General features: G+C 39.3%; 1 protein-coding gene and 1 non-coding gene across 2 annotated transcripts; both read right to left on the reverse strand.

Moving 5' to 3' along the window:
- Positions 1-49: 49 nt before the first annotated feature.
- LOC125617803 lies at positions 50-153 on the reverse strand. Its single transcript, XR_007348917.1, has one exon. It is a non-coding gene; the product is annotated as a U6 spliceosomal RNA (small nuclear RNA).
- Positions 154-35,477: 35,324 nt separating this feature from the next.
- Positions 35,478-52,609, reverse strand: Hrh4 (histamine receptor H4). The gene is made up of 3 exons (XM_015482255.2): positions 52,358-52,609; positions 43,713-43,879; positions 35,478-37,308 (listed from the first exon to the last, which is right to left on the reverse strand). The coding sequence occupies exons 1-3, from the start codon at positions 52,548-52,550 to the stop codon at positions 36,481-36,483; spliced, it is 1,188 nt and encodes a 395-aa protein (XP_015337741.1). The 5' UTR covers positions 52,551-52,609; the 3' UTR covers positions 35,478-36,480.
- Between the last annotated feature and the right edge of the window lie 19,480 nt (positions 52,610-72,089).

The following is a 72,089-nucleotide window of genomic DNA, read 5'->3' on the forward strand; positions in this document are numbered from 1 at the left end:
AAAACATTTGGCCCATGAAGTTTTGGGATTGACTTCCTTTGCTTAGCATTAAAATATGGAACACTTCACGAATTTGTATGTCATCCTTGTGCAGGAACCATGCTAATCTCTGTATCGTTCTAATTTTAGTATATGTGCTGCAGAAGTAAGCACCCCTCTATTTATCTTAACTCCCCTATTTATCTTAATATTTTAGTATTGTTTGTGGTTGTGTGTCTCTCTGGTTCATGCAGTCCTCCTATTTAAATAAAAAACTTCATGAGAGTAAGAGCTCTATTTTTTGCTTCCTTTGGGCTACCTGACAGTATTTAGAGACATTTTATTTTGTTCAGTTAATCCAAGATCATAGTCATGACCAAGAAGTCTTTCTTTTCTTCCCTCCATAAATGTAAAATAAAATAAAATAAAATAAAAACCATGAGTCCCTTTATACTCCTTTTACAAAATGGGAAAACTGGTGTGAAATCTCTCTGTTCCTCCATTAACACAGGTTAAAGGTGTTAAGAAAACTTTTCTTGCAGGTAACTATGTTCTAGAAAGACCAATGAGAGAAAATAAGAGATCTGGCTTTGAGACAGGTGAAAGAAACCAGAGAGGCAAATTCTGAAGAAAAATGCATGAGAACATGATGGATTCAGTTTAGGATAATATTAGCTCTTGAAAGTATTCCCCACCCTTCTCCTACTCTCCAGCCAAATATGTGCCTGGAGTTCTGAATCACTAAAGAAATAAAGCAAAATAGTGAAGCAAATACGAGATCAAAATGCCCCCATTATTTCAAACAAGGTTGATATTACAGAACATAGTGTCCACCTTCAGGCAAGTAGACTTGCTCACACTGAGCCCCTGAATGAGACTGTGGCTGGTCCTCCCCACTCTGAGAGGACTGGTTTCCCTTAGGCTCCCGTGGTAGTTGCAAGATCTTACCATGTGCAGGTCAAGAGCACATGCTCTCCGAGAGCAGCTCACCAATGAGGGAGTTTCTCCTCTCCAAAGTGGAGAGGAAGCAGAGAGGTGAGAAGTGTTAAGCCAGTGGACAGGAACCCCATGGATGAACACGTCTGAAGTGAAGAGTCACTCTTCTCCCCCTGGTGGATACACCAAGCACAAGATCACCAAGAAAACTGGAGCCCTCTGACAGGCAGATACAGAGAAAGATAGGGGGTGTAAAGTAAGGAGGTCAGGGCTGGGACACCATTTGGATATCATCAGTGTACACATAGTGGTAGAAACCATGATAGGAGATACAGTTCCTCAGAAAGAGGATGTGGAGTTTGAGGAAAGAGGAACTAGAAGTAGAGCCCTTAGCAAGATGAGTATTCAAGGGTATAAGCCAGGAAAGAAGGGGCGGAAGAGGCCAGAAGATAGCAGAAAAAGGAGGGTGTCGTGAAAGCCAAGAAAATGAATCTGAAGAATGAAAACCAAGAAAAGAGTGAGACATACTACAAATGCTGCTGGGCAGTCAAGTAAAATGAGATCATGTTCAGGACTTGACCTCTGGGTAACCTTTGGGGCACTTTGGTCCTTCTGAAGAGTAGCCCAAGAATATGAGAAGCCGTATTGTAGTGGATTGGAAGTTGAGAAAAATCTGTTCCCTGCCCTCAAGGAGAAAAGATTCCCCCTGGTGGCTATTCATAATTAAACAGGCAATTACAAGTGGCACATGCCTGAAATCCCAGCTGCTCAGGAGGCTGAGGCAGGAGGATCATGAGTTCAAAGCCAGCCTCAGCAATGGTGAGGCACTACTAAGCAAGTCAGTGAGACCCTGTCTCTAAATAAAATATAAAATAGGGCTGGGGATGTGGTTCAGTGGTCCGGTGCCCCTGAGTTCAATCCCTGGTACCAAAATTTTAAAAAAGCACAGTCTTTATCTTAGATTCATGAAGATGCCCCCAGAAGGTCCAAAAACATCATGTGCCTAACTGTTCGCCTGGTATATGTGCATATGTTTCTAGAAAGAGATGTACGGCTTTCACAAAATTCATTTGCTCTGTACAAAAAGACAAGACTGATTACTGAATGAGGTAGGGTAGATTCTATACCCTCACAAAAAAAAACAAAAACAAGGTTAAGTCCTGGGCCATGGGGTCTAAGTGGGATAGGAAGAGAACTAAAACCAGGAAGGCGACGCTCCTGGAAGTGTTTGACCAGCGGATATCTGAGAGACACTTGAAGGGCTAGGAGAGGAAAGCTTGACAGAAGAACAGGAGGAATGAAAGCAAGCAAGAGACAGCCAGAAAAGTCAACCTGAAGGTAGAATAGTAATTACTAGAGGTTGAAAAGGGGGTAAGGGGAGGGTGGGTAAAGGGAGGTTGGATTTGGTCAATGAACATTTTTTTTTAAATATTTATTTCTTAGTTGTACACAATACCTTTATTTTGTTTATTTATTTTTATGTGGTGCTGAGGATCGAATCCAGGGCCTCATACGTGCTAGCGAGCGCTCTATCACTGAGCCACAACCCCAGCCCCCAAAGAACATTTTTTATATGCTTATTGAATTATCACACTGAGGTGCTGGAGTCATGGCTGGTTGGTAGAGCACTTGCCTAGCACGTGTGAAGTACTGGGTTCAATCCTCAGCACCACATAAAAATAAATAAATATAGGTAGGTATTTTGTCCACCTACACCTAAAATATATATATATATATATATATATATATATATATATATGGAGAAATATCACACTGAACCTCATTAATAAGTATAATTAAAATAAAACATAATAATTTAAAATCTTTTTTAAGGCATGAGAGAGCCAGTAGGTCAGAACTACCATCCATTCACAGGGCACATAATTGACCAGTGCCTGCTTCATTCAGGCCGCAAGGTTAATTCTTGGGACAGCCTCCTTCTCAAAGAGTTTGTGTTCAGAAAGTGAGATGCTGAAACTTGAGGATTCATAGATGCAAAGTCTCATGTTCACAACTGCAGGTGGGGGGGCAAGGAAGGAAGGGAGGGAGGGATGAAGGGAGGGAGGGAGGAAAACCATGCATTGTGATTGAACCCACCAAGCTGCCAAGGTTGATCTTCTGTCCACTCATTTGAGTCATCAGGGGAAGCAGAAAACATCAGGATGACAATAAAGAGAGAGAGAGAGAGAGAGAGAGAGAGAGAGAATTAACATGTTAAAAACTTTGCATTTCAACTTTGAGCTGACATTGCAGCGAGACTCTTTCCAGCTGCTTTGTCTGGCCATGTCAAGAAGTGACCATGATTTATTGTGCCACCTCTGTAATTTCAATGCTCTTGATCTCCCACTGGAAGCAGTGACAAGCAAGGTTAACTGCTGTGTGAGGAGACAGTATGAGTAATGCCTCGCACACGGAGCTGGCACTGATCTACAGCATGAGACGGGGACGCAGGGATGTAACCATTGGTTAAATTCCTTTCAAATGGCCACCTCCCAGATGCCCTAACACCTTTTGGGACAGCCGGGGTTTGTGTGGAAAAATACCCTGAGTTGTGTTAGAAACTAGTTCCTTGTCCTTGTTCCCTCACAAACAAGGCGGCTCACATTTGCATTTTGGATTGTTAGCAATAGCTAATGTTAAGTGGCCACACCACGCCAGGTCCTGTCGACATGTTTTATGTTTTTTCGTTCAGTTAATCTTCCACTGGCCCTCCCCAGTGGTCATTCCCATTTATAGAGGAGAAGAATGAGACACAGACGATTGAATAACTCAACCAGGAGGGCAAAACAAAACCAGGATTTGAGCCAGGTGGTCTGACCACGGGAGGACCCAGCTATGTTATCTCTCTATTACATTCTTATTCATTTAATACAATCCATTCATTCTAACTTATTTTTTTTCTTTAACCAGCTTGGCTTATGTATATATTTCAAAGGCCTTTAGTGAGTAAATTGGAATGTGTAAAACAATTTCTTTTATCTTCCAAAACCACAGTTTGTCTTAATAAAAGAGGTTTCAATTAGAGGGTTTTTATATCAGCAAGTGTCCTATGAAGGCCCTATTTCTTATGCTTATGTCTTTTCCTCCAAATTCAGGAAAAAGAGAAAGGAAAAACTAACATAGAGTAAATATCTGCTTCCTTCTGAATATTGTGTGGATACAGAAAACTTGACAATGGCCCCATCGGGTAAGTGTCCCTTCCTATCATTTAGATGGAGAAATGGAGGCTCAGGAAAGTTAAGGACATTTTTTCCAAGTTTAACTCTGTGAAAGACAGATACGGGCTGAAAGGCCTTGGCAATTCCACTTAACCAGGAGTGGACACCTATGTGTCTTTCTTAGTAAATTCTGGTGCCTCTTTATACGGTCAACCCTCCATGGGTTCTGCATCCACAGATTCAACAAACCACTGATTGAAAATACTTCAAAATAAAAAACAAAACTCGGGTCTGTACTGAACATGTACAGACCTTTTTCCTTATCATTATTCCCTGAAAAAGAGAGAATAATACCTATTTCCACAGCAATTACATTGTATCCGTTATTATTAGTAACCTAGAGATGATCTAAAGGACACAAGAGGGTGTATTTAGGTTGTACACAAATATTCTAGCGTTTTCTATAAGAGACTTAAGCATCTGTGGATTTCAGTATGCAAGGGAGATCCTGGAATCAATGCCCAGTGGATACAGAGGGCATTTGTATTTTACCTACAAATGAGGGAAAATCGGAAGAAAACAAGAAAAACAGGTGATAGTTGGCTTCAGAGCTTTCATATCCCTGAAACAACACAGAAATGGCTTCTTCCTTGTCCAGATTTCCGCAAGGTCTGTCCTAAGTCTTATCAGAGAATTTAGATGACAGTTGTCTGGGCGACAACCTTGAGATGCTACACTCAAAGTTTTCTTCTCTGGCAAAAAGCCAAACTCCCTCCCACGTCTGGCACACGCACAGCACCTGTGTGAGGTCTTCTGCTTTCCAAAGCACCTGAGAACAGGTCAAGGATGTGTCGTTATTGGGATTTTGTCCCCCACGGTGACTCGGCTGACAGAGATTGGGTTCCTGGAGAAGGAGGTAAGGGGCCTACTCTGCTCTCTTCACACAAATATCACCTTCATGGTAGCTTCCCAGCTCTTTCACTAAAGAGTTCTTGAAAGTCAATTCAAATCTCACTTCGAACTCTTTTTCGCTTAGAGAAAAAAAAACAAAAATGCTGTTGTTTTTGTCTAATGGAAGTACTGTGCTGTGACTGGATTTGTAACAACAGTGTGTCAAAATGCCAAAAAAGTGTGTCAAAAATAACATTTAAAAAAACTCAAGGGAAACATGTTAGAGTCCTAAATGAGCATTTTTATTTCTCTGTGTTGAAATTTGTTAGTCTCCTCTCAAGGGTCTTAATAAACCTCAAAGAAACACACAACACTTAATGAACACAATTTAAGGGCCAATTCAGTCCTTGATACTCCCATTACTGTCAAAACATCTCTCACTTTGTATTTGTGAGTTCTCCTCTTCCAAATCTCTCTATTCAATTTATTCTTCAACGGATGCTTATTTTCCCAACATCCTTAACCTCCAAAGTATATGCACATTGCCATGAAGTTAATCAACTAAAAATGATTAATTTCAATTTATTTTCTTTGTCCCTGTTGAGGAAAACATCACAAAGCATTTCCTGACAAATTACAGATAACAGTCAAATTCATGGCAATCCTATGTCGCCAAGAGTTTGTATATTTAATTTAGTGGACTTCAAATAATTGTTCAAGAGAGTGTGTAGGCAGTCTGCTTGCCTCCCAAGATCTGGTTGAGAAAAGATAAACATATCTAAAGTTTCAAGTCAGTGCAGTTACTTTCAAAGTATGATAGGGTCTTTATGCATGATTCAAAAAGGAAACATCTATCTCCACCAAGCCCCATAGTGAGGGTTTGATCCAATACCAGGAAGCTCCTTGAATTTCCTGGCTCCGCTACCTCAGTGGTCATCCTCAGCAAGGTCTACCTTGCTTCCCCACTACAGAGCCAGACACATCACCAAACAGAGAAATAAAAGCCAGAACATCCCCACTTCCTGCACAAAGCAATTGGCAAACAGGAGAACCTGTGGCATAATAGGGCCATAGTTATTTTTGCAAGAATTATTTTAATACTATACGAGAAAGGACATGTCTTCTTGGTTCAGGAACAGTAAAGGATGACATAAGCTAGAATAGCTGGTGGTCATTTTGACCACGATGTGGGGAAAAGAAAACTGTGAAGTCAATGAAGGTAGCCAAGAGCCAAAACAAAGGAAGAATCATTTTGATAAGCCTTCTAACCCTTGGATCCAGCTGTATCTAAAGTCAGATCCACTCTCTTAAGATTTCCTAGCGCATGAGCCAGTACATTTACTCTTGCACTCATGATAGTTGGCTCTTGCTTCTCTGCATCCTTTAATAATATTTCTATTTTTTCCCATTGGCAACCAAAGAGAGAATTTCATAAGCTGGGCAGCATTATGTTTCCATGTGGGTGGGTTTCATGCTGTTCTGTTGCTATAGCTATATGCTGCAAAGATGCAAGGTGTTTATGGTCAGATTCCCCCCAGAAACAGGCTAAAGTTGAACATCTGCCCATCCCTCAATGATCACCTTTCCCACACCATGCTTGCTAGGCACTCTCATATATCTATGGTGGGATCAAAACAAGTACAGTCTTTCTACATAGTAATGTACCCTGGGGATCAAAAGTTTTGGAAATACCCATATTTGGGAGATTATTACAAAATTATGAAAAAAATCATTAATATTAATGGTTCAAAAATGAAAATCCGTACAATTAGCTCCACAAATGTTGGAAGGGCACTTGAAAATTTCAATATCTTCTTTTTTAATATTTTATCAATACTGATGGACCTTTATTTTATTCATTTATTTAAATGTGGTGCTAAGAATCAAATCCAGAGCCTCACACATGCTAGGCAAGTGCTCTACCACTGAAACACAAATCCAGCCCCCTCAATATTTTCTTTTAACTTCTTTTTATCTAAACAAAATATGAAAAGATGCATACTTCTAAGGTATAATAAAATATACTTATCTTAAGTCAAAATTCCCCATCATACTGGGAAAAAACTACCTATTCTCAGTAAGATTCGAAACAAAAAACAATGTCCATTATATCGACTACTATCTAACATTATTTTGTAGATATTAGCCAATATAATAAAACAAGAAAAAGAAATGAGGCATAAAAATGAGAAAAGTGAAGTTATTTTTGAAGGGATTTAATAGTTTATCAAGAAAATCTAACAATCAACTTTTTCAATACGCAAAACTATTATTAAAACTAAGAACAATCATAGTATAACTAGAAATAAAATAACTACATAAAATTAATATATTGAACATATATTAACTGTACAAGCAACTATGAGTTATATTATAAATTTAAATAAGAGATATTTTTATAATAGGGTCATAAAAATATCTAGAAATGAACTCAGCAAGAAATGTGCATAATCTACATGAAGTAAACTTTAAAATGTTAATAAGGGGGGCTGGGGCTGGGGCTCAGCAGAAGTGCATTTGCCTGGCATGTGTGAAGCATTGGGTTCGATTCTCAGTACCGCATATAAATAAATACAACAAAGGTCTATCAATAATTTTTTAAAAAGTTATTAAAAAATGTTAATAAGGGGCAAAAAGACAATAAATAAATGGAGACAACCGTGTTCTGAAACAGGAGAAACAAATTATAAAGGTGTCATTTCTCCCCAAATTTATCAATTAATTTAAAACAACCCTAATGAAAACATTTATATGATTAAGAATAAAAAAGCAGGTAAAGCCATTTTAATGTTTATGTGAAAAAATAAATGGGCAAGACTATCCCAAAAAATCTGGAAAGAATAAAGAATAAAATAAAACTGGAAATGCTAGGTATGAAAATACATTATAGGGCTGGGGTTGTAGCTCAGTGGTAGGGCACTTGCCTAGCCCATATGAGGCCCTGGGTTCAATTCTCAGCACTGCATATAAATAAATAAATAAAAGTTTACTGACAACTAAAAAAATATTAAAAGAATAAAAAATACATTATAAAGCTAGAATAATTTTTGAAGTATAAGACAGCTCGTGGGAAAAAATAGACCTATGTAACAGAAGAGGAAAATCAAGAAATAGTCCTAAATATGTATGGCAATTTAATATATGTTAATATTGATATCCCGGAGCCCTGCAGTCAGTTTCATGAGTCAGGAGTCAGTCTTCTGGGATACACATCCCAGTTTCATCATTTTCTACTTCATTTCTCTCTGCCTTCAAGGAGATGCAGGAGATCCTCATATTTCACAAGGTATTCATGGCCCACAGTGCCTGACACTTAGTCAATCCTTTAAAAGTAATTGATGTTTTTCATGGAATACATTTGCATTTTGATTTCAGCCTATGATTTCAAATCATGGAGATAAACTTTCTTAATAACAGCCAATTCTCTATTCTTCTCCATTCATGCCACTTTCCAGCCATTTGGGGTCTTGTCATATGGCTTGAGGTTTTCTTTCTCACCCTCTTGCATTAATTCCACCTTTATTTGTCACGGGGACTCTTGCTGTCTCGGAATCCCACACCAGCAAGAAGCCTTGGGGGCTTTACAAAGACTTGGTGCTGTTGTCTTGGGAGGGCTGTCTGTCCTAAGAAAGAGGGTAGGAGTTAGAAGATGGGGAAGGTCGGGGGAACCCAATACCAACAGGTTTCCAGAACATTTGTATATGCACTTGAAAGCCAGGGCGACAGTCAGAATCTTCTAAGTGGCAAAAGAATTCACTCATTGGGCTGCTGGAAGTTGACTGATTTCCTGGCTAAACTCTAAAACAAGTGTGGAGCCCAGATCTCACTCTGAATACCATTCTTCACGAAAAAGAACCAATGCTCCTTAAAGATAAGTCTGATTTCGGGACTAGGTCAAGAAAGTAAAAGATGTATTTTGAATACTTTGTTGTACCAGAAAATAAAGAAGTACTCAGACAGTGATGAACACATGTCAAAAGAACACAGAGACTGACTGAAGGGGCTCCCACTGACCAAATTTGGGACAATTTGAGCATTATATTAAATCATGATAATATTGGAAGAAGAACCTGTAAATAAAATAAAATTCTAAAAATGTCACAAGAGAGAAGGAGAATTAGAAGGAGGATATAAAGAAGGGGGAACTGAGGAGGAGGGGAGGAGGAGAAGGGAAGAGGAGGAGGAAGCTCTTCCTTATAGTAGAAGATCAATTAATAAATATAAATGAAGATAAATGATGAAGTTATAAAAGTATTCATGGTGCAAAAACAGTAGGTCATATTTTGAAGAAGAAGAGCACATTTATATGGTCTCAAAACATCTACCAAAAATATATAATTTATTATATAGAGAGAACCATAAATTTACAGTGGAGAAACTTTACCCAAATTATCAAAGTCATCTTTACTGTAACCAAGTAAAGCACTAGAAAGCACTTAAACCAAGTCATCACTACTAATAAGGCTGGCTCTAACAAATTTTCAATCATTATTAGTAAAGAGACATCCTGATATAATGCACAGAGAAAGATGTCACTTCCAAGGTATTTCTGCCAAATATGCTTAACCTGAATATAATCGTGAGGAAATATCAGATAAACGCAAATTCAACAATCTTCTACAAAATAACTGGCCTATCTCCTCCAAAAATATCAAGGAAAAGAAAAACAAGCACAAGATGAGAAAATTTTCCTAGTTTAAAGACAACCTTAGCAACACAGAAATTAAATGTGACACACGATGCTGGCCTAACTTCTGACAGATGGTGAGGGGACAGGGCTGAGCATGGGGGTGTTAACCAATGCCTAGGGTGAAACTCTTGCACTGAGGATTTCAGGAAGGGACATCAGGTCATGGTGTGATGTCAGTATGAAGCAGAAACCTGTTTCCCTACAGCTGCAGCACAGCTCACATCTGCAGGGCAAACAGCATTGGAAATAGGAGACCAGACAGTCACCAGAATGAGTTGATTGGTTTGTAATCCACCTTAGACATGAGACCCTTTCCTTCACTAGAAGATGCTTCTGGGACCAGGTGCCATGGCGCATGCCTATAATCCCAGCAGCTCCGAAGGCTAAGGAAGGAGGATCATAAATTCAAAGCCAAGCTCAGCAACTTAGAAAAGCCCTAAGAAACTTAGCGAGACCCTGTCTCTAAATAAAATATTTTTTTTAAAGGGCTGGGGATGTGGCTCAGTGGTTAAGTGCCCCTGGCTTAAATCATGGTACCAAGAAAAAAAAAAAAAAAAAGAAGAAGAGATTTCTGAGAGGGCAGGGTTAGTTTCTGGTGCTGAGGACACCAAAACCCTCCTCTACACTCTTAACTTGTGTCACTATCCATTATAGGGACACCAGTTTGACTTAGCTGAGGATGTTCTTGCCCTACCACTTATTATTTAATTCCAGGAGGTAATGAAAAATTCCTCAACACCCACAGCCATGGCAAGCTCTCCACTACAGGGTGGGAAAGGAGCAATGGGATATATTTCTTCTCACAACTTATCAACTTATCAGTTTTTTTAATGCAAATTTGTCTGGGAAAGGCAGGACTAACTTTTTTTATACATGATTCATATCCTTATGAGATCATGAGGTTATTCCTGTAATTAACCAATGATCAGTAGAAATTAAGCCTACACTAGAAATGTTCATACTTAATCTACTTTTTTTTTCCAGAAAAAGGAAACCCTAAAGTAGTCTGATGACACAGAAAAATATATACCTTTTTTTGTTTTGTTTTGTTTTGGTGGTGGTGTTAATGGGAATTGAACACTGGGCCTCCTACATGTTGGGCAAGTACTCTAAGCTACATCCCTATCCTATTTTATTTTATTTTATTTTAGATAGAGTCTTGCTAAGTTGCCCAAGCTAGCCTTGAACTTGTGTTCCTTCAGTATGCTAAGTGAAATAATTCAGTAACAAAAAAACATACTGTATAAATCCACTGACATGCAGTATCTAGAATAGACAAATTCATAAAAACAGAAAGTATTGTGGGGTTACCAGAATCTAGCAGGAATAGAGAATGGGAAGTAATTTAATGGGCACAGAATTTCAGTTTTACAAGATGAAGAAAGTTCTGGCTTGGTTGCATAGGTGAATGCACTTAACACTACTGAACAAAACATTTAAAAATAATTAAAATTGTGTATTTTATGTTGTGTGTATTTTTCCACACCTAGGAATATTTTTTAATTCAGTCATTTTATTGATCAAAAATGGAAAGCAAAGCAGAGTAATAAATTTGTCATTTTGAAGGATTGGCAAATACCCTTAGGCACCACGATGACATCAAGTTTCAGAAAAACTGAAGACATCTCTACCAGCAGCACCTACATATAAAATGATGGCCCTCAATTTCCCTACCAAGTGTGTGTTTTCTAGCATCTTCTTCCTGTGTCCACCAACAAAAGGTAAAGCATCATTTATTATATTCTTCATATCATCCATTGTAAATATTTAATAATAAAAGCAAATGTTCTGTACACATATGTTCCAGACCCTGTTTTAAAGCACATATGGAAACATTTATTCTCACAAGTCTAGGAAGTAGATAGTATTATTATCATTCTGTTTTATAGAGGAGAAAGGTAAGGCCCAGAGAAGTCGTGGTAACCCACCCCAGGTCACAAGCTAAGAGGGCAGAGCTAGAAGTTGAACTTGAGCAGTCTGGCCCCAGGTCTGTGATCTTAATCATGCTGATGTACTGTCTCCAGATTTATGATTACATACATATTTATCCTTATGTATAAAATATCTTTATCTCTAATCACCCAAGAGACTCTTATTTCAAGAGCATTTCAGCAGGTGGGAATGGTCAATGAATTGTTGTTTGCTACGATTTAGTCAATACATGCCAAGTCTTCGAGCACCCCTGAGCACAATTTATGGCTGAATGTACAGCGTCCCTTTCAAATTGGCTGAGATCTAAGTCTTTGCCTCAAGGAATAAGTTTCTATTGTGGAATTTCAATCTCGAGTATATAGAAGAGAAGAAAATTCAGAGACAAGAAGGCCTTGTTAGTATTCCAAGTTACTCAGGGTGGGCAACTTGATCTCTGGCCTTGCATGAGGTCTCCTACCATCCCAAAGCTCCCTTCTAGTTAGTGTAGTGGACTTTTCCTCAACTCCACATTTGCCCCTTTGTGCTCCAACTTCTTTGTCTGAAAAACAAGGCTAATTTAAATATCTATAATATCTACAAGCTAGACAAGGCGGAGCATGCCTGTAATCCCCTCCACTCAAAAGGCTGAGGCAGGAGGCTCTCAAGTTCGAGGTCAATCTCAGCAACTTAGTGAGACCATCTCACTAAAATCTCACTAAAGTGAAAAGAAAAGGCTGGGGACATGACTCAGTCATGGAATGTCCCCAGATTCAATCTCCGGAACCCAAAAAAAAGCGTACATCACAGAATCATTATAAGAATTACATCAGATGACATATATAAAGTTCCTAAAATGGCTGGCATGCAGTGATAAATGTTCATTGATATTGTCATTATCATTCCTACCACACAATTTTGCCCCACTTTGCATTTCATATAATTGTGCCACACAGCTACTCCCTCCCTGTGGACTGTTCTGCCCACTTCACGACACCCCAATAGAAGACTTCGGTTAGTGATTGTTTTAAGTTGAATTGTGTTCTTCAAAAAAGACATTGGAAGTCTTAATCTCTGGCACCTTATTTATGAATAGTCCTTATAGATGCAATCACACTGGGTCAGGGTGTCTGACTCGCATCCTTAATAAGGAGAACACTCACATACAGAGAGAACACCTCTAGGCAACCACAGCAGAAACCACAGTGATGCATCTAGAAGCCAAGCAACATCACGTATTGCCAGACACCCCCAGAAGCTAGGAACAAGGAAGGAAGGCTATTTCCATCAAGCCTTCAGAGACATCATGGCCCTTCCAACATCATTATTTCAGACTTCTACCTTCCCAAAAGTAGAAGAGAATAAGAGAATACATTTCTGTAAGAGAATACATTTCTGCTGTATCAAGCCACTTAGTTTGTGGTATCTTGTTATAGCAGCCTTAGGAAACTAATACGCTGACCTTTGCTTTTCACATTTTCTTCTCTAAATTTCCCTCCGTGTCTCTCATAGGACCCCCATTCATGTGTCTGTGTATGAACCTCCTTCCTCCTCTTAAGGAATATCTAAGTAAAAGTCTAGTCACAGGTGTCCATGTCAGAAACTGCCTGGCTCTAGAGTGGACTTTTTGTGGGTTTTTATTTTTAATTTGGGGCACATTAATTCTTCCCCCCAAAAAATATGATGGTACAGCAAAAGAAAATGACACAAAAAAACTGAAATTCTTTATTTACCTCTGTCAGGGTTAGGGAACAATATGTTCAGAGAACAATCTTGTCTTGCTGGGTTATGGTGAATCCTCGTTGGGCTCTGGCCATTCATAATCTTGATGTCCTAATATTCTTGCAACTGGGAGATTGACAAAGAAACCACTGTCATTTCACCAGCTGATTATTCAATTCCATATTCCTAAATCTCATTTTTTCCAGCTTCTCTGAGTTAAACATTACATTTTATTTCAGCTAAATCGCCCTTGTAATAGGCTGAATCTTATTCTGTTAGAGATTTTGATGACTTCTCCATTGATGGAACATAAAACAGTGTCTAGCATATATACATTTTTACAGTTTAATTCTGAGCTCCCAGAAGATAAATTGTGAACCAAATGGGGAAAGAGACATGAATAAATAATACCAGCTGAACAGACTAAAATATGTAGGGAAAGTTAAGCCCTTCTCAGTAAATGTCAAGTATGAAATTGTTTTATATAATTTTATTCATTGGACCTATCCAACTCCCACAAGATTTCATTTGATTTTCAGAGATTGATGCCATTATGTTCTGCATTCCGAGTATGAGATCAAAACATTTCCCATGCCAGACTAGACTTTGCTGCACTGTGATGCAGAATTTGTTCAACAACAGTGCCTTCCCTAGAACATGGGGGAGCCTACGGTTCAGCTAGACCCTACCCAGTACCACTCCCTGCAGATGGGCATGTGTGGGCAAACACTGTGAGCAGAGGACTGAGCAATGAGTTCCCCACTCCTATAGCTGATCAGAGCAAGGAAGCTTAATGAGGGAGCAAGGGAAATAGTCCTCATTTTCAACAGCTATTGTCCTAACCAAGGCCAACTGGAGAGAGCACAATAGCCAGACCATATGTATAGGCAGATGTGGTAGAGATCTTTCACCAAATCATTGGCCTTTTCCTCCCAGACACACAGCTACATATTCCAACCTCTCTTGTGATGACTTGTGGTGGGGTCAGTGAGTTCTGGCCTTGGGAATGTAAATTGAGGTGGCAAGCTTGTTTTGGAAAAAAAATTACTCTTGATACTTATTAAAGATGGTAAGGAGGACTTTATTCCAAGAGGGACCATCACAACAGGGACTTGAGTCTTACTGTCGGGGAGGGACATTAGACTCCACTCTGAATACAGCATGGGCAAGCAGGCATCTATAGACAAGCAGAGTAGAGGTCATTGGATGGAAAATTAATAAGAGGAAACATCAGAAGTGAGGGGAATTCTTGTAACCCACCTCAACCAAGTTTTCTTTGAAGGCAAGTCAGGGTGATAAGATACCAAGTGTGATCAGAACCAAGGATAAGAAATGTTTTAATGGATTTAGCAGGATTCTTGCTCACACTGGATTCTACAAGGACAGAGAGGGGAGCCTGAGGTCTGACTTAGTCCAACAGAGGACTTAGAGGAGACTGACTCAATTTTGGCCACAGGAAGGTCTTTTTTTTTTTTTTTTTTTTTTTAATTTTTTTTATTGTGGGTTGTTCAAAACATTACAAATTTCTTGACATATCATATTCCACACTTTGATTCAAGTGGGTTATGAACTCCCCCCCTCACCCCATCAGGAAGCAAAGGAACAACTATACAGGGAAATAGAGGTTATAAAAAACAAACAATCAGAAATCCTAGAAATGCAGGAAGGAAGGTCTTTATTGTACTCTACTTTCAGGACTGAGCTCCCATGCAATCCTCCCCACCCCCTCTCTTGGTCCTGCCAGCCAGATTCAGATAATCCAAGAAAAACCTCCAAGACTCTAGGGGAGGGGGGGAACCAGCTAACTTGCTTTATAAAGGGCTTGATAATAAACATCTTAAGTTTTAGGTGCTCTACAATCTGTCACAACTACTCAATTCTGCTGTTGTAGCAGGAAAGCAGCAATTGACAAGATATAAATTGTGTTAGTCAGCTTTTCGTTGCTGTGTCCAAAATACCTAACAAGGACAACTTAGAGGAGGAAAGATTTATTTGGTCAGATGGTTGCAGAGGTTCAATCCATGGTCGGCTCCAAGGTTCTGATTTTGCTTCTAAACCATCCTGTTTTCCTTTGTTTTATTTTTGCTTTTTAATTTTTCTTCTTCTTTTTTTTTTAGTTAGATGGACACAATATCTTTATTTTTTATTTTTGTAATGTGGTGCTGAGGATCGAACCCAGTGCCTCACACATGCTAGGCAAGCACACTACCACTGAGCCACAACCCCAGTCCCCTGTTTTCCTTCTTTACAGGGGTGGCAGAATTAAACTGATCCATTGCAAATGATTCTCCATTGGATTTAGCCACATTCAATTGATAAGACCTGACCACACTTTACCTATAAAAAAACTCATACACATATACACACATATATGTGGTAAAAGCTAATATTCTGTGCTTCAAATATCAATACCCTTCACTTTAAGAATCAAAGGGCATAATAACAGTTACACTGCTTTCACGGAGTTAAGCGGGTTCTATCCAAAACTACACAGAGATAATAAAATATTATCCAGACTGTGTGACCAGATGTAGTTCTTTGACACACTCCTAGGAGGAACAAGACTGACTATGGTCTTGTCTTGACCCTGCCTCTTCTGAAGCTGCAATTCACCTCACTTCTAAATCTACAGAAAAGAAAACTGTTATACATTGAGTTCCAAGCATGTGAGGGACATGAGCCAGAGTCACAGTTGAGCTGAAATGGGGATTAAGTGCCTGGCTGACCCCCAAGCAGCCCTTTAGACAAAAGAATCTTTTTGTCTGAAAGAATGGAGCCTGCAGCAGAGCAGAGATGGAGAGAGGGTGAAATGAACAGGGCCATATGGTGTTGGCTCTGAGCCCAGCCTGCAGGACCAGGTCTGAGCCCTACAGTAAGAGGCTATAGGCAAAACGTTAAAGGTGTTATTTTCTTGAGGGACTTCATGAGATATAAGATGTAAGTGGGAAATCTTCAAAGCCCTTATGAGTAATAGAAACAGGACAGGAGCACTTACAGCAAGGTCTTGGTTTGCTGGACAATAGATGGAAATGAATTGGGGGCCGAGAGGAGACTGTTCATAGCATGGATAAAAGCACCCTCTTAGGAAGCTCAGTAACAGTGGAAGGAGATGGAGGACTGAGGTTCTAGACTTAAACGAATGTAGTAAATTGGTTATAGAATTGTGGGCATTTCTTACAAAGCATACTAGTTGGGATTGTCCCGAGAAACAGAACCACTAGGGGATACATCTATATAGAGATTTATTTTAAGGATGAGGCTAATGAAATTAAGGAGGCCAACAAGTCCCAAGATCTATCAGGTTAGTCTGCCAGTGGGAGACTCAGGAGAGTTAATAGTTCCAATTTAAAGGTAGGGAAAAGCCCATGTCCATCACAAAGGAAGAATTCTCTTTTACTCAAAGAAGGGTCAGCTTTTCAATTGATTGGATGAGGCCCACCCATATTGAAGAGATTATTCTGCTTTACTCAGTCTACTGAATTTAATCCAATCTCACCCAAAATCACCCTCACAAACACACACTCAGAATAATGCTTGACCAAATATCTGGGGAATCCAGTGACCCAGCCAAGTCTGCACTTCAAATTAACCATTACACAAAGTAACCTCATTTATTCATGTGGACTGACAATTTGGGTTGGTTCCCATACCATTTCATGGAACTTCCCCAAAAACTTTGAGATCACTGAGGTAGGAAAAAGGTTAAGTGAATTGCCTGAGGTCACAGGTAGCAGAGGGCCAGGATTTTATTAAACTCAGGACTTCATGTATCAATCAATAGTTGCCAACATAAGAATTCCTTTTTATTAGCAAGCAAAGCACCATACCTTTGTTTAGATCTTGTTTAGTTCTTTTGGGCTGCTATAATAAAATAGTTCAGGACGTAGTCCATAAACAACAGAAATTTATTGCTCACTATTCTGGGGGCTGGGAAGTCCAACATGAAGACATCAGCAGATTTGGTAAGAGCTCATTCCTCATAGACAGTACCTCCTCACAGCATGCTCACATGACAGAAGAGGCAAATAAGCTCTCTTGGGCCTCTTTTATAAGGGGACCAATCTCCTTTATGAGAACTCTGTCCTCATGCTACAATCAACTCCCAAAAGATTGCCCCTGCTAATACCATTACATTGGTAATTAAATTTCGACTTATAAGGTTGGGGGAACACAAGCATTCAGACCATAGCAGATTTTTTAAAAGAATTTTTTAAAATATGTTTTATTTATTCACATGTGGTGCCAAGAATCAAACCCGGTACCTCACACATGATAAGCAAGCGCTCTACCACTGAGCTACAACCCCAGCCCCATAGCATATCTTGATGCAAGTAAACAAACTAATAAAAAGTTATTGGAACAACTAGGGAAAATCAAATGTGATTTTGATTTAAGATGATATTCAAAAATTATTATAAATATTTTTAGGAATAATATGGCAAGAAAATGTAGAAAACAAAAATCATAGACCGTTACATGACAGTAGTTTTGAGATGATACATTTAAATAAAACCTTTAAAAAAATATAGTTCTAACCCTCACTTTCTCTCAGCTTTATAACCAGCAAGAAGAAAATGTTTAAATTCCTTGACAGTCCTCCCAAAGTCCTGGGCCTTGTTCTTACTGAACAGCAACCTACCTACCTAGGTCACTTGCCTTTCAAGCAACTATAGCTGGGAAGTTTAACCTTCAGAGCTAAAAAATGGAGCCACCCTGTGACCTATTACACAGGCTGTTATTGGGCAAGAGGTGCCCAAATAAATGTGGGTGCTACTAAGAAGACAGAATGTATGGGGTTTAACCCAGTGGCAGAGCACTTGTGTAGCATGGTCCTAAGTCAAGAAGAAGGAGAAGAAGATGAAAACAAAGAAGAGGAAGAGGAAGAAGAAGACAGAATGAGTGATGAAGGGTGAGCTAGTCTTAAGGTTTTAGGTAAGAAGGAAAGTCAGCCCTTTGGGGGTGAATGTTTCCCAATGAGATGGAAGTCTTATAAGAAATGAGCTGTTCCATCCACAATTATTCCAGACACATTAATTTATTATTTCTTTTATAGGCTTTGTTGTCTTTATCTATGGTAACTCCCTCTGCCAGAAATGTGCTCCCTCCCACCTCTCTCAGCTTATAAAGTTCCTGCTTATCTTTGATGGGCAGCCCAGATGCCACATTCTTCAAGAAGATTTCTCTGAACTCCTCCCATCTGAGGCTGCTCTGGTATTCCTCCAAAATCCAGATGTTTAAACCTATTCTCTAATGCTATAGTATTGAGAGATGGGGGCTTTAGGATGTAATCAGGTCACAAGAGCAGAGCCCTCATGGGATTATTGCATTTAGAAAATGGCTTGAGGGAGCCCATTTGTCCCTTTTGCCTTTCTTCGATGTGAGGACACAGTATTTGCCCCTTTCTCCATGTGAGGATGCAGTCAGAAGGCGCCATCTTGGAAGCAGAGTGCAGGTCCTCACCAGGCACTGAATCTACTGGCACCTTAATCTTGGATGTCCCAGCCTCCAGAACCATAAGCATTAAATGTATATTATTTATAAATTACCCAGTCTAAGGTATTTTGTTATAGCAGCAGGAAGAAACTAAGGCACAGCCCTCCACACCCAACCTGATCCAACTCTTTCAAACCTCTAAGGCACTGCACAACTCTCATGGCAACTCTTCTCTCGGATTCAAGGAAAGCACAGCTCTTTGTGTTGTCATCTTATTCCCCCTCCACACTGTGAACTCTCTGAGGCAAGCCTCTGTTTGTCCAGCAATATGCCCCAGTCGTCATTTATGGAATTCCATTCAATTCAGCATGCAGAGGTCTGTGTATTCTCACAGCTATGTCAACCACCATTAAAACAAAACAAGATGTTCTATTGCTTATTCTGGGTGATGGGTCCAGAAGCATCTTTTTATTATTACTACTATTATCATTCACTCTTTAACATGTGTGATACAAACTGTTTAAGAAAAGCAAACCAGAAAAACAGAATGAGTTCTCACGGATTCCCCATCATCAACACATTGCTTTCACACATGAAGGACTGCTTAAAGTATAGAGGGTAGGCTATTCTCTGAGATTAATTCTGCTCAGGATCCCTCCCATGCTCCTTGGAGCTGGGTCACTGCTACCTTAAGAAAGCACTAGTTGAAACTTGATGCCTATAATTCTTAATTACAATTGCATTGCTGGCTTTATGTGCATCTCTGCTCATTTAAACTCAATGCTGACTGACAAATTGTGCTCGTCTGCCTATTCGACAGTAATTTAGTCAGGCAACCTGCAGCTTGCACCAGATTGATGAGCAGCTGTTTGATCTGTTTGGGGGGATGTATTGTTGTTTTCTTGGAGGAGGCTGGTTTGTGCAGCTGCCTAACAGATGAATAGTTTTGTCTTCTTCAATGACATTGTGGACACTCTGGATGGCCACTCCTGTAACTGAAAATGCATGTTTCAAAGAAAAAAGAAAATCAATCACCCACCATCCCAGACACAGTATCATGCAGAAGAACAAGACAGAATAGCTCATCAGACCCAGACTGAATTCACACTGCTGTTTTTCAGGCCAGCGGAAGTTCTGATTGAGACTCAAAATATGGCTATCCTTAATCCTCAAATCCAAACCTATGCATTTGGTTACATATGATGGCTTATCTCTAAAGCACTTTGGGCTAGTAAATGTTGCCTCTGGGTAGAATAACCACACCCATAGCTCCAGGGCGCATACAGTTCAGAACTACTCAATCTTCCTCTGACATATCTTAAGCATGGCGAGTTTCTGAGTTAATTATCTGAATCTTTGAGCAGAGTTTATCTCTCCCCCTCCCCTGCCAACAACTTGCATTGTATTATTTTTCCAATTTGGGTCTTTCATGGTCCCTGAGGTCAGGATACAGAGTTAAAGAAACGTGTCTCCAAGGTACAAGCAAGTATTTTATTGAGATATAATTCACATACCATGCAGTTCACCCATTCAAAGTGTACAACATTTGGGGTATATTATATCATTAATTTTAAGCTGTGGTAAAATACATATAACAAAGTTTGTTATTTTAGCAGGGCATCATGGTGCCTGCCTATAATCCCAGCGACTCGGGAAGCTGAAGTAGGAGGATCATGAGTTCAAAGCCAGCCTCAGCAACTTAACGAGTCCCTGAGTAACTTAGCAAAACCCTGTCTCAAAAAATAAAAAGGGCTGGGATGTGATTCAGTGATGAAATGCCCCTGGGTTCAATCCCTGGTTTAAAATAATGCCACTTTAGCCATTTTTACATGCATAATTCAGTGGCATTAAATACATTCATAATGATATGCAACCATCACCATTATTTCCAAAACATTTCATCATCCAAATTCTGTAACCATTAAGCAATAACACCTCATTCCCTTCCCCTCCATCCCAGTAATATGTAATCAACTTTCTGTCTCTATGAATTTGCATATTCTAAGTGCCTCATTTAAGTGAAATCATGTAATATTTGTTCTTTCATAACTGCCATTTCTGCTTAGCATGTTTTCAAGGCTCACCCACGTTGTAGCACTCATCAGAAGTTCATTCTTTTTTAAAACTGAGTAATATTCCATTGTATGCATTTACCACATTTTGTGTATCCATTCATCTATTGATAGAGACTTAGGTGGTTGCCACCTTTTGTCTATTGTGAATAATTCTGCAATGAACATTTGCACATCATCATGTTTGAGTCCTTCTTTGTGAATTCCTTTGGAGGACACCTAGGAGTGGAATTTCTGGTCATATGAAAATCCTATGTTTAATTTTTGGAGGAACTGTGAAGCTGTTTTCCACAGTGTCTGCACCATTGGAAATTCCCACCAGTGCACAAGGGTCCCAACTTCTTTACATTCTTATCTAAACTTGTTCTTTTCCACTTTAATTGTTGTTTTGTTTTATAATCATCCTAGTAGATATGCCCAGCACAATTTGATCCTTAGAATCTGAGCAGCAATTTTCACAAGCAGCAAAGTGAAAGAAGGAGACTGGCCATTTTGGATTTGAAGATACACTGACAGACCAGGCACAGTGACACTGGCCTGTAATCCCAGCAATTTGGGAGACTGAAGCAAGAGGCAAGCAGGTTCAAGTCCAGCTTCAGCAACTTAGCAAGACCCTGTCTCAACATTTTTAAAAAAATAAAAAACAGCTGGTGATGTAGCTCAGTAGTAGAGCATCTCTAGTACCAAAAAGAAAATACACGGATGCCACCATTTTTAGGAATTTAATCTAGGTCAGCTTTAACTATAGATGTTTACTGGTGGTCTCATTTTATGTCCTGGGGACATAAAAGTTATAGAGATCCTCCTCACTTATAAAAATGTTATTTGGTTCCTGTTAAGGGACAACATCAAGTAAATTGATGAGTTACCCATAGGTGGCAATAAAGTATGGACATGTAACAATCAATATATTCTATACCTCATCTGTAAGGAAGTTTACCAGAGTTGAAGACAAATATCAGGGGACAAAATTCAATTTCTAAAATGAGTCAGTAAGAATCAAATGACATTCACTTTTCGAACTCCCAGCCCTCATATCAACCCAGTATCACATCACAGCCAGTCATGTTGATTCCCTCTTCAATGAGAAAATAAAAGCAATTACAATAGGACCCTCAGATCTCTTCTTCGCTGACTCCCTCATCTCCTCTCCTGCTGTCTGAAGAGACCCTCATTTTCAAGACCACCTGTCCCTTGTGGCTTGCCCTCCCAGTGGTGCCAGGCCCCCTCAGCTCTCCTGTCCTTTCTCTCTGACATTTTCCTTTTGAAGCCACAAACACCTTTCCTTCACTAAACTCCTTCAATCCAATGTTTCTCCTGGAGAAGCCCCTGACATGGTGAGCATGGAGCTGGTCATATTTCACCTCCTTAAAGGATTTGTCCTGTCTCTTCCTAAATCCTCCCTCTCACAGGACTTGTAGCATATTTTTCCTTCTGTTTCTGTCCATGGCTTCTCTTCTTCAACTCATCCTTGAATGTAGGGATTCTACAAGGTCAGGTCCCGCCTTGCTCTGTGTTGTCCCCCAGTGCATGTGTTCCTGCATCTTCGTCACCAAATTTACATTTAATGAGTCTCCAGCTCTTACTGCTCAGAATTTCAGAGCCAAATCACTTCCATCTTTCTGTAGATAGTTTCACTTCAAATTTCCATCCTTTCTCTCAGACTCAACACACCTAAAACTGAACTCCCTGTTCTACCTCCAAATTTTACTCCCGATTTCCCCCATCTAAGTTCATGGTACCAACATCATCCTGATCATCCATTCAGGAAATGTCACATCCTAAGTTCCACGTTTTCTAATTCATTGTTAACATCCAGTTACCAAATCCCTTCCATTCTACCTTCAAGAATGCGTCACTCCTGTCACCGGGGCCTCATCCTTTGTCATTTCTTCTTTGAACAATAGTGACTGGTTGCCCACACTCTCCATATTTTTCTTCAAACCACTGCCACACAATATTCAGATATGCTTTCTAGTTGTGTGATTCCATTCCCCAAAGGTCTGCACAGTTTCCACTAAGAATTAGCTTTTTATTCTAAGAATAAACTTATTTCAATCACTGAAGGATCCTTCTTTATTGTTCTGAATCAACATCATAAACAGTATGAGAATCAGCCATCTACCTTCACCTCCAGCTCCATAACACAGTTACATGTTAAACGTACATTTTATTTTTTCTGCTATTTGCAGAAAATTGGAAAATACAGAAGAGCTTAAGAATAAAATTCAATCATGTTTTCTAAATGAATGACATTTTAACCTCTTAGTGTGTGTTTCATGATCAGTGTATTAATCAGTTTTCCATAGCTGTGACCAAAATACCTGACAAGAACAACTTAGAGGATAAAAGGTTTATTTTGGCTCATGGTTTCAGAGATCTTAGCCCATGGTTGGCTGGCTCCTTTGCTCTGGGCCCAAAGGAGCCATTATGGAGGAAGGGTGTGGCAGAGGTGTTCTGCTGCCTTCCTGGTGGCCAGGAAGCAGAGAGTGAGGGTGGAAGAGACCACAGGAACCTTTCTAGGCCACACCCATAGTGACCCACCTCCCCAACCACATCCACCTCCCCGCAGTTACCACCCAGTCAGTCCATTCAAACTAGGATGGACTGATTAGATTACAGCTCTCATAAGCCAATCATTTCACCTCCTGAATTAACATAGAGCTTTGGGGTTACACCTCATATCTACATCATACCAATCAAACGATTAGTTGTCGTGAACAGTGTCTCCAGGCCCCTCCAAATGTCTGTAACCAAGCCTCCTCATTTCCTGTATAGGCCACACCCTTTCCTGACCATAGGCTTTTCCCAACCTGAAATTCCCTTGTGCCTTTCCTTCACCAACCCAGCTTTGAAAAGTGAGGCCACCCTTTATTCCTGCCCCTTCTCCCACCTCTAGTCAGAATTAATTTCTTTGAATTTTGACAAAATGCTGTCCCTTATTTAGCACTTATTTATCTTCTCACCAAGTTGTTGATCAAACATGGACTGATTGGGTCAGTTACTGGGACAGATAACTGGAGAGGCAAGGGCCAGACAATGAGCAATATGGGCTCGGGCAGTGAGAAAGGAAGTCAGAACCCCTGGGTTCATATGGAAAGATCGGAATGGCACCCCATCTCAGTCTCCTAGCCAGGGGCTCTCACCTGTGGCCTACTCTGAAGTCCTGCTCTGGCCTTAGCTTCTTGGCCTTAGAATCTAGAAGGGGACATAGTCTCCTGGGAGTGACCCACATCCCTCCCCCTTCACTAATGACTAACTCACTCTGAGGTACAAAAGCCTGACTCTCTTGCTTCAGGGGCACAACTTTTCAATCAGATTTAAGTTCCAGAGAACTTCCCTCTCCCCAACCCTCCAGCCTCAGCAGGCCAAGGCTGGCCACTGACCTAGGACCACAATTTGCTCAGCTCCCTCCCTCCCTTTCCCTGGCTTCCCTCACTCCCTTCCCTCTGTAAATCCCAGGCACCTCAGGTGCTGGCTCATGTTTGGGCCTTGTGCCAAGTTTGTGCTCTCTCTGGGATCCATTCTCCTGGTCTCCAAACTGGGGGTAAAGTTAATCCCCAGAGTTGTGAATGAGGACCTGTGGAAGCACTTAGCTGGGTGCTGGGAATTAACAAACACCCATGAAATGTTCCTGAAATCTGAGCCTCTGCCCTTCACAAAGGCCAAGAGTGGACGGGATGACTAGAAGGAATGTTGTGTGAGGCTGAGGGTGAGGTGTTCTGCCTAGAGGGGGAAGAGGGAGCGCCACTCAATTTCAGACACCTCTGACCCACTCTGCCTCATCTTAGCAAGTTCTAACAAGTATTCCACCCTCTCTTTCTTGATTCACTTATTAATTATGTCTAGCTCTTCCTAAGCAGTCCTCCCCAAAACTAGGACTGCTAGGCATTCCATGGTTGGTCAATACGTGCTGACTTAGACACCTGGAAATCTTCAGTGAAGAAAACGCTGGCTTAGATTCAACTCATATGCTCTTGGCAAAAGGACGATGGCGCAGATTCTGATGAGATGGATGTACTACAGAGGAACTGGGGTGCTGTCCTGAGAACTTAGGGATGGACCCAGGAGGAGAGAGACAGGGATGACTCACACACGGCTAGGGAATAAATTTCCCCCATTTGTTTCATGCTGTACACTAACTACCATGCAGCTGTGATTTATGGGTCTACCCAGTCTTGTCTACTTTTTATTTTGATCACCAAGCACTTGAGGATTCTGCTTGATTGGAATTAAAAGAATGCCTTAATTTTCAAGCAGATAAAAGATCTTCTTGCAGATCAACCAAGAGCATTTCATCTTTTTCTCCTATGATTTCCATCCCAAAGCATACAGCACAATGCAAGAAACAGACATCCTGGTTGTGAATTAGAACGTAACCAGATGGTTTTCCAGTTCTGGCGATCTAAATACCCTGTCATCTGCATTACATAATTCTTATAGAAAGCACACTGCTTTAATTGTGCAGCACGGATCATGACAGATTGCTCAGTTTTTTGACATCATTTTCTTCAGTGTTTTCTCTGCTCTGAGCTTAGGGAAACTAATTATGTCCAGGTGGGGTCCAGGTGCAGGTATGTATGCAAACTCCAGAGGGCCTGCTTAGATATAAAATGGTTTTGCTGGAGTGTTCCTAGCTTTGAAAACTTGCTCTCTTGGCCCTTTTTAATCATTGCTCATTTCTCTCTAAATATTCCCCCGTCTTCATGCTGACTAATGAGTAATTGAAGTTCTGAGCAAACAGGACCAGCTCTGATAAGGAAGAGAGCATTCCCTGGGCCCCTTGGCCAACTGTGGACTGTCATTCTCCAGTCTCTTAGGAAACCTCGCTTTACAACACATGGACTCGTTCTTTCAATTATCATCATCGTGGACAATGCTGAAATGATTTAGCTTCATTTCGAGTTTAAAATAGAAAATTGTACTTGTTAAGAAGATATATTTCCTGTTATCAAAAGTAACTGGAGTGCTAGAGATGGATGGTGATGATGGTTGCATAACAATGTAAATGTGCTTAATGCTGCTGAATTGTACATTTAGAAATGGTTAAAATGGTAACTTTTATGTTACGTGTATTTTACCATATGTGTATTTTACCAATTATACCAACAATTGGTACTGTTTCTAAGTTCAGGAAGTGTGGTCAGTAGAAATTGGAGCAATAAGCCATGTAAAAATTGATCTAGCTTCATATCCGTATCACTGATAATGTGACTATCTGACATTGAATGCCCCCAGCTTGATGCAGGGGAAAGGACACAGTGCCACCTGTAAAATATTCTTGTCAATTGACTGTGATCAAGCTTAAGATAGAACTCTCAGTAAGAATTTCTCAGCTGGGGTTCCTCAACTAAATCCTGGATCCACAGAAAATGAGTTGAACGATGATTTATTCAATTCTCCCAATCATGGAACATAGCTGGTGCCATTCTATATGCCTAATATAAAAGTTAATTCATCACATAAAACCAGTACCTTAGCGCAAATATACCCCGAACTTCTTATAGATCACCAGTTGGGAAGGATCAAAATAAATGAAATAATCAGACAAATCCAGAATGTGAGACATTCAACAAAACAGTTCATGTGGCTACTCCAGAAAGAAAATATCATGATGAAAATGTGGAAAATGGTCAATCAAAAGAGAGTAAAAACTTCTCTCACAGTTTTTCTTGTTGCTTTCTATTTGTTTGTTTGATTTGGTTTGGTTATCATTTGCTTATTTTTCCCACCTTCATTGACAAGGGCTCACATAGTATGTGCCAAACTTGTCTCCTTCAACATAATATCTGAGATTCATCCATGGTCTGGCATGCTCCATTATCTCTTGTCTTTTTATTGCTGTGTAGCATTTTTGTATAAATATGCCACAATTTATTTGCTAGGGCATTTGGTTAAAAGTCAAGTATCAAGATGCCCATAACTTATTTTCAAATGGTCAGCAAGTGTGTGTGTGTGTGTGTGTGTGTGTGTACACAGAGATACAGACAACATGAAAAAAAACATGGAAAAATGTTAAGTATGGTAGGATACAAGTAGTAGACATAAAAGTATTATTTATATTATTTTTTACAACTTTTCTGAATATTTGAATTTTTCTAAAACTTAAAAAAATATATATGTTTGGGGGAAGATATAAAGACCTCAAGAGACTGGCTTTAAAGGACAAAATAACTAACCAGAAGACCCTAGAATAAAAATCTATGAACCTTGACTCCTAACTGTCATCCTGGACTCTGCCCCTATTTTGTGATGTTAAAAACTGGTTATTAAATTTGAATATAATTTGTTAATGTATTTCCTTCTGCAACATACCCCAAAAGTCTACAGTCTATCAGTTTATACAGGCATGCCAAAGACACCTGGAGATTCATCTTATAAATAAATTGAACTTGCATTCTACCTGAAAACTCAAACTTCCCTCCACAAATATCTCTCTCTCTCTCTCTCTCTCTCTCTCTCTCTCTCTCTCTCCCCTCCCCTCCACCCATCTACCCCCTCTCCACAGCTATATTCAAAATCACTCCACAACCACCTTACCCAAATCCTATTCCCTTCTTATAATGCAAAAGCTAAATTGAAAGCTAAGTGGCCCTGGCAGCCCACAAAGCCCTGGTGATTTGTGCCCCTGCACGGGAGGGGACAGGACAGACTGCAGTGCTTCTGTTTGAGGTTCCCTTGCCCAGCTGCAGCGCTCAGCAGAGCTTCTCAGGTGGCTGGGCCGCTTTGAAGGTTTACTTTCAATTAAAAGAAAGAAAGAAAGAAAGAAAAAGACAGAAGCCAAATCAGCAGCTGTCAGGGATGAGGGAAGATTTATTCAGGGTGGTCAAAGGGGAGCATGGGCAGCAGTAAAGGCCTGAAGGTAGACAGGAAGGAAATTCAAGCTGGGAGAGAAATTCCTCCTGGCAAGGTCAGCTGGCGCCAGGCTAGTCCTGGGTAAGGCTGCACTGATCCCCGTTGCTGGCTGCCTAGAAAGGGAAAGGAGGACTTGGCTGGGGGACACTTGGGTGGGGACGGAGCCTGCCCAGGGGGAGCAGGCAGGCGGGCAGGGCCTTGAAAGCACAGCTTATTAATCAGACGAAACCAGGCCTGAGGGATGGAAACATGACTGATTTTTAAATTGCTTCCTGATTCAAAAGCCGGTGTTGCCCACCTCAACATGTGATGAGGGGTGACGAGGCCAGGTCCCTGGGCGGTTCTATGAGCTCAGAGCTTCCCTTGAAGTCGGCCTGCACGGAGAAGCCCCCAGATGTGCACAGAATAGCGGGAGTCCGGCCTGCGGTTTTATCGCCTTTCATTTCCTGCCTCAGCTCTTATGTGGCTTCAGACGTGTGACACGCTAGTGTGAAAAGTAACGTGTGCTTTTCAGAGGGAATGAGCCAATTTCTCCCCCTTAACCCTGAGCCATGCCCAAGGAACTCGTGGAAGTGAACTGTTGAGCTAGACGAGTGGGTTTTAAAAAATTCCCCTCAGCCCCTCACCCTGTGTCTCCATCTCTACTTCTTCCACCCAATCTCAGGTGCAATTGGAATATGGAGGCAAGCATGGGTACCATTCTATGTATTTCCTGTAGATCTGAGAGTTACCCATATTACACCTGCTCTCTTTGCACCTTTACATTACCAATGAAGCTGCCAGTTGTACCAGGAGATGTTGACTGAAGATTCACTCCAGGCCTCCTTAGCCTGTGACTACTCTAAACATCATATATGTGTATATATAACATCACAATCATGACCCAGATGATGGCATTTTGGCAACATCACACTGCACATATGACAATGGTCCCATCAGATTACACCACCTAAAGACATCATAGCCATCTTAGTTTAAGTACACTTTATAATGTTTGTACAATGATAAAATCACATAATTCCTAATTTCTAATCTCTCAGAACATATCATTAAGCAACTCTTGACTACTTATATATATACACACACACATATGTATATACATATACACACACACAGAGATATTTAGAGAGTGTGTTAGTAATCATTCTATCACTGTGACAAACATCCAAGATAATCAACTTATAAGAATGATGGGTTTATTTTAGCTCACAGCTTCAGTCCATGATTGCTTGACCCTGTTGCTTTGGGCCTATAATGGCATAGGACATTATGGTGAGAGTGTGTGGTGGACAAAGATTGTTGACCTCATGACCCCTGAGACACAAAAATGTGAGAAAGGAAGGGCTTGGGATTCCTATATCTCTTTCAAGGGCACACCCCCAATGACCTAACTTGCTCCCATTAGGCTCCACCTCCTAAAGGTTCCACCCCCTCCCAAAAGGTCCGCAGGCTGGGGAAACATGGACCTTTGGGGGACACTTGAAATCTAAAATATAACAGAGAGAGATTTGATTTTTTTTTAACTAACAAAATTATGATAGATAAAGCTGATATTTGTCTGATTTCCAGACACTATCCTTTTGGGAACTTTCCTGTCATTTCTGACAGTTCCCTAAGAGATGGCCTCTCATACCCACACACCAGTCTGTCTGCTAGAGTCAGCCTGAAGCAATCCCCCTCTTTCTAGCCTCCAGCACTGGCTCTCCTTTGTCCTTGAAGCTGTCTGGGTGAGAGAGTTCCAGTACTGCCAGTGCCCATCAGGAGAATTCAGTGATCACACAGGACTCCGGTGATGGGCTGCTTCCATGGGAGCCCCACATACCAACCAGCTGTCAAAACAACGTTGGGTTTCTTGCAGGATGGAAGAGAATGACTTCCTCCCTAGCTCTGTGTCACATTGTGACATCTGGTCACCAAGGCAGCTGTGTTATGCCAAGAGAATTCCCAAGTCTCTCTTGAAATGTTTTATCAACTTGAGGGGTCACCTCTTACCTGGATGGGAATCCTTTCATGTAAAATGATTCCATAACTTATCTTTATTCCTCTCTCCAGAAAAACTCAAATATAAGCCAAGAAGAAAAACAAATATTATCGACTCTTTCCTTGGGTTTTGTTTTGCTTTGTTTTTTTTTCCTCTTTCTTCCCAGATTTTCTTCCCCCAAATAAGTCTCAAGTTGCAAAACAAAACCTCTCAGAATTTTAACAAATGAAATAGATATTGAAAGAGATGGAATGAAGGTATAAACTGCATTAACTGTTTCTAGGACTGTCTTTAGTCAAAATTGCATATTAATCTAAAAAGACCATTAAAACTGCCAACACTTAGCTTTCTTTTTTTTTCTTTTTTTTTTAATTTATTGTTTTTTTAGTTGTAGTTGGACACAATACCTTTATTTTAATGTGGTGCTGAGGATCGAACCCAGGGCCTCGAACATGCTAGGTGAGTGCTCTACCACTGAGCCACAACCACAGCCCCAACACTTAGCTTTCTTAACAACAGCTGAGATTTTAGAAATAAGTGTATGTGACTCATAAATAATGCCCATAGCTGGGTGCCGTGGTGCACACCTGTATTCCCAGCTAATCAGGATATTGAAACAAGAGGATCCAAAGTTCAAGGCCAGCCTGGGCAACATAGTGAGACTCTGTCTCAAAATAAAAAGAGCTGGGGATGTAACTCAGTAGTAATGTGCCCATGGATTCAATCCTTAATACAAAAAGTAATAATAAAATAATAAATAATATCCATGTTTGTGATAGATTTATTTCCAAAAAAATGACTAGAGTAATTTTCACCAAGATGTACATGATTTCCCCCATTTGCAGTCTTTATAATATTGAAGACAGAGTCTCAAAAGAGCAAAGTCTGAAGAGTAAGGGATACTTTGATTTAAATTATACAGAAAAAAATATTGATAAGATGAAGATTTGATGAGGATTACCCGCTTTCTTTATTTGAGGGACTGACACAGAAATAACTCAAGTGATTGTTTTGTTAAAACTTACAGCAACAGTAAAGTCAACCCCAACATGCATGTGCTGAGTGGATAACCAGGGAAGCCATGCCCATGACTAAAAATTTAAAATGTGGCTGTACTAATGGCACATGGTGTAATATATAATATTGGAAATTATTTTGTAATAAAAACAATTTTGTTTTAAAAAATTATTTTATAATAAATTATTCTTATTACAAAATAATTTCACTTTTTACTCAGAAGGAGTTCTATTGATTCATTAGGGGCAGGGCATCAATTAGAACTGATCTGCAAAACCAAGTTTAGCCAGAAGAGGGTGCTTTCCAAAATAGAGAAAACACTGTTGAAAATCCCGATTTTATGAAGAATTTCAAGTCGAAAAATCATGAATTTGCTCTGACTGTTAAAGCTTTGGATACTCTGGTATATGGCCTTTACAATGAGAAGTGGACACCTATTTTAAGGTGGAAAGATGGTTTAAGTGTAGATGTAAGAGAAATGCCAAAAAAAATAATAATAATAATTAAGATGGAATAGGTTTGTATATGTGTAAGACAGAAGAGAATTATTCCTTTTCAGTGAAATTTGAGGAGGAAAAATCTTTAAAGATTTTTAGGTGCTGGAATGCAATAAATCTTTTAAAAATAAACCATAATATTGTTTTAAAGGAAAGTCTAGCAAATGACCCTAGTGAAACAGAGAAAAACTTTTGTACTTACATTAGAGTCTCAGGAGACTATAAGGAATGTGGGGTGGGACCAGTTGGTTTGGCTCTGCATATTTGTGGACGTGGATGGGTGTGTGGAAGTGTGTAGTATGGAGATGTGTGTAGATATGTGTGGATGTGAGTCATGATGAACGTGTGTGGCTAGTGGATGTGTATAGTATTTGGATGTGTGTGGGTGTGTGGAATTATGCAATGTGTGGATGTGTGTGAATATGTAGTGTGTGTAGTGAATGAACGTGGGGGGCTGTAGTGTGTAGTTGTGGGTAGGTGGATATATGTGGTGTGTGTAGTGAGTATGTGTGTGGGTAGATGTGTGGTGTGTGTAGTTTGTGGGTTGTGTGATGTGTGGTGTGTGTGTGGAAGGTGGAAGGTCGTGTCAGAGGGAGGCAGGGGTTGGGCCAGTTGTGTGTTCAGTGGAATGCCCACACACACACAAATGCCTTTATGCAAACACCCCGGGGCAAATTTGCCTTCTAATGGGTGAAAGACATTATTGTTTTGTTTTTTTAGAGTTTATGTTGCCTTAACTGATTTTCTGAGTTTAATTCAATATAAAATATTAGGACGTGAGGGGCCGTTATCAGATTTCTTTACATTGTAATACAAAACAATCCCTCCTGTTTGTTTATTCAGTGGCTGTGCTGATGGAAATAAAAGCGAGGAAAAGCGTGTGGAACTACTGCCATCTGGTGGAGAACATGGAAATTGCCATGTGGTGCGGGGAGAAGGCCCTTAAAATGGGATATTGTTGATATTGAATGGTTTTTGTTTTGATTTGACTTGATTTGTTTTGCTGTCGTTTTTGTTGCCGTTTGGTCCACTAGCCCTTCACCTCCTCCCAAAAGCCTAACTTATTAACTTCATATCCCCCTAACTGTTGAGACCCCGGTGGAATGAAGCTTAAGCATCTGGACTCTGGTTTTAGATTCCCCGGGTTCCAGTGATGACTTCATTACCTGCAGATCATATTGCCTGCAGCAAGTCATTGACTCTCCTCTTTCTTCAGGGTCCAAGGAATGGGGTATTTAATTCTGTGCTGGCAGAGTAAGCACCAGACTTCATCCTTATCACCCATGTGATTTTATTCCAGCTTGCTCCAGCCAGAGGCTTATCTATACAACATCCAGGAGAACAGCTACACGACCTTGCTACAGGAAGATTGGACTTCCCCCAAAGATGCAGGCCAAGCAGGGCAGCTCTGCAGCACTACACTATCGGGCACTGCCCTCTCCTATCGGTACAAACATCATCCTGCATGAAACAATCAGTCAAGTTATGTCACTTCACTGCCACCCGTGTTCCTGTTTGTGTTCCTGTTGATTCCATGCCAGATGATACATAACTCCTTAAAGGCACAGACTCTGCCTACCCTGCCCCCCAGCAGCCAATTCATGATATAAACCTTGCTGGACTATTATTTCAAAGTAGCAGACATTTTTCTCAATCTAGAGAATAATTTGAAAGTGTATGGCTTTCAGAACTCCAAACCATCCAGAGGATGAAGCCAGAGGAATCAAACTCAAAAGTAATGACTGAACTCAAACCAATTGGATTCAGAAATGAAGAGTCCAAGAAAAGCAGAACATCCAACCTGTCACCTACCTGTCCTCTGGGCCATGACCCAGATGCTGTAGACTTGGGGACAAAGAAACAGGAAGGACTGAGTAATCACTTAAAAGCCATTTGTCTTTCAGTTTCTAAGAAGAAGCTGATAAGTACCTTTCCATGACGGAAAAAGTGTATTTTTTCCATCTTTGTTTTACTATTGGAAATTTTAAATAAGGATGTATATCAGAAAAAGATGTTTCAAAAGTTTCCCTGAATTTTTTATGCAGGATGTTTTCTTTCTCTCTCTCTCTCTCTCTCTCTCTCTCTCTCTCTCTCTCTGTGTGTGTGTGTGTGTGTGTGTTACTAGGGATTGAACCCAGGGATACTCCACCACTGAGCTATACCCCAGCCCCCCCCCCTTATTTTTTATTTTGAGACAGGGTCTCACTAAGTTGCCCAGTCAGGCCTTGAACTTGAGATCCTCCTGCCTCAGCCTCCTGAGTAGCTGAGATTGCAGGTGTGTGCCACCTCTCCAGACAGCACGTATTCTTTAATGTTCAACTCTTTATGACCAACCTCTCTAAGAGAGAAGAGAATAGGCAGGATAGACATCTAAAATGAGACGTAAACTATTTCTACAAGTCCTTTCACAGAAACTACTAACCATGAACCAAACTGGCTGGTCCTACTAAGTCCTCTTCCTTCTCTTATTCCTTCATAAAATTCTAAGTATATAAAGAAATGACTACTAGCATTAGCAAGGAAAGACACATTTTTTAAAATGAGAGAGACCATTTGATACAAAGTGCATAACCAATGGTTAGGTCATAGTCTCTGACCTAGATGGCAACTTGAAGAGACTGACAGGAAGGATTAAGGGAGAGATGCACAGAGCGAAGAACAGCTTCTTTGCCCCCAGGGGGCCCTTCCTCACCATCCTCACAGTGCAACTTTACCCTCACGAGTGCACCTGGACAACTGGTATATTATGCAATTTGTATTATTTCAAAATCAGTTATCCCTGCTACTAAATCATTTTGCAGTGAATATGTTCCTGTAGAGAAGTAGCCATGACCTTTTTAAAAAAAGACTGTTCTCTTGCATAATAATGTTTATGTCTTGTGTCCAAGCTCTCACACTAGAATAAACAATATCAATGTCTACTTCTTTCTTCTACTCAGCTTTTGGAGGGTATGTTTAATACACAGTAGGGTAGGTGCTTGACATGTCAGTGAGCTATTGTCAAACAATGAACACTCCCAGGATGTAGACTTACTATTGTTCAGTCATCACTGGGTCAGCTGTGTGGTTCCTCTGGTCTGGGCCATGCTAGGAGCTTTCAGCAGAACTCATTTTGCCTCTTCCTCGCCAGGCAGCTGCTGAGTCAGCTGGAGGCTGCCAGTCTAAGGCCACTTCAGCCATGGCAGCTTGATTCTGCTCCACGTGGTCCCTCATCCTGCAGCAGACTGGCAGCTGGGCAACTCCCAAGAGACAGAACAGATGTGCACAGGCCTCTTCAACCCTAGGCTCAAGCAGGATGTTATTTTCCTGCCTATTGGCAGAAGTCTATTGGCCAAAGCAAGTCACTCTGGATGGGAGGGGCTGGAAAGTCACAGTTCAAAAGGTGGGGATGCAGGAAGAGGTAAAAATTGTGTTCATCTGAAGGTAAATATCTAGCAAATGCCTTTTCACTAAGTATCAGCTGAGGTTCTGTGGCACACCCAGCTGTGTTAGTAAGAGAACCCCTGAGTAAAATTCCTGTTCCTACAGAATCTAAATCTTATTGGCAAGGTTCACTGGCATCTTTACCATAACTAGCTAATACCTGTTAAGGCCTCAATAACATTTGTTTGATGAATACATTCATGGGCCATCTAAAGTATTCATTTTTCAAACTCTCATAGAGTAGTAGCCTATTCAGTTCATTTGTCATGTATATATCGTATTTCAGTGTGTCTAAGATACATATTGTTCATTTCTAAACTCTGGAATCAGAATGAGACTATGAATGTGATTTTTTAAAAATACTACATCATAAACAATTTGTAGCATTTCCATTTTATGGTGGTAAATAAAATAACTTATTTTACATTGACAGCATCTTACACTGAATGAAATATATTATATATGAAATATATTATATTTCATATATAATTTAGAAAACATGTATGAATATTTAGGCATGCTTCTCTTGAGGTTTAATTGGGAAAAATTTTCCTAGGACCACTCGATTCTGTGCACAGTCAAGCCTCCAGCAATCACATGAGCTCTATAACTACTGATTTATAAATGTTAAAACCAACAGCTGAGGCATAACAACTTTACATATTTATAAAAACTTACTTCTCAATTTTTCAAACTGCTATTAAATGTAAAACATGTATCTCTTATGTAATTAAAGCATAAGTGTATATAAAAAACATGTACATTTCTAAGCCATGCACTTAACAGATTTTTTTTTGTAATTTAGTGTTCAAAATTAACCAGCCTTAAGAAGGCCAAGAAATATAAAAATTATTAAACTGTATGAAAAGTCTGAGAAATTGTAGAAGGAATACTTAAAAAAAAACTTTAGGAGAGATGAAATTAACTCGAAGAAAAATAAAATTTTATGACATTGAGAATAGAAAACATTTAAAAGTGAACAAAGGACAAAAACATCACCAAACTAATACATGGTGATTTATCGGTAAGTATAACCTGTATCAACTACATTATAAAGGAATAACACTGAGCGCTGAAATATAAAATATTGGGCAAATTGAGTAAAAGACATTAAATAGATACAACAATATTTGAGAACTAACCATTGACATCAGCTAGGTCAGTGGCCCTATGGTCCTCTCACCACCTCTTACCTGTCCTCTTTTTCTGGTATTTCCACCTAGAGTTGTAGCTTGTATGGAAGTTGGAAGAAGAGGGCAGGAAGGAATAGGACAAGCTCTTCTCTATCCTTCCTCCTCTTCTGTGATTGCCAGGACTTTCTTCTACCACACCACACCTCCTTCCTTACTGGGATCAGGGACATAAACTCTGGAAATATACATGAGCTCACCTGGGTTCACTGCAACTCCCCTGTTCTTGCCAACTCAAACCCAAACACACCTGCCCACTGATGATCACAGAGCTCCCTACCCCCAATCGAGGCTCCTGGCTCTATTGCATACTTCAGGGAATGATTTTCAAAACTGGACACATTTGTATTGCTATCAAATAAAAAGGTGAAATTAACTTATGACTGTAGCAAACATTGTACATAAAAAGAGAAGAGAGACTCTGGACTTTCACAATCAAGGTTGTATCAAGATCTACAAAACAAGGAAGAGGTGATGACTAAGAAAAATAGTATTTTGTGGCTATGAGTTTACAAAAATATGTTATCAATTCATCATTAGACTGTTATTTACTGGGATAATGTTCCATTGGCGTCCAAGTGCAGATTTTTTTTTTTAAGTTTTCAATTGTTGTGGTTTTATGGACTTTTTGGGGGGGGCGGGTAGAGTGGAATGGGCAAGATGAAAACCAGATGAAATTCACCTTGGTGAGATGAAGACTAAAATTTACAGAAGTGAGAACATTATCATCAAGAGGATGTTGACCGATTGTGTGATGGTACTTGTTGCTTTTTCATACAAAACATTTTTAAGAAAGCCTTCTGAAAACGCCTGTGACACAATGGATACAAAAAGGGATTGACAAAGGAGTTGAACCACTGCAGCCAAAATGCAATTCTGTACCAATCCGATTTCGAACGCTGCTCTGGTTTGTAAATTGAAAGAACAACTGTGGACAGAGAATATGGAGCCCAGCAAATGGCAAAAACACCCAAGAGAATAGCCAGCGACTTGGCTAATTTTTTAGCTCTGAGCAGTTCCATATGTTCTCTTTGGTGAAGAGCTATAGAATCCGATTTGGAGAGGGAACTAGCTTTAGAAGTGATTGTATTGCTATTCACGTAGGTTCTGAAGGAAAACAAGAGACTGTTGTTTCTTCCTTGTCTCTCTGAACCACAGGATGATGTTGCGTCCTTCCCTGCAGGAAGAGATGTCCTTGAAAACAGTCCATGTCTGGATGAGTGCCCGCAGTCTCTGGAGGAGACAGAGGTGAGTCCAGGATGGCTGAGGCACCTACCAAGATTACCCCGCTTCCAAAGGCTCCAGTAAATATGCACATTGAAATAAGCAACTAAGATGACTGGGACCAGGAATTCCAAGAACGACGTAATAAGGGGGATGTACCATTTCAAAAAAAATCCAGGTTCACATTCCTTATTATTATTATTCCAAGTATTATTCTTCCAAGACTCTGAAACCAGAATCGTTGGCCCATTTACCAAGAAGGCCAGCACCCAAACGGCCACCATCTGAGTGACAATCTTCAAGATCCCAGTATGTTGAGCTCTATAAGACACCTACAAGAGACCAAATAAGTTTGTTTCAATGTCATGAACATTTGTTGATGCACAAATCATCCCACAGGCTCTCAGAAGTTTCAGGGATGTGCAAGAGGTTGAGACATGATATATAACATGGGTATTGTGACATGTGCCAGGACACAGAGTTCTATTTGAGTGGAACCTGAGCCACAATGTGGATTTTCTTAATGATTGTCAAGAGGAAAATTATAACCTTCAAGGTTAAACCTCCGACACCAAAGAAAATGTCAAGGTTAATATCTAAAATTAGAAAACAGATATTCCCACCAATAGACATTCATCTGAATGTTAAGCTGAAATAAGGTACACCTGATCACATTATTTCTCAACCTGCAGGCTGGATCAGGGCAGGCATTCTTTTTAATGCAATAGAAGAGTCAATGTCACAATGCATCACGCAGAGTTATTGTTTGATGATGTTTTTTCAACCAAAGTAATATACCTTTGGGAATACAGATACACATAGGGAGAGAAATGCATGTACTACATCACCAATCTAAAACACATTTCTCATCATGGTCCCAAAGTTCAAAAATCATGCCTTATCCGATTCCACTTTTCAGAAAGAATCTACTCTGCAGTTCATTCTGGGGCCTGAAGGTGGCGTCAAGAACAGAAAGAAGGACTCTTACATCACTCCCAAGAAGATAAGCACACACCCAAAGATGTTTACATCTGCTGTTGGGAAATACTGCAGTGTTACTGAGAATTACCAAATCACTCCGTCCACAGCGTTTCCATCAGATAGATCACAATGCCAACGATGGGATGGCCAGCCACTGACAGAAATGACTATGGCAAGTGCCACTGCTGGTTTTAAGGGTAGACAATGTTCTAGCTCCACTGGGTGACAAAGACAGGCTTCTACAGGGGAAAAAGCTTCTGTAAGTGATGGCTGACCTGGGATCACAGGATCCTTGTGTCAGGCCTGAAATCATTAAGAATATCTTCTATGTCAAAGGACATCTAAGGCCCACCATTCTATACGAGGGGTAAACATCTGGATCAAGAATTTTGTAAGGGCATTTAGAACAGGCAAACTTTCTGAACCTCTTTTAGGTCTATAAGTTTCCTTCCAGTTCAAACATTCCATATGTCTCTACTTTCCTCCCTTTCAAGAAAGGAAATGATTTACCCAGGAAATAGGAACGTGCCTTTCACTGTCTCTATTTTTTTTTCATTTTTTTTTAGTTGTTGATTGACCTTTGTTTATTTAATTATATGTGGTGCTGAGAATCGAACCCTTGTGCCTCACACATGCTAGGCAAGCGCTCTACCAACTGAGCCACAACCCCAGCCCTCACTATCTCTTGTGTACTATTTTCTCATGAGTTTTAAAAGCTAGCCTACAGTGTTTGTCCTATTTTTAAGGGGTATAACACTTCTAGCACTGTGTTTCTTTGTTGGATGTACCTGCTAAGAAGAGATGACCAATGGCTGGAGGTAAGAGAAAACTGGTTAGTAATTTTAAAAAATAATAAATATTTTTCAACTGTGGGGAAGTGGTTTTTCTCATCCCACCATACTACTGGCATTTCTGAGGATATGCTAAGATGCTAACCAGAACCATGATGACCACAAATGCCTTCTGCTTCTTTATGCCACTAATTAATACATCTCTTGCACTAAATCTAATGACTATGAAGATGGTAACAATACCCAGATGGTCATAAAACTGCATTTCATTTTTTAATTACTCTGTGCTGCCTTTGTGATGATATAATACAATATGCTGGAAAGTGATCTTTCATTATGCATAAGGTCAATGGAGATAATGGACATCCAAGAGATTTGAGAAGAGAATGCCAATCCCTTCATCTTGAGGGAGCATTTTGGACAGATAAGCAGCTCAAGGATTGCTTGAATCCAGACAACCAGCTGGGGTGGCCTCCTTGAATCCATTGATGCCCAAGTTCTCACTCATTGCTCCAATAAAATACCCAAATTTCTGTCTGTTGGATTTATTTTGTGAGGCAGAGAAGCACACTAGGACATACCGGTGTTAAAAATGAGATAAGATTACAGACACAGTCTAAGTGCCTGTTATGAGTTGAATTGTGTCCCCTAAAAAAGATATATTTAAGTCCTAAGCACCAGTACTTGTGAATGTGGCCTTATTTGGAAATTAATATTTATAGATGTAATAAAAAAATGAGGTTGTATTGGATTAGGGTTCACTTTAATCCAAAATTACTGGATTAGGGTCCACCTTAATCCTATATGACTGGTGCCCTCACAAAGGGAAATAGACCAGAGATCCTGCATCTAATGGAAGAAAAAGTAGGTCCAAATCTCCATCATGTTGGATCGGGTCCTGACTTCCTTAACCAGACTCCAAAAGTGCAAGAAATAAAATCAATAATCAATAAATAAGATGGATTTAAACTAAAAAGTTTTTTCTCAGCCAAGGAAACAATCAATAATATGAAGAGAGAGTCTACAGATTGGGAGAACATCTTTACTACATGCAGATCAGATACAGCAGTAATCTCCAGGATATATAAAGAACTCAAAAAAAACTTAGCACCAAAACCAGAAATAACCCAATCAATAAATGGGCTAAGGAACTGAACAGACACTTCTCAGAAGATATACAATTGATCAACAACTCTAGTAATTAGAAAAATGCAAATCAAAACTACTCTAAGATTTTTATCTCATTCCAGTCAGAAAGGCAGTTATCAAGAATACAAACAGCTGGGGTTGTGGCTAAGTGGTAGAGCGCTCGCCTAGCATGTGTGAGGCGCCAGGTTTGAGCCTCAGCACCACATCAAAATAAATAAATAAAAATAAAGGTATTGTGTGTCCAACTTACAAGTAAAAACAATTAAAAAAAATAATACAAGCAACATTAAGTGTTGGCAAGGATATAGGAGAAAAGTTACACTCATACATCACTGGGAGCAATGCAAATTGGTGCAACCACTCTGGAAAGCAGTATGGAGATTCCTTAGAAAACTTGGAATGGAACCACCATTTGACCCAGCTATCCCACTTCTCTGTTTATACACAAAGGACTTAAAACCGGCATACTATAGTGACACAACACATCAGTGTTTGTAGCAGCACAATTCACAATAGCTAAACTGTGAAACCAACCTACATGCACTTCAATAGATGAATAGATAAAGAAACTGTGGTATATACACAATGGAATATTACTCAGCATTAAAAGAGAATAAAATTATGGCATTTGCAGGTATTATGGATGGAGTTGGAGAATATTATGCTAAGTAAGCCAACCCCCCCCCCAAAAAAAAGGCCAAATTTTCTCTCTGATAAGTAAATGCTGATCCATAATGGAAGGCATGAAAAGAAGAGAGGAACTTTGGATTGGACAAAGAGGAGGGAGGGAAGGGGAAGAGGTCATGAGGGTAGGAAATATGGTGGAATGAGATGGACATCATTACCCTGGGCACATGTATGATTGCACTAATGGTGTGACTCTACATTGTGTACAACCAGAGAAACAAAAAGTTGTGCTCCATTTGTGTATAATAAATCAAAATGCATTCTGCTATCATGTATAAAAATAATTAGAACAAATAAAAATAATAATTTTTTTTTTAAAAAGAAGAGGAAACAGAGACACAGACACTCAGGGAGAAAACCAGGTGACAACAGAGGCATAGATTGGGGTGGAGAATCTATAAGCCAAGGATTTCTGGCAACATCAGAAGCTAGGAAAAAGAATTGAACAGGTTCTCTAGAGCCTTCTGAGAGAGGACAGTTCTGTTGTCCCCCTCCTTTCAAGGTGAGAGAATAAATTCCTGTTGTTTCCAGCTACATGGAATCTATCCTTCTAGAAGATTCTGAGTACTGTAATATTGTGCTGCCAAATTATTGTAATATTTCCATTTCTCAGGCCAAGCCCACCCATTGCCTATCACATCACCTGATCTAGAGTCAGAGCTCAGCTTCCCACCTCCACTTCCGTGAACTTACAGGAGTCCTAGAAGTCTTCCTTCTGGTTTCACTAGGCTTCCCCGGAATCATTAGCATAGTGCCTCCATGCATTCACCCCTGGAGACTGTTATGCATTCACCTCTGTGCTGCATACTAGGGACAGGGATGGAGGCACTGCCAGGTATGTCCTCAGGGTAAGACTCAGAGAAAACACACACACACACACACACACACACATCCACTTTCTCTCTGGTATCATTTCTCTTCTCTCTGAAATCTCTAAGCACTTTTTCTACATGGGCAAGCTGTCCCTCTTCTGCCCACAAGCATGAGGGTAGACACAAAAGCTTGGACAACCCGTGAAAGAAGTCTTAGGAACATCCAATGAAAATTAAAAAGAAACATTAATCCATAAAGAAAGGAAAATTTAAAAGTACAAATGGGAAAGATTCTGATTAAGAGTACATAGAGTATTTAAAGTAAATATATTTCTAAAGCAAGAATTCTATTTTGCATCATAACCAAGAATACAGACAAGAATATTCACAGAACAGTAGTCGCCTTTATGATGCACAAGGTAGTCTGATATTTTCTACCCTAATTTTATATTTTGTTCTATTCTACTCTATTCCCCGTTTTTTCATTTAAAAAAAAAATAAGCAACCAATTGAACTGATTTCATGACTCAATAATGGGTAAAGTCCTACAGCTTGGAAAATACAACATTATTGGTATCTGAATTATCAATCCAAACTGATCTATACTTTCTCCATAGTTTGACCAATATAAACTACAATGAACCCTGCCACTAATTAAGTACCCAATACCAATTTGTGGAAATAGCTGGCTGTCCTCTCAAATTCATTTTACTCTTTCCCTTAGCCATATGGTAGCACAGTTATAGACCATAGTCCCCAAATTCTTGTGCACAGGGGTGGAACCATGTAACTAAGTTTCATCAATAAAATGTGAGGGGAAATGAGAAAGCGATTCTGCAGTACTTACTTTAAAGAAAATCCCTCTGTCTTGGACTTCTGTCCTTTCCCTTTCCTATATAGAACCTGGAGTAACAACAGCCTAATTTTAACTCTGCAGAGAATAATAACCTAGAGCAGATGTAAGCAAACTGCTGTCTGTGGAACAAATGTGGTCCACCGTTGTTTTTCTAAATAAAGTTTTATTGGAAACAATTGTGCACATTTTTTTTAACCTATTGTCTAGGGCTGTTCTGTGCTACAACAGTGAAGATGAGTAGTTCCAATCAAGACCATAGTCCTTCAAAGCCGAAAGTATTTACTATCAGGTCCTGTATAGTAAGTTTTCTGGTCCCAGACTTAGAGGAGAGGGTACAGAGCCACCCTGTTACTGGGGTCCTGGAGCACAGCCTTCCACTTTTCGTGGACTGGTCTGTGATCAAAAAAGAAATTACTGTCTTGCTTGAGCCTCATCATTTTGAAATCTCTTTGATCCAGCAGTTTATCCTTTGCTTTATCTAATACCTTCTCCCAGGTGTATATGCCTTCAAGTCACAGAGTCTTCCTGGAGGGGAGCCATCACTGTTTTCTCAAGGTCATAGCATAGTACTTAGACCACGTATTAAACCCATGTACTTCTGGGTCTGCCTCCACTTAGATTATTATGATCTTCCAAACAGGGTCTCTGCTCATTCATTTCTATATCCCAACACTTAGCAAAATCCCTGTCACCCTATAGTTGCCCAAGGATTTAGATCCCTGAGAGTGAGAAGTGAAAGTGTCCCATTGAGGCCTCAAAGATTTCAAATTACTGCCCCATATTTCTGAGGCTTTCTTCAAACTGATGTTCTCCTTTGTTCTGTTTCTGAGAAATTTAGCTTGCTTAAGAATAGTTACTAACTTATTGAGGCTATTCCAGATTTTGGCTAAGTTCAGACTTTCTTGGCATAGGTCTAACACTGGCACTGGGACTTGGTCTTTTGGGCTAATTCCACTGTATAACCTGGCTTCTCCTTTTGGCCATTCAGAACTGATTTTCTCATCTCATTCAAAAATCTGGGGTTCTTTCTAATTGCCTAGCAAATTCCTGAAGAAAATATTCAGGTCTCAACTTGTCTATGGAGTGGAACCTACTGTGAACCTCTCATATATCCATGAAGATAGTACAACACTGAGACAGCTAGCCTGGTGCTTCCTTTGATGCCTTCCCATTTCAGTAGTTCATAGGGGAGTGACTTACCTCGACCACATAGACTAAGGGCCATTGAGAATTTTGTAACAAAAGGATCAGATTCTTCAACAACAACAACAAAAAAGAAGACTTAAATATTAGACTTTAATTATTAGACTTAAAAAATGTTTTTGTTGGGATTTGGGTATAGTTCAGTGGTAAAGCACATATTTAGGGGTAATTTCCTGGATTCCAGCTCCAGATAATTTGAGAGAACCAAAATTTTCATCTATATTTCTAAGAAAAATAAATTAAACGTTTTGACTTACAGCATTAGAGACTGACTGGTACCGATCATAGCTGATGAGAACAATGTTATACACAGATGCTGTACACAAAAGATGGTCAATGATGAGCCAAAATACACAGAGTTCATTTCCAAAATTCCACACCACAACCAGTGTGTGAGGGATGTACAGAGGAATGGAGATCACACCTGTTCAGGGGGAAAACAAGAAGTAGCAAATAGCACACATGGATGAATACAAAAAGGTAGATTCAAATGGGTACACAACACAATGACATATCTGAATTCACTAAATATTGTTTGGTTATTGCTATAACTTGGATGAGAATCCCCCAAAGGGCATATATAGAAGATTAGTCATAAAAGCAGCAGTATTTGGAGGTTTGTGAACTTCTAAGAGTTGGGGCCTTTTGGGAGGTCCTTAGGTCATTGAAAACATGTTCTTGAAGGAGACTTGGGGACCCCAGACTCTAAATCTCTGTTTCCTGCCTCTAGATGTGAGCAATAACTCTGACATGTGTTCCTACAATTATGATTTGCCATCTTCATCAGAAGTCGAATCAATGGGCCAAAACCAATCTCAGATTTGAACTCCAAACTGTGAGCTAAATAAACATTTTCTTTTTATAAGCTAATTGTCTCAGATACTTTGTTGTAGCAATGCAAAGCTGACCAACACAGTTATATATAGAAATTCACAGTATTTCACTAAACAGCTCAGGACTTACTTTCTATGCACTCTAAATGTGATTTTTTAATAATAGATGTCATGAACAATGTACCTCCAAAGGCTCCTTATTACTTTCCAATTTAAATACAGATCCTGACCTCTATTTCTAGTCATATACAGTAGAAACCATCTTTATGTTCTTCACGATCCAACCCAAAGAGAGTCGGCTTCACCAAACATAACCCACATTTTCATATCTCTTTCTCTTTGTTCACATCATTCTTTCTTCTTAGAATGTCGTCCTCTTTTGTTTATTTATTTATTTAAGTGCTGGGGATTCAAACCTAGACTCTTGCACACACTCTTGTCCTCCTTTTTTTCTACTGAAAAAAAAATGTGCTTACTTCTTTATCATTTTTCCCTAAAGTCAAAAAATGACTTCCTCCTTGTCACCTTTCTTGGAACTTCTTTGGCAGAAGTGATCCCTCTGTCACCTGCACTCTCCTGGCACTTTGCCACTTTGTCTCTTCTTCTCTAATTTCATTCCGTTTTACATCACAGTCATCTCTTAATTTGTCTCTCTTGAGGCTGAAGAGCATGTCATAAATCAATGCTTACATTTTCTATGATGCCTAGATTGATTTACACGGTCGTTTGCACATTTAACTTAAACTAATAAGCTAATATGTATTGTACAAACGACCATATGTCAGACACTGTGCTCTGTGCATCATAAATATCATCTCACTTAATCTTCATAGAAACTTGGTGAGGTAGGAACCGTGCTGAATTAATAGTTAAGAACCAACTACACAGAAAGAAGAGAGGAACAATTAAACTTGTCTAGTAAGTGGAGAAGAAGCTGAATCTGAAACCAGAAACTGTGATTTCAAAACCCCTGATTCCAACCACAACCCTTCACTGAATGAACAAATAAGTAAACTCTACCATGGCAATTCACCCCAGCACAGAAACTGCTTACCTGTGAAAGTAACTAAGCTGGGTTCCCCTTCTTTTAGTTTTTAGGGTTTTTTTAAAAACTGTGTTGACATTTCAGACAGGTGTCTTTACTTGCTAAGAATATGACACATTAAGTGGGAACTCAGTTGAAATCTGATTTTGGTGATTATCTTCATATTTTATCAGACACAGAAATTCTCATTTTAGGTGCATGAGAACCAACCTAGCCTATCATTGTTGGTGGGAGTGCAAATTAGTACATCTACTCTGGAGAGCAGTGTGGAGACTCCTCCAAAAAACTAGGAATGGAATCACCATATGACCCACCTGTTCCACTCCTTGGTGTTTATCCAAAAGACCTAAAATCAGCATACAATAGCAATAACATCCACTTCAATGTTTATAGCAGCACAATTCACAATAGCCAAGTTCTGGAACCAATCCAGATGATTGTCAGTAGGTAAGTGGATTAAGAAAATGTGGTGTATATACACAATGGAGTTCTATTCAGCCATAAAGAAGAATGAAATGATGGGATTTGCCAGTAAATGGATGGTGACATGGAGAAAATGTTAAGCGAAATAAGCCAGACTAAGAAAATCAAAGAATGAATGTTTTCTCTCATTTATGGAAGCTAGAGCAAAATAAGGGAAAGAAGATGGTTGGAGAGGGGATCAGATGTCATAAAGATAGGAGGTCGATCAGTGGAGCAGAAGGAGAGGGAGGAAGGGAAAGGGGAGGATTAAACGGAATGAACTTGACAAAATCAGGCTATATTCATATATAAGGCTTCTGAAGGGAATTTCACTTTTACACATATGTAGAAGAAAGGAAGTTTAAAAGAGTAAAGGAAGGAGAAGGGAAGAGGGGGCTCGAAATCAAATTCCTTGCAAGTTTGATTTTGTCAAAATGAATTACTATGCATAATTATGATACACTAATAAAAATACATTTTAAAAACAGAATAAATCATAAGTAAGTAGAGAGAAAAGAAAAGAAACAGGGAGGAAGAAGGAAATAGCCCCTGAATTCTTCCAAAACAAGACAACATGAGACTACAATGGCAAGATTTCAGAACCAGTGGAAGGGAACCCAGAATGTAGGATTCTTATCTGGATTTACATACAGAGTCATCAGATGGACACCATAGAGAAGAAGAGCTGCATGGTCAGTTTTTATATGTATGTAGTCCAAGTAAACTTGCTTTATGTTTCAATTTTATTTTTCGTATTTATCTATCTATCTATCTATCTATCTATTTATTTTTGGTAATAGGGATTGAACCCAGGGTGGTTTAACCACTGAGCCACATCCCCTGTCCTTTTTGTATTTTATTGAGAGACAGGGTCTCATTGAGTTGCTCGCTACATTGCTGAGGCTGGCTTTGAACTCAAGATCCTCCTGCCTCAACCTCTGGAGCTTACTGGGATTACAGTTGTGCCACTACCGCACCCAGCTTCAATTTTATTTTGAAGACAAAAATTCTCAACTCAACCCTTATGGGGTGTGTGTCTGCGCATATGCCCATGCACACAATTGTAAAACAAAGAAGTGCACTACGTTTACCTGAGATAAATCAAAGTATCTCAAAAACAGACACTTTATGATATTTTGGCCCACCCCAGTGGATTCCAGTGTTTGCAACATGAATATTTTCACAGCTGCATTCATTTCTCCCACAGAGTGAGATGCCAGTAACCATTTGCATTATAGACATCACTAACTTAAAGGTTAAAGGGAGCCAGACATGGTAGTACACATCTGTAATCCCAGCGGCTCGGGAACTGAGGCAGGAGGATCTAGAGTTCAAAGCTGACCTCAAAGCAGAAATGACAAGGCACTAAGCAACTCAGTGAGACCCTGTCTCTAAATAAAATACAAAATAGGGCTGGGGATGTGTCTCAGTGGTCAAGTGCCCCTGAGTTCAATCCCTAGTACAACATCTCCCCCCCCCAAAAAAAAAAGGTTAAAGGGAGGGATCTGACTTAAATCCTCTTTTTCACATGCATTTTGGATTATATGAAAGAGGAAGGGTGTGTTCAAAACCATAGAAGCAGCTTGAATTGCAGTTAGCTTAAAACAGACTCTAATCTATTTAGTTTTAGTAAAACCCTGCTGTCCACCTTATGTTCTTGTGCTGCGTTTTAATACAAATGTCATGTTCTCAGTTCCTCTGTCTAGAAGTCATAGAGATATTCTGAAGGAGTTTCTGAAAAGTGAATATGAAATATCCCTCAGATTTAAGTGTTTCTACAACTTTTGCTCTGGAACTGTGCTTGTGGGTCAAACGAACTCACTGAGGAAAGCCAAGAGCCAATTCCTTGAACACAACAATGAGCCTTTGACATATGTGATTTAGAAAAAAACTGAAGTGAGAAATAGCAAATAAACTATACTAAAAGAATGTGGGAAAGGGGTGGGGCTGGGGCTCAGTGGTAGAGCCCTTGCCTTGCACTGGGTTGGATCCTCAGCACCACGTAAAAATAAATAAATAAAGATATTGAAAAATATGTATTATTTTTAAAAAATGAATGTGGTAAAGGAGGAAGAAAGGTGAATAAACAGGGACAAGATAAGGAAGGAAGGACAATGAGAAGAAAAGCTTGTGAGACTCTGAGGACTCAAGTCATTCCGGGTGACTTGCTTCAGCCCAGCCGCCCACCTCCCCTTACTCCTGCACCCCTCCTTCATTCTGCCCCAGCTCCTCTGGCCTCCCATACACGGCACACCCTCCCACCTCCCTCCTCCTCACTTGCTGTTCCTTGGCAAGAAATGCTCTTCCTCCAGAGAGCTGCTGATTTCTCCTGTGCCTTTCTCAGCGAGCCCACCCCCAATGCTTAAAATGGTAACCCCCACCCAGAACCCTGCCTCCCCCTCAGCCTGCTATATTTTTCTCAACAGCAATTATCACCCTCTAAAATGCTACTTCGTTTTATCTACTTATTTATGTAGCTTATTATTCAGCTCCACTTCCCTGCACCTAGCAGAAACAGAACACCAGGGAGCAGGACTTTTGTCTGGATCTTCAGGGCCATGTCCCTGGCAACTCTAGAGAGCACCCGCTTCAGAATAAGTCATTGTCCAGTGAATGAGTAGATGAGGGTGGGATGCCCAGTTTGCTTCAAAATTGCCTCAGTCTGGGATTGCGCCTTCTCTCCAAGTCAGCCAAGCTGCTATACCTTTTATGGGAAAATGTCAAACAAAAACTGAAGGGAGCCAATAGCCTCAGTCAGTCCTTTGGGCCAACACAGGGACAAGTGGATGACAGTAAATGCACAGAGGTGTTAAGGACTAAGTGTTCATCTACCCTCCCCAATTCATATACTGAAGCCCTGACCCTCAGTGTGACTGTATTGGAAGATGGGACCTAAGGAAGAAATTAGGGGTAAATGAGGTCACAAGGGGGTAGCCCTGATTCAATAGGAATGATGTCCTTTAGGGAAGAGACAACAGAGAGCACTCAGAGAATGCCCATGTAGCCAGGCACAGTGGCATATGCTTGTTATCCCAGCATCTCAGGAGCCTGAGGCAGGAGGATCGTGGGTTCAAAGCCAGCCTCAGCAACTTAATGAGGCCCTAAGTCATTCAGCAAGACCCTGTCTCAGAATATAAAAAATGGCTGGGGGTGATGCTCAGTGGTTAAGGCCCCTGGTTTCAATCCCTGATACAAAGAAAGAAAGGCTACATGAAGACACAGTGAGAGGGGACCTGTCAGCCAGGAAAAACGTTCTCACCAGGAGCTTGATTTTCCAGATCCTGGATTCCCAACTTTCATAACCATGAAAACACATCCCTGTTGTCAAAGCCACGCAGACTCTACAGTCTGTTATACCAGCCCAAGTAGACAGAGGGATGGAGAGGTAGAGAAGGTGCTGAATGGGCACATGAAGGTATTAAAGAAAAACTTTAATTTATCCTGGAATTTTGTCTTGGATTGGCAACACTTTTCATCCCTGAAAATCCCATCCAGGCCACATATGACATAGCTGCATAGGCTATAAATGCCCACAGTACATGTAGACACCCACAGATGGAAACATTAGCCACATGATAGCAATTTTATAGATATACAGATATATTTTTCCATCTACATTTATCGATAGTGTATAGATGAGATGCTGTGCAGTCAAACTATATTGATATATATCTCATTTTTATATCATCCGGTATAGCTGGTAAAGGAATTTTTCCCTCAATAACTCTTTGCTTTCCAACAGTAAATTCAGCCTGGGAAGCTAGCTATGCAGCTGCCACAAATTTAGATTTCAACAGGAGGCAAGTTCTAAAGCCTGTGAGGAAGGGTGTTTGGCCATGTGTGTATGAGGATCTAATCTGCCATCATCACAGGGTTCCGGTGATCTGGGTTTCCTGACCCCAAATACAAAGAATGGCTGCCTTACAGCTACAGAAAACCTCTCGAGTCCTGACATGCCCTACCACCACCTCCCAGAGTTCCTCCAAGCTCAGAACCAAAAGGCACACTTCAGAGCATGGCAAAGAAGAATATTCAAATCTTGTTACGAAAAGCTCAGGGACTGTCCCAATTCTTATGTCATAGCAAGTGCCATGTTAAATGAGTAACTCTGGATAAAGCTGGCAGGGACAGGGGAACCGTGAAGGATGAGACTGGAAGATGACCAGAGATTCTGTTTGGCCTACATGCAGCTCCTCTTAGCAGGAGTCAACCCTACACCCATCCTCCTGCTGATGGAGGGAGACCACCAGGAACACTAAATAACTACATGTACCATTTCTTAAAGACAAGGCAGATCTTTGTGGTGTGGTACTCCAGCCCTGGATGGTGGGGAGGAGCTGCCTTGATGTTGACCTTGAGCCAGACATGGAGACACTCATTCCCACATTCTTATCTGAAACCATCTTTGTTCAAAAGCTTCAGGCTCTGGGTTCTCAGTCCTTTCACCTGGTCCCTCCCTACTTCCAGGGCAGTCAGGGCCTCACTCCCATTGGGTTAGACAAAATACATCATCTATTTTATATGCTGATCATCACTAAAAGCCACACAATTCTGTGGAGGAGGAGAAGAGAGATAAGTATATTTATAGCAGAACATTCTGTACATTCACATAAATAGACTTGTATATTTGTACATGTTTATGTGAGCATAGAGAATAATGTGAAACCTACATCAAGCTGCAAATGTTGGCTAGCTGGAAAAATTGAATGGAGGAGGGAAGCAGGAAGACTGATGCTTTTTTTTTTTTAATATTTTTACATTGGTTATCCCCGCTTCATTTGTGACCCTGTCAATTTATGCCATGGCTCCTCAATCAATTTCCCTGAACAACAGTTTCCTCCAGAACTTTGAAGGCAACATCAGAATCACAGCTGCTCTCCCCCAAAGCCCTTCACTTTCCCTGTGTGCCAGCCCTTTCTTAGTACCAGAAGCCCAGTCGTTGACTCATCTTTATCTTGACCAACCCCACCCTGTGCAGATCTGCCTCCTGCCCTTCCTTTCTACCCTCATCCTGGCTCAGAGCCTTGCCACATGACCTCTGCCTGGATTGCTGCACCATCCGCCTGAAACATGCTCTGCATCCTCCAACCTCTCCTACCTCCTATAGCCCGTCTGATGCCTCCGAGAGAAAGTTCAATCCATTCACTTGCTCACCTGCTTTTAAATTCTTAAATCTCCACATTTCCATTTAATAATCCAGACTGACACTACTGCTTACTACTATTCCCATCCAGCTGACAATACTATTTAAAGCTCTTGGCCATATAGATTTCGACTTCCTCCCTTGCTGTTCCCATTTCAATTGTCTACAGAGCAAACCCCAAGCTCACCCAGGGAGATATGCCTGGTAACTTCATAGCAGCGTGTTGATTGCTGGTAATGCTTGGGATTCTTCTCTCCTCCCCATATCTGCCTATGGAAATTCTATTCATCTTTCAACAGTTAATTTTGAATGCCACTCTCCACTAAACGTGCTTTATCCCTCCTCTGAGTGACCTCTGGTGGGTCTTTGTGGGGTCCTACGTTACTCTATATCTCTATAGTCATTTGTGAATTTCTCTATTCCACTCCACTATATTGAAACCTCCCTGAAGGAGAATAACCTACTCTTCTATAAATCCCTTGATTATCTAATAATACCTGCACATATAACAGTATTGACACACACTGTGTACTATACTAATATTTGTGAATTTGGTTTGGGTGGACATATATCTATAGAGAAATCAAAAGAGAAGGGGACTAATATTTGTTGAGCAACCACTGTGTTCTAGGCAATGAATTAAGTATTCTTTGAGTTTTGTTTCATTTTAACATAAATGCAAGTTTTATGAAGCTATAAATGAAAAAATCTGAATATGCCAGAATAAATTATACTAGAAGCTCCTTTAAAATAATACCAGTTAGTTGACAGGTCTGTACTTATATTTATTATAATATGCATTATTAAAAAATGATAACCAGCAGAAAGTAAAACTTAAAAAGAACATGTTTTCAAAGAAACATTAATTTGATCTCTATGGTCTCATCCAATTATATAATGCTATATTATATGCAAGGTAGTTGAGTATATTTTATAATATCTGTTATGCCATAAAATAATACTATTAAACATACTATTTAACTGACCTGAATATCCCATTTTCTGATTGTGCTGATTACCAGCATATGAATTATTCGTATTACCCTAACACTGTGATAGTGAGGAAGCTATATGTACTTAGAAAGAAATACCTATAAATCTAAACATACAAGGATAATAGTTCCAGAAACAAGTAACTCTTACACTAAAATAATTTTATATCTATTTGGGACTTACTTTTATTCTATACAAAGGAAAAAAAATCTTTTCAGATGAAATTTCCATTATCACACTGATTTACATTATGTATAATATTCCCTTAAAGTGCCATATAGACCCCTTCCCGGATTTTAATATTTTAACGTTTTTTGTATTAATCCCTCCATCTCATAAATTCCCTTGAAATATTAACCGCTTATTTTAAGGTTTTAGGAATAAATTATAAATGGAAATGTTATTTTAAATAAAGACACAACTTACCCACAAAGAAATCAGAAATGGCCAAGTTAAGGAAAAAAAAATTACTTCGATGTCTAAGGTTTTTGTCCACTACAAAAGCTAAAATAACCACAGCATTTCCTAGCATTATGGCAAAAGCTAGTAAAGACATTAAAAATGCTAAAGTAATTTGATAATTTGATATCGAGCTACTTGTACTATTAGCATTTGACATCACATCAAATGATGAAGAAGCTCAATATAGCAAAATTCAGACAGACAAACAGTTCTGACAAGTGTAACTTCCAACCAGATACCTAAAATATATAGTCTCCTACTCAAAACAACATTTTTTAATCTTATGCTGATCTCATAGTACTTCCTGATTCTTGATAAAGCATAAACTTGTGGTAACAGTTTCCCCTTAACTGACATTGAAAAAGTATTTCCAAAAAACAGTGAAATGTTTTTTCTTAATTTAATATGATTCATCCAACCCCAGTGGAGCAATACTATATAATATCTAAAAAATACAACTTATACATTGCACGGATAATAAGTTGGGCTCAAGTGAGATTCAGTTTTTAAAACTAGTATATCAAGTTAAATACTCTCTTCATGTCAGGATGGAGTGATCCACTTAATTGCCCCATCTGAAACAACCAAAAAGTTGGACAAGGGTTTTCAAGGCACTGGACAGGAGGCAATGAAGGCCAGTAATCCCTGAGAGAAGGGGGAACAAGGGGAGCCCTGAAGTTGCCCTTGGATAGTGTCTTGAGAGTTTCCATGGCCCAGGAACGGAGGCCAAAGCCAGGCAGAACCTAGCTGACTCCCTGGGATGTGGAGATGGAGCTGAGAATTGGGAGTACCACAGAGATCTAGACCTAGAGGTCTGCAGAGGGCCTTCCTCATTTACTCAACAGAGTACTTAATCAGCACAGGGCAGAGAAACATTCTCAGGCAGGGAAAAGAACCATTTGAGAAGATTAGAGGAAACAGAACCCAGTGCCCACACAAGGCTAGTTACAGTGGCTGTTTCTCCTCAGCAAGACAGAAAACCTGGATAATTAATGGAGCATTGGATGGTCAACCCAGAAAGCTCTTGCTTAGTAGTGAGGGATAATTACTCCTGCACTAAATACTTCTTGGGTCTTGCTAATAACTCTTAAAAGCAAAACTTAAAAGAATCAAAATCAAAACTATCTCTAAGTAATTTGACTGCAGACTTGGACATAGCTCAAGATTATTTACAGAATATAAAAATATTCAAAACCCAGTGATGTAAAACTTACAATCCAAGCAAATATAACTTACAATGAGGGGGAAAAAATCAATCCATTGAAACCAACCTAGTATTAACAAAGAAGAGCATTAAAAGAGTTGTTATACCTGTATTTCAAATTTTAATAAAAATGTAAATATAGAGAAGTTATTCTTTAAATATCCGAATACAACTCTGGAAATATAAACTAGAATGTTCTAACTAAAAATACACCGGAAATAATGAATGGCAGATCAGACATTGCAGAAGAAAAGATTGGCGAATTTGAACACAATGTAATATAAGCTACCCAAATGAAATACAAGATAAAAGAGAATTTAAAACAACAATTAACAGAGCACCACCAAGCTGTAGGACAAATTCAAGTGACTTAATATATGTCTAAGAAGAATCCCTGAAAGAAAGGACAGAGCAGGGAACAGAAATAAATATTTTTTTGAAAATTTAATCGCCAAAAACTTTTACAGTTTAATGAAAACTATAAACCAAGAATCTCATTGTATCACAAACACAAGAAACATAAAGAAGGGCTGGGGTTGTAGCTCAGAGGTAGAGAGCTTGTCTAGCATGTATGAGGCACTGGGTTCGATTCTCAGCATCACATATAAATAAAATAAAGGTACATTTACAACTAAAAAAAGTTTAAAAAAAATAAAGAAAAATACACAAGACACATCAAATAAAATTGCTCCAAAACAGAGTTTAAGAAGAAAATCTTAGGGCTGGGATTGTGGCTCAGTGGTAGAGCATTTGCCTAGCATGTATGAGGTACTGGGTTCGATTCTCAGCACCACATACCAATAAATAAATAAATTTTTTTTTAAAAAAAGAAGAAAATCTTAAGAACAGCTGAGGGGAGAGAAGGCACAAAACATGCCAAATAAGAAAGACACGAATGACAACAGATGGTTTCCCGGAAGCGATTCATTCAAGAGTACAGTGGTTGCAACCTCTCTCAAGTGCTGAAAGGGAAGGAAGTGTCAACCTAGAATTCTCTGCTTACTACAAATAGCTATCAAAATAAAGGCTTTTTCAGACATGAAAGCTGAAAGNATATATATATATATATTTATTTATTTATTTATTTTAAAAGGGCATGACAAAGAATCAAAGGGCTGGTCTATAAGCCTCCAGTGTTATGTTTCACAACTTAAGATGAAGGGGACTAAAAGTAGTTTCCATGAGATAAATTATTATACTTTTCAGTAGAGTTAGGGGAAAAGAGGTCAGAGGCAATATAGGTATTAAAACACAAGTCTCTCCTGCTTCAATACAACTCTCTTTGTCAGTGGTGGATATGTTAACTCCTGAAACCAGGGTTGCCATTAAAGATCCCAAAGTCTAGTAGTATTCCAAAGCAAGGTAATATGAATATTAACTTGAACCTAAATGCAAAAATTCCAAAGGGATTGATGGATTGGATTATTTATTCCCTGCACCTCATCAAGTTGAAACTGACTGTAAATGTTTTTTGTCTCGTAGTAAGGATAGTCCCATTTCTATTTATCCAATCCAAGCCACTCCATATTTATCCAGTCTCTGATCCCCCTGATTGGGAATGGGGAAACCCCAGAAAAATCTTATCTTGCTACCAGCAAATGTAGGCTATCCCTGTGACTTAGCCAGAGAGACCTACCTCACAGGAAAAGATGTAGATTTAAGTTAATAATAAATGGATAATGATTAATGAAAGTGAAAATTGTTGCTGAGGATAGTTCATAAATAGCTGTTACAAAAGGTAAGAGCTTATATAATTGTGGTGCCTTAAGAGACTCTCATAGCAAAATAATGATATTCTCTTAAATTTAACTTTAGATGTCTCTTGGAAAAAAGGACATTGTTTTCCAAAATCTCCACTTCTGAACAACTAAGAAATAAGCAGGATAATAGCCAACCTAATGAATATACACATGCTTCAAAGAGTGGTCTAGGTCCTCAAAACTTATGAACAGATGGAAGCTCGGACCGTAACTCTAGTAACAATACTAATGTGACTCTGTCTTTTGGGTTCCATTTCACAGGACAGGGTTATTATTAAGGACCTAAGTTGGGAAGCAAACTATGGAAATACATATCCAGTTCAATCTGGAGAATACTTATTAATACTAATCTGAATATTGAAAGACCATTAATTGTAGTGTTGAAGAATTAAGGAAAATACTAGGATAGTCTAGAAAGTCCCATCTGTCAAAAATCTTGTGTAAAAATAGCTCTCTGTCTTGTTATTGTGGGTGGAAAGCCATAAGAAGGTGGAGGAACTGAAAGAGTAGGCATGGAACCCACGTTCTGACCTATACCACTTCTCTCAGTATTTATCCTAAAGAATTAAAGTCAGCAGCATACTGTAGCGATACATGTATACTCGTGTTTATAGCAGCACAATTCACAATAGTCAAATTATGGAACCAGTCTAGGTGTCCACAAACAAATGAATTGATTTTTTAAAAATGTGTATACATACACCATGAAGTTTTATTCAGTCATAAAGAAAAATGAAACTTCAGAACCTCATGTTAAAGTGAAATAAGCCAAATTCTGAAAGTCAAGAGTCATGAGTTTTCTCTCATATGTGAAAGCTAGAGAAGGAGAAAAGAAAGAAAGAAAGAAAGGTGGAATGGGGAAAATCTCATAAAAATTGAAAGGAGATCAGTAGAGGAGAGGAACCAGAGCAGGGGAGAAGGGGAGGGAAAAGGAAAATGCTGGGGAATGATATTGGCCAAATTATATTGTATGCATAAAAGAATATGTAACAATGAATTCTAGCAATTAAAAAGTGGGGGGGAAAGAGGGGAGGAGCATTTGGGACACTTGGACCACCAAAAAAGGGAAACAACTAAATCTTACTTTGTAGGCTTACATTCCTGAGAATGAAAAGCCAGAGAGTCTGTGTGGATGACTGCGAGAAACATTATAGCATCACCAAAGCAAAACCCACTTAGTAGTGACTAGTTCTCACATGACCTTAGCCCGAGGAGGCCAACACTGTTGGATCCAAGTTTAATTCTTAATCATAAGAAAGAAATTAGTACTCAATATCAACAACACTTCTCATGAATCAAACTTGCATTGGCCTTATCAAAATGAAGATTCGTGTGAGAATTTGGAACGGGGCTGGGAATTCACTATAGATGGGAAAAGGATATTTTGAAAGAAAACAAATAAAAGATTTCCAGTGCAAAAGGGAAACCTCCAAGACATCCTCCTCCAGAAAGAAAGACCAGGGTGGCAATAGAAATGGCAATCTAGCACTGGCAAAATGGGCTTTGCAATCAGAGCAGACACTAAGACAATATGCCCAAACCCAGTGTGGGAATGAGCTTGCATGTCAACACAGCTGGGTTATTAGATATCTTAATTTAAATGGAGTCGGAACCATCCCAGGCCCAATGGCCAAGGATTCTCATTGCAGAAACATAGGGTGTGCACTTATGGGAGGCTAATGGGTTGCCCAATCTATGGAAATTTGTAATTGGAGAATACAACCTATTGAAATTCTCTTTAACTATTTTAGTGCCACAACTAAGTGCTAACCATTCTTTTACCATAGTGCAATTTGTGGATATTGGACACATTTCAAACAGGACTAGAGGACTTAAAATAGGGAACAGATGGACCTTGTTTTGGGACATTCCTCACAGGGAAATACTATCCGTCAAACCATGTAACCCAAGAAAAGGAATGTGGTTATGTTTACAAAAGGTTTGGAGTGCTAAAATAATAGAGACGTGGATTTTAACATATACATCCACTAGAAAAGGTAGCTTTTGTTGGGAGGGAGAAAATAATCCTATGCAATTATGTCTAATTTATATTAAACCATGTATTAGAGTACTACAGGATCCTAGTATATGGTGAATATTGAAACCATAAGTAAACTTAATACTCTAGAAGCTAATAAAACTTATTATGAGGTTGTTGATAAATTGACTTGAGGAAGATTTAGACTTGATGAATCATAATTAGTATTCTTGAAATCATTCAATAGATGAATTACTTTAGAGTACCCATAGCTTAAATCAGGCAGGCAAAAGGGGTATAAAGTTATTGCAAAATATGAGACAGTTTGTATTTTGTGCTAGTATTATTGGATTGATCAATTCTCAGTTTAAATTCATACCAACCTTTATCAGTTATTACAGATGTTTGAATTAGGTGCTTTTTGATTGTCTAAGTGATTATACAATGCCATACAGCAGGTAATTGCTGTCAAATGAAGAGGTGTCAGTTAGCCTTGATCCTGGTTGAGGGGGTGGTATGAACTATATTGTTACAATTAATGTCAGAAGACCTGGAATTGCCCTGAGTCATCTTGCTTACATATCTGCAAGGACTGACATGATCAAGCCATAAGACGACATACTGATTAAGAGTATCTTTCTTAACTATGAGTCTGAGGAATTGGGGGACAGTTTGTTCCAGCTTTCAGCATTGTTTCTTGTTACCAGAGATTGATGATTTGCACTTGGTCACCGTGAGACCAAAGGGGCTTTGCTGGTAGAGCCGATTACTTAGCAATAGTATGCCTCTGGGACCAGCAAGGTTTCAGAAGCCCCAGCTGAAACTCCATTTGGGACTCCCTGGAATCAAGGTGTTCCATGCACATGTCAGTGGTTCCTGGTCCTAGAGAGGCAGCACGTATGTGGCTTTTCAAGGAGAGGACATCTGGAACTCAGGCCTGGCTTCTCCAGCCCTATGGTAAAGAACCTTTGACTGTGAGGCATTTCCTTCTTTTAATGCTGGTATAATATAGGATCCTTGCAACAAACCACTGAGTAGTAAACACTGTCAATTGGTTCCTGTGAGTCTTCTTTAGCAATCAAACATTAATTATCACCATTAGTACAGTTCACAATCCAGACACTTTAGGACAAGAGCTATAATGGTTGTAGGTTTTCATCCACAAATTTCCTTTGCTCCCCAACACCTTTCTCCCCACTACCTCTCCTCTCTCTTCTAGGACAAGAGTTTGCATCCCTCCCCCAACAGAAAGCAGACAGCCTTAGAGCAAAAATTGCAAAATATGAGAAAATGCCAAGACTTGGTCTTTTCATTAGAGGAGTGGAAAAAAAAATCCTTGGAAATGGAAGGGCAAGGCCTTTAAGTGAGAAAGGGAGAGGCTAAAGAAAAAATACTTCAAGGAAAAATGCAGATGACAGAATGAAAATGAAGACTGAGTGTTCTCTTGGGCCATCTCTAAAAGCTTGTATAGCAAGGCACAGCTGGTACAGCTCAAGAAAGTAGAATCACAAAACCAGTGACATAACACTCAATCCCTCTCCACCCCACTGAATGAAGAGCTACTCAAACTTGCATCAAGAATTAATCTGTATTCAGAACCAACAAAGAAGAGAAAGTAGAGCAGGTTAAGGAGTACTCAAGAAGTCAATTACAAGTCAACAGGTCTCTTCATTTGTGCTATCCCAGAAGCAGGTCCTAAAACATGGATTTGAGTTCAAGTAATTTAACTAACATATGATTCAGGGAAATACTAAAAGTAGGGGAAAGAAAACCAGTAAGAGTGCAACAACATCAAGCAACTTTTTGCAGCCTGAGACGTTGTGGGTCAGGTCACACACCAAGTCCCAGTTTTGTCCAAATTGAAGAGTCTTTATTTAGCTGGTAGCTGGCAGGGGCGGGGGGGGGGGATCCCCCCCACCCCCACCCATAACTGTCTCTGCAAGGAATAGTCCTGAGTAATTTAGGATATTTAAATGCAAAAAAAAATGCAAAAACCACATCCGGGTTGACATAGCTACAAGCAAGCAGGTACAGAAGCTGAATTGGGCAGTAAGCAAGACAATGCAATGGGTACACTGGTATTTCCCGTGGGACTTTCCAGGTTGGCATAGCAGCAAGCAAGCAGAAGAGAAGTGGATCAAAATGACCCTAGTTCAGAACTAGTTAGAGAATGGTTACTAACATCTAGACAATCAATCTCGGACAAGGCACACTGCCCAAGAAAAATGGAAACCAAAGAGAACAATTTTATATTGTATAAGAATTGCTATTTTGTGTTGCCAAGTATGCTATGCTAGGTAACTATTAATGGGCACAGAGGTGGGGCTTACCCATGGGAACAGCATTTCTTACATGATATAGAGTCTTAGGGTAAAATGGAGTCTGTTTGGTCATTGCCCATATAGCCTGGCCCATAACAGAGATGCAAATACATCTCAGTCTTAGGCCACCAGAGAAATTCCCAGGACAAGGAAATGTAGATACTAGTCATTGGGAGTCAGCAGTTGTGATCACCAAGGACTAAGGAGAGAATGAGTCAGGAACCTGCAAGATCAATTCCAGTAGGCAAGGGCTTTTACCCAGAGAAGAGTAATGACAACCATCTTCCCAAAGTTTACCTTTCTTAGACTCAATTTTTGCTAGGGACTCAATTTTCAGACAAAGAGAAAGGGTCTACTTCATGGTTAACATTTGAGGGCTCTGTGTGGGATTTTTTAATTTGGGTGCTATATCTAGCTGTGTCTTACTTGATATTCATGTCCTGAAACTGAGCCATCTACAAGGGTACATGCCACCCAGTGCACCACTCAGAGCTACGATGGGCACAATAGCTGAAGGACACCAATTAGCTGAAGGACACCAATAGGCAAAATTGGCAAAAACACTTTTCACATGCAAAACACTCCAAGAGCTTAAAAGTCATCTCCCAGGTACACATCAAGGGCTAAACCTTTATGTGAAATATCCAGGGTTTGGATAACCTAGGTCTTCAGAGTCAATCTTTTACTTGACTCCACTTATTTTTGTAATTCTTCAAAACTGGATGAATGATGGAGAGATAAAGAAGTAGCTGCAGGAACACAACAACCAAGAAGAAGGATGAAGAGCTTTAGCAGCTATTTCTACAGAAGAAAAGAAGAATTAAGGAACTCAAAATCATACAGAAAAAGTAAGGCAGCTTAAAGAAGGAAAAAGGAGAAAAAAGACCAAAAAAGAATGAAAGAAGAAAAATGTTATAAAGAAATGACAGAATTGTCTCAGGAAGAAAACAGCCTGGTCCTTCTGCTTCCTCTTCTTCTCTAAATGTAAACCTGCTAGAAAGTCTCTGTGTGGTGATGATTGTAATCCCTGACTATGAAAGGAGATGAAACATACTGGAGACCAGCTTGCAGAACCTATCATCTGAAGGGGAAGGTTGACTCTAGGGCTGGGGATGTGGCTCCGATAGTTTTTAAGCACCTGAGTTCAATCCCTGGTATGCATAACCACCCCCTCCCCAAATAAAAGACTCTGGCTGTGTCCTTCTGAACGTTCTAGCAAGATGAATCTATAACTCAATGTATAATTGCCTGGCATGTGCTTTTCACAGTCACTGGTCAAAGTGAAATGAGGTTTATCTATGTTCTTAACTATATAAGCACATTTAAGGGATTAAATGAAAGGACCTGAACAATGCCAACAGTCATTGAAACACTAAAATAAAGTTATGTTAATTCATTATTTAATACGAAATTGCTAATTGAATATAAAAGCCTTTAATTGCTCTACAGTCTTAATTAAAAGGGCTTAAGCATGAACTTTTACACATTAAAATCCATGATTATGGAACAGTTTCTGCAAATGGGTTGTGTCAAATGGTGAATCCACCCATGAAGATTACTTATAATAGACAGTACCTGGAGTTTTATATGTGTGTGTGTGTGTGTTTTAATTCACAGATTTTTTGGGGGAGCGGGGGTACTGGGGATTGAACTAAGGGACTCTTGACCACTAAGCCACATCCCCAGCTCTATTTTGTATTTCATTTAGAGACAAGGTCTCACTGAATTGCTTAGTGCCTCACTTTTGCTGAAGCTGGCTTTGAACTCAGGATCCTCCTGCCTCAGCTTCCCAAGCCACTGGGATTACAGGCGTGAGACACTGCACCTGGCTAATTTATAGAATTTGAATTTTTAGAGTACCATAACTATTTTATAAGAATAGTTAGATATACATGAGGTGTGTTTGGGGTGGCTAACATAATAAAAGTTTGAAAAAGATTTGACATTTAGGAGTAAAGTTCAATAATTTAAAATAAATTCAAATAGAATAAAACTCTGAACTTTGCACCTAACCAACTCTTATTTTCACATAAGGTAAGACAATGAGATTTGGTCCAACATGTTTCATCAGTATTCTTTTTCCTGAGTTATCCACCTGGCAACCCACTTCATTAAAGGCAATTCACCATATTCTAAGGCCACAATTTAAGATCCCCAGGGTTGTTAGGTTGCTTTCTCTTTCCTTATTACCAAACACAGTCCATAGAACAAATACTTGATAATTTCTGAGCTGAACCACTCAGCGGACCCACTTGTGCCCCTTTACAATCTTATCTTCAGGGGTTGCTGTCATTTTGTTTACTTACTTACCTTATCATACTATAAAGCTACCACTGTGTTTAGCAACCCTTCTTTCTGTCCCCTTCTCACCAAATGCTCTGTAGAGTATCTACTTTTAAAGTCTCGAATTAAGAAATACATAAAATGGCAACTACATCTTTGTTAGTGGGAAGATCATGGAAGTTGACTAAGCATATGTCTCGACCCCTCACCGGCAAGGGAAAACACGACACAGGATTCTTCTTTCAGCAGTTTATTCAGGCCTTGAGTCATGTATCATCTTCTAGCGCCCGCCGCCCGAACACACCCAAGCACAGCTTAATAAAGCCCCCCGCGTCCCAATCCCAAGCCGCCACGTGGATCTCTCTCATAGGGTGGTAAGGGATTGCGCGCCAACTCTCCATAAAAGGAGTTGTTTATCACAGGCCACAGTGGAAGCCGGCGCCATCTTCTAATGGCGGCCAGGGTTTATAAGAATGGCTTACCACAAGCATACACATTGCCTATTTTTGAAAGACAATTTGAAATTGTGGAAGAATGTAAAGACATCCTTGTGCCTCTTGTTACTGAGCTAATAATGAATGATGCAAAGAAGAGTATAGATTGAGGTCTTCTTTAAAAGATTATTAGCAATAACTTGCATGCTATGAGTGGAAAATTGTAAAATCAACTCAACTTTAAGTCATACTTATCTATTTATTTTTTGAGGATGCAATTTTAAGAACTACAAGTACCCCCTTGCACACAAGGCCTCCACTGTATAAATACAGCTTATACATATCCACCAAAATTTTGAAATAAATTGTTGAAACCTATAGTGACCAAGTTATTGGGAGCTGTCTGTTGTCACACACACACTTGTGTATTAGTGTTCATTTATCAATAACCTCACATATCAAAACAATAATCTTTCCAGTATATTAGTTGACTTATTTGGTTTTCAGACTATATTTTACAGAATGGATTATGATTATTAATGTCTGAGTAGCCATTTTAATTTACTTTAAAATTTTTTTGTAGCTGTACATAGATAGAATGCCTTTATTTTATTTTTATGCAGTGCTAAGGATTGAACCCAGTGCCTCACATGCTCTGCCACTGAGCTATAGCCCCAGCCCTACTTTTATTTACCTTTAGTGAAACAAATGATAAAGGAATTACATATCATGTTATTATTCTACAGTGGACCCAAAATATCCTGGTTAATTTTGTAAATGCAACTGCAATTATAAGTACACATACTTGTCTTTTGTTTTCCAAATACTGAAATAAAACTAGAGTAACATGCAACATGATTTTAAAAAATAAATTCTTCATTGGGATGAGAATTTAATTATTTTTCTTTCTTACATATGAAACTGTAAAACTAGACACTTATTTAAGCTGAAACTGTATCATCTCAACAAGGAAACATTTCAGAAATTCACATTGCAAATATCTGTATAATTTATTGATGCTTTTCAGTATGTTTTCATAATAGATTTATAATTTTATTGAAAATATATTCCATAGAAAATGCTCTACAAATAATTATTTTGGCACATATGACGTATCTTTTTTATAAACCATCCTCCAAGTGATGACAATCATATATATCTTTGTTTTTAACTTTATTTTTTAGTTGTGGGTGGACACAATACCTTTATTTTATTTTTATGTTGTGCTGAGGATCAAACCCCAGACTCTGCTTTTAACTTTTTATGGAGATAAAATTTATAACAATAAGTTACCCTTTTGAAGTGTACAATTCAGTATGTTTTAGTACACTACAGTATATTTACAAAGTAGTACAACCGAATTTCATCACCCCAGAAAGAAATCCCATGCTCTGAGTCATTCTCCATTCCCTCACCCCCAGTCGTCTCCTCCCAGGCACTGGTAACTACCATCTACTTTCTGATTTCAGAGGTTTGTCTATTCAGGACATGCTACATATAGAATCATATAATAAGTGGTCTTTGTGACTCCTTTCACATAGCTTGCTTTCAAGGTTCATCCTGCTGTAGCATGAATTAATAATTAATCCATTTCTTCTTATTGCTGAACCAGATTCCATTGCATGGATACACCACAGTTTATCTATTCATCCACGATTGGACATTAGGGTTGTTTCCAATTTTGGTTATTATGAACAATGTTACCATAACATTCACATACAACTTCTTTGTGTGGGCATGTGTTTTGCCAGGCACAGGTACACATACCCATATTCCCAGTTATTTGGGTTTCTGAGTAAGGATTGCAAGTTTGAAGCCAGTCTCAGCAACTGAGACCTTGTCTCAAAATGAAAAATCAAAAGGGCTGGGGATGCAGCTCAAGTAGTAAACTGCCCCTGGGTTCAACCTTGTTTCCCCACCCCCAGCAAAAAAAAAAAAAAAAAAAAAAAATGTTTTCAATGTTCCTAAGTATATAATCTAAAGTGGAATTGTTGGACAAATGATAACTCCATGTTTGACTTTTTAAGGAACCTCAAACTTTTCCAAAGCAGTGACACCATTTAACATCACTGGCAATGTACAAAGCTTCCAATTTCTCTGCATTCTTACCAACCCTATTCTCTGTTTTTATATATTATTCCCATTCTAGTGGATGTAAAGTGGTATCTCTCTGCAGTTCTGATTTGCATTTCTCTAATGACTAATGGTGTAGAACATCTTTTCATGTGCTTTTTGGCCATGAAATCGAAGTATCAAAGAAATCTCCAGAAAATAAAACAAGGATGTTCAACAGGTAGATCTATGAAAAACTATGCCAATAACTCATCTATCATCCAATTTATTATCAGATTATAATTTTGCCTCCTAAACTTTTCACATTTGTCTACATATTTTCAACTGCATTGCCATTATCATAGTTCCAACCATCACCATCTCCATATTACTGCCATAACCTCTGAAATACTTCTCATCATCTACTTGTTACCTTTCAATCCATTCCCTACCTAGTAACCAGAGTTATCTTTCTAGAATACAGATCTGATGTTTTGCATCACTCTTCTTAAAATCCTCCAGTTCCTTCACGTTGCTCTTTATCAGGGACTTTCAAGATCCTCCATGACTGGCCTCTTGACTAACTTTTCCATTTCATTTCCATGTAGAAGTCCCAGCACTCCAGCCAATTGACTCTAAGCAAAGGCTCTAAATACATTTAAAATGAAGGAAGAAAGGGAAAAAAAAAGAAACAGTGAGGTAGCCTTCTACCAGTACTATCCTCTAGACCCTGTATTTCAAGTAGGACTTTTTTCTCCCACTCATCTGCCCCAGGCCTTTGAACAACTGTCATCAGCTACTTCCCACCAGATCTCTTTCTGCTTGCCACATTACCAGCCAATTGGAAAAAAGCTACTGCTATCCTAGAATATTCAGGATCTAATTACCTTGTTTAAACTTGTGGTAAAATACTCATAAGATTTGCCATCTTCACCATTTTTAAGTGTACAGTTCAGTTTAGTGGTGTTAGTACTTTCACACTATTGTACTCTTTTCCTCCAGAACTCTTTTCATCTTGTAAAATTGAAACCTTATAGTTGACTCTCCATTCTTCCCTCCACCCAACCTCTGGAAACCACCATTCTCCTTTCTGTCTCTATAAATCTGACTACTCTAGGTTCCTTTTATTAGTAGAACCATGGAGTATTTGTCTTTTTGTATCTGATTTATTTTACTTAGCATAATGTGCTCCAGGTATATCCTTGCTATAGCAGATGTCAGAATTTCCATCCATTTTATGGCTGAATTACCCATTGTGTTTATTTACCACATTTTGCTTTTTTTCTATTATTTATCTTTCATCTTTGTGTGTGGGTATTAGTGATCAAACATAAGGTCCTGCACATGCCAGGCAAGTATTCTACCACTTAGCTACATACCCCGTTCTTCTTGACACAGGGTCTTGCTAAGTTGCCCATGTGGGTCTCACATTTGTGATCCTCATGCTTCAGGCTCCCAAGTAGCTGGAATTACAGGCATGCACCACCACACCCAGCTTGCTTATTAGTTATCTTTTGATATTCACAAATTGCTTTTACTTTGGGCTATTGTGAATAACACTGCTATGAACATAGGTGTGGAATATCTCTTTTGGCTATTGTGAATAATACTGCTATGAACATAGGTGTAGAATACCTCTTTGGGACTGTTTCTTCAGTTCTTTGGGGTATATATCTAGAAGTGAAATCACACTGTAATTCTATTTTTAATTTTTTGAGGAATCACCATAGTTCCATAATGGCTGCACCATTGTACATTCCCAACAGTGTGCAAGGGGCATGTTACACATCCTTGCCAACACTAATTATTGATAGTAGTCATCCTATTGGTAGGAGGTGATAATGTGATTTTGATTAGCCATTTCTTTAATGAGTGATGATGAGCATCTGTTCATGTGTCTGTTGTCCATTTGTACATTTTCTTTGGATATGTGTTCAAATCCTTTGCACATTTTTTAACTGGATTGCCTGATTTTTGTCATTGTCATTGTTGTTGAGCTATAGTTCTTTAGGTATTCTGGATATTAACTCCTTAACAGATACATGATGTGCAAATATTTTCTCATTCCATAAGTTGCCTATTCAGTCTGTTATGTTTTTTGATATACAGGTTTTAATTTAGATGCAGTCCAATTTCTGTATTTTTACTTTTGTTGCCTGTGGTTTTGGTGTCATATTCAATGGGTCCTATTACTTTCTAAAGTGTTTTTAATGCAACAATCTAAGAGAGATAGAACAAAAAATAGATAATTCTGAGTTTAAACAGAGTTTCCCAAAGAGTCAACATTGATGCCTAATTTATCCATACTATGCTCATTTTCCCTGGAACTACATATATTCTGTTTTCTTCTCCATGATACAACTTGAACATCTAGTTCAATCTGTTCCTTTTTGTTTGTTTAAACCCAGGCCATTAAGCTAAACCGCCAGCCCTATTTCAAAGCTATAGACATTTTGCTTCTATACATTCTTAGAGTCTTGATTCTATCAAATCATACAGTGCTACAAATGATAACTTCTTTGAAAAAGTCTCTTTAGTCTTAAGTCTAAATTACCTTTTGGCTTTAAACTGTGCTATTATATAATTCAATAGATGTGTCTCTGTTGAAAAGAGAAAAGACTCTTCTGAATTTACTCATTCATGCCCTCCCACATGTCCCAGTAATAGAGAATCACACTTGTACAGTCAGCTTTCTTCCTTCTTGCCTTCCACCACTGGTTTCCTGATTCAGTTTCTGTCGGCTCCAAACAGTCTTCTGCTTTGACTTGAAATTCTTCCATAATGCTTATTGGGTCACTTCTTTTCTCTTTTCAGGGAAGTTTCTATAAGTTCCATCCTCAGGAAATCCTATTTTCTCTGAGGACTGGCTTCTCCTTTGCCCAATGCTTCTTTGTTCTGTTAGAACTTCAGCATTATATCAAGATTGACAGCATTTGGTAGACAGCTGTGCCAAAGGGCATCATGCAAATGAGGCAGAGCAACACCACTGCAGGAATCCAGGGATTGAAATAGGTGAAATGGCTTCCCACTAGGAAACCAGGTGAGATTTGAATGGACCATCATATGCCTAACTGAATGCCAATCTTAACTCCTCCTTCTCCCTCAGCATTCACATTAGCAAGTCCTCTCTATTTTATTACCCCAATATGTCTAAATTTTTCTACTTCTTCCATCACCACTATCAATAGCTCAGTTCAGGGTTGGGGGTAAAGCTCAGTTGTAGAGTATGTGCTTAACAGGCTGAAGGCCCTGGGTTTGATCCCTAGCACAGGAAGGAAGGAAGGAAGGAAGGAAGGAAGGAAGGGAGGGAGGGAGGGAGGGAGGAGAAAAGTTCAATTCAGACCACTATCATCTATCACTTGGCTTTTCTCTTGACACTCCTTTGTACCAATATCTTTTGACTACAGACCAATTTGATCTCCTTTCTTCTCCAATGATAAATGACATTTCACCCATTTTCTCATTTCATTCAACCCTTCCAAAAATCCTAGAATTATTAGCCCCATTTTACAGATGAGGAAAATTAGGTTCAAAGACATTGTCTAAGAACTTGTCTAAGATGACTCCATGTTCAAGAAATGGAAACACAATTTAAATCTAAGACTTCAAACTCTACCTCTCCTTAATTACAAACACATATTTGTGATTCATTTCTTGTCCCTGTAGAGAATCCCAACTCAAAAATCTGGGTTAAAAGGGAAAGAAAGCCTCGTCCCTATACTCAGATGCAAAATCCTATGTTAACATTGTACTGTGTGACTTGTCAATACCCCCCCCCCTCTTATTTTTTTGTGGTTCTGGGATCAAATCCAGGGCCTCACACATACTAGGCAAGTATTATACCACTGAGCTATAACTCTAGCCTGTCTCTCCCTTTTTCGTGGTTTATACAAGGGGTTGGCAAACTATAGTGTGCAGACCATAGTTTGGCTTATGATTCAAGAATGGTTTTTACATTTTTACACAGTTGGGGGAAAAAATCCAAAGAATAATATTTCATAAAATATGAAAATCACATAAAATTCATTATCCATAGTTTTATTAAAATATAACTATGAGGAGCTGGACACAGTGGTGCATGCCTCTAATCCCAGTGACTTGGAAGGGGCAGGAGGATCGCAAGTTCAAAACCAGCCTCAGCAATGGCGAGGTACTAAGCAACTCAGTGAGATCCTGTCTCTCAATAAAATACAAAATAGGACTGGGGATGTGGCTCAGTGGTTGAGTACCCCTGAGTTCAATCCCCGGCACCCACCCCCCAAAAAGAAATACAATTATGATATTCATTTACATATTGTGTATGGCTACTTTCAACCTACAACAAAATTGAGTAATTGTGACTATATGGCCCATAAAGCCAAAAACATTTAATATATGAGTGATTACAGAAAAAGCTTGCCAACCTCTGGTCTATATTCCAGAATTCCCCCTTGTTTCTCTGTAATTTAGTAGTCCTTTGATATCAAGCCATGGCTGGCTGAGATACATGTGCTATCTTACCTCTTAGCTTCTAGTCCTGACTTTGTTCTGTCTTGCTGTGAGCCACATCTACCAAGCATGACAATACGAAAGAGAAAGACAAGATAAAATTTGCAAGCAAGTGTGATCAATGATAGTCACTCAATTGCTTTATAAGCTTTTTAAATCTCAGTACAGAAAAACATGATAACTTTCCCAAACTTGCAAGACTAGAGAAAAGTAGATATAGGATTCAAATCCAACAGATTCTTAACTACTGTACACTATTATCTCCCTAGGAAGCTGAAGATCTTGGTAATCCCAATGCCAACCTAGAATTCTAGGTACTGTTAAAATCCTCAGAAATAGCCTATCTAAAAGTAAAAGACTTTATTGAATTCTTTTCACATGCTAATCACCACAGAAACCTTTTGTATGTGTATGTGGGTGTGTATGTATGTGTGTATGTGTGTGTGTTACTGACTGGAGATTGAACCCAGGGCCTCACACATGCTAAACAAGCACTCTATCACTAAGCTACATCCCTAGACCTAAAAGGCATCTTATTTAATCCTAGTATCCTAGATAGGGGAGATGTATAACTCATATTTTTACAACTATAAAAGTGATGGCAAAAAATGATTAAGTTCCTGGATTATACTAGTGGGGTGGTGATGGGTTTGGGGGCCCTCAGATATGCAAACGTATAATTAAATTCCCTACATCTGATCTGAAGTTGATAACAAGCCCTAACTTTCCATTCCTGGAAGAGAGGGAAAAAAATATTTCTAGGTAACCCAGTTCAGATATAAAATGTAGCAATCAAAGGTGTTTAACATTATTAATCATCTGGGAAATACAAATTAAAACCATAAACTGATGCCAGCACACACATCTTAAGAGCTTAATTAAAATAAGAAAGGCTTTACTACATATAGACATATTGTGACTAGAACTTGCATTTACCACTGGTAAGAGTGTCCACTGGTATAAACACTTTGGAAAACTGCTTGCCAATATGAATGCTATGCTGGAGTTTATATGTACTAGCTTACAGAGAAATTGCTAAATTTTTAGGTATCATGTGAGCTAGCTGACTTCACTTTGGTTGCCTGAAATTATGCAGAATGGGAATATATAAATTACTCAGAAACTAGTAATCAGCACCCACCCCAGAGCCAGTTGTCAAAATATACCAGCACGCCACTGGGCAGTATTTACCAAAGCTCTACCTACATATATCCTATGACCTTGCAAATCCACTCCTAGGCATATACCCTATAGAAATGTTTACATATATTCACCAAAACTCATATATATGAATACTCATAGTAGCACTAATTGAAACAGCTTTAATCCAGAACCCAAATATCTCTTAACAGAATAAATTAATTGAGTCTTGTTCATTCAATGGAACATAATGCAGTGATAAGAATGAAAGAACTACTGCTACCCACAAGTCCCCAGCTGAATCTCAAAACAGACAAAACCAATCTCTGGTATCAGAAGTCAGGGAAGAAGTTATTATTGGTAAAAAGGGAAGGAGATAATGAATGGATGAGAAACAAGAGGACTGGGAGGTACTCAAATTGTCCTTGATTTCTAAGTATTTGTTATGTAACTGTGTTTACTTTGTGAAAATATCTCAATAAAACATTCAATTTCAAAAATCAATCACTTTCATAATTGTATATCCATATGCAAGCAAAAATAAACTTCATCCCCTATATAAAAACTAAAAGTGGATAGTAGATTTAAATGAAAAAAAAAAAAAAAAGCTGTATCACTTTAAAAAGAGAAAAGAAAATCTTCATTACCTGGGGTTATGCAGTCTTTAGACATGACACCTAAAGATTAATTAGATTAATTAGATCTCATCAAAATTAACCTCACCTCACTCTGCAAAAGAAACTGCTAAAAGAATGACAAGCCATGAAATAAGAGAAAATATTTATAGATCATGTATCTAACAAAGGAAATTTATCTAGAATATATTTCCTGATCTTGAAAATGTAGTATAGTTTTGCAAAATGTTACTGTTAGAGAAAGATGAGTTACGGTTACACAGGACCCTGAAACTATTTTCACAACTTCTTATGGGTCTACAATTATTTTAAAACAAAGATTAATTTTTAAAAATGAATATGAAGAGTTTTGCCAACCAGACTGCCTATTTTCTCACATTACTGACTAGAATCCTTAGTATATTCTAATAGAATATTAATGGGGTATTGCCGCAGTCTGGCTGGGCACAATCAGGAGCCACTTGTCAAAAGAAACTAACTTTATTTTTAGAACCACACACGCCAAACAAAACAGCCTCTCAGGAAAAACCCTCAGAGCCTCAACTGCCACCACCGGCTTTCCACAAGCCTCTCTCCACCTCCCACAATCCTCCTGCTCTTGAGGCCGATTGGCTGGGTAACGTGGGCGGAGCCAAAAAAAAGTCCCCCAATGAGCAGCTCCGTGGTCTGAAAGGGCAGGGAAACAGTCCAATGAGCATCACCGCAGAGGAGCCAATCAGCTAGATGTTGCTGGGGCCGCTGTGAGCCAATCATCAGCCGGCAGCTGGAAGTTTGCTGGCAGCTGGAAGTTTGCTGGGGCCCCTTTGGCTGTGGCTCTCAACATCTCCCCCTCTCTGTTTAAACAACAAGCATGTGGCTTAGGGACCATGTCTGTTAGGCAGTCCAATTCAACATATGGTCCTTACCCGTCATCGGATGAACTGACCTCTAGGCGTCAGCCTCCTGTCTTAGGTTGGTACCACTGCAATTGGATCATACCCGTCACTGACTACCGGTCCAGCATACAGCTATACTTGTGGATAGGCCTTTGCACCAGTGGGGGGGTGAGGTTCTTTGCCTCACCTCTGTTGGCCCCCAAATTTTAGACCATCACTAGTAGAGGAGGATGCAAAATGCCATGACATTAAGCCAATTGAGGGCTCCTTTGAATAATTGTACCACCGGTGACATCATCAGCAAAAATACCCCAACACTACCACAAGTCGCTGCACCAACAGATAGTTCACAATGCATACAGGTGAGCTCACAATGTGTCCAGGCAAGTTCTGCAAGCAGTTCAGTGATGGCTATTGTAGAAGCTGTAGATTGGTTTTATCTTTGACTTCACCAGCACTGGGATGAAGATAGGAATTCTGGCAATAATGGCTAAAGAAAAAATTATGTAACATTACAGAAGGCACT

The sequence above is a fragment of the Marmota marmota genome, unplaced genomic scaffold (genome assembly GCF_001458135.2).
Source record: "Marmota marmota marmota unplaced genomic scaffold, marMar, whole genome shotgun sequence".
Lineage (NCBI taxonomy): Eukaryota > Metazoa > Chordata > Mammalia > Rodentia > Sciuridae > Marmota > Marmota marmota.

Bases quoted from the DNA above. Each gene is read 5' to 3' on its own strand.
- Hrh4 (XM_015482255.2), bottom strand. From the start codon at position 52,550: ATGTCAAATGCTAATAGTACAAGTAGCTCGATATCAAATTATCAAATT. The intron at 43,880-52,357 runs GTAAGTTGTGTC...CCCCCTGAACAG, and splicing joins CATTTCTGATTTCTTTGTGG to GTGTGATCTCCATTCCTCTG. The intron at 37,309-43,712 runs GTAAGTCAAAAC...GGTCTCTTGTAG, and splicing joins ACCAGTCAGTCTCTAATGCT to GTGTCTTATAGAGCTCAACA.